Source organism: Dreissena polymorpha, chromosome 16 (assembly GCF_020536995.1).
Source record: "Dreissena polymorpha isolate Duluth1 chromosome 16, UMN_Dpol_1.0, whole genome shotgun sequence".
Classification (NCBI taxonomy): Eukaryota; Metazoa; Mollusca; class Bivalvia; order Myida; family Dreissenidae; genus Dreissena; species Dreissena polymorpha.
This window is the reverse complement of record NC_068370.1, coordinates 14,829,270-14,883,169: the sequence shown is the minus strand read 5'-3', so window position 1 is coordinate 14,883,169 and position 53,900 is coordinate 14,829,270. Positions and strand designations below refer to the sequence as shown.

Below are 53,900 nucleotides of genomic sequence, written 5' to 3'. Positions count from 1 at the left end.
GAGGTCGCCCAGACGTTGTTACCTGTTTTCTAAAGCCAACTGGGATCTCTTAAAGGTGAAAGCCAACTAAATATCAGGAACCATAACCAGCATGTTCAACAACAACTCTTAAGTCCATGAACTTTGGGATATTTTTTAAATCGGATCTTAATTACTTCTGCCATCAACGCAAACATCCCTTCAAAAATGAAAACAACTAAAAACTCAACTCCATGGATCACAAGGAAAGTAAATCAGTAATAAAGAAGAAATCATGCCTTTATAAAAAAAAAGCTAGAACCTCAAAAAATTGGACAAACTACAGAAAAGAATCCGCCAGGCAGAATGGGAGCATGTTAACAGAATAAACAATGAAGATCTTCACACCAACAATACAAAGCCATTCTGGTCATATGTCAAATTAAAGAAACATGATAACATCGGTATTGCACCTCTACGCTCCAATGGTCACTTAGTCACCGACTCTAAAATCAGAGCTGAAACCTTACTAAACCAATTTAAATCAGTTTTCACCAAGGATGATGGCTCACAACAGAAACCACTACTCTCAGGCTATGTTACTGAAAACATCCCTACACTTTTGATCGGTCAAGAAGGCGTACACAAACTACTAAAAAATCTTAAGGTCAACAAAGCCGTAGGCCCTGACGATGTACCCAACAAAGTCCTCCAGACCTGTCCGATGGAGCTAGCCCCAGCTATAACCGCTATCTTCCAGCAATCAATCAACACTGGAAAACTGCCGAAAGATTGGAGAGATGCCAACATAGCACCAGTTTACCAGAAGGGTGACTGTCACGCGACTGAAAATTACCGCCCTGTATCCCTTACCAGTGTCATCTCCAAACTTCTCGAACATATCATCTGCCACCACATTCTAAACCACCTTGACAAACACAGAGTTCTCACCTCCTTAAATCACGGCTTTCGCTCTGGATTCTCCAGCGAAAATCAACTAGTTGTAACAATCCACGATCTACTTAACTTCTATTACCAAAATAAACAAGTCGATACCATCATCCTGGACTTCAGTAAGGCCTTCGACACGGTCCCACACCAACGCCTGCTACTGAAACTTGAGAACAATGGAATCCGAGGTAACCTCCTGTCCTGGATCTCGAACTTCCTCACCCGCCGTGAAATGTGTGTGGTCGTTGACGGGGAGAAATCACACCAAGTTCCAGTGGGATCCGGTGTTCCTCAAGGGACAGTGCTAGGACCGTTGCTATTTTTGTGTCATATAAACGACCTGCCTGAAAGGGTGAAGTCGCAGATTCGACTTTTCGCAGATGACTGTCTCCTCTACAGACCTATAAACACATTTAAAGATCATGAAATTCTGCAAAATGACCTAGATTATCTTCACAAATGGGCAAACGAATGGGGGATGGAATTTAACGGAAAGAAATGTTACCTTCTAAGCTCAAAGCGCAATTCTAGCTACTTCTACAATATTAACAAGAAAATCCCTACCTTGGAATCACCTTATCTGAAGACATGGAATGGAAAACTTATATCACCAACATAACAAAGCGAGCTAACTCCAGCCTTGGATTCCTAAGAAGAAATCTCAGTCACTGCCCTTTAGAATGCAGCAAAAATGCCTTCCGCTCCAAACTAGAATATGCCAGTGTTGTTTGGGACCCATTCCACCAAACAGACATTGACCGCCTAGAGGGTGTCCATCGATCAGCTGCAAGGTTCATCACCAGAGACTACCGCTCCAGACAGCCTGGCTGCGTCACTGAAATGCTCCGCAAGTTGGAACTCCCACCACTCCAAGACAGACGGCGCGCCCAAAGGTTGACGCTAGTGTACAAGGTGGTGGAAGGGCATGTACCAGCTATTTCCATTGAACGCTAACTTAAGCCACTAAGGCCTAAACGTACCATAAGGGCTAAACAAAACGAGTACTATATCCATCATAACATAGTGTAACCTTGTTTCTTGTGAACAATAACTCCAAGTGCTTTGAAACTATCCCAGCAAAAACTGTCCTCTTTAAAAATTCATTCTTTGTCAAAACTGAGATATATTGGAATAAACTAAGTAATGACATTGTTCACTCTTCAACAATTGACATTTTCAAAGACAGTGTATTAAAACAGCAATAGTGTAACTATCGCGCACTCCTACACCGTCGAGTAAAAACCAGAATTGGTTTCTTCGACGTAACCATCCAGATCCAGATCCAGATATCTATACTGTTTATTTTTAAACTGGGGTAAACTATGATAGATGTTCTTTAAGTTTCAAAGTTGGAATCGCATCAACCTAACATATTGCACGTTTGGACGCATTACAGGTAAAATCATATCACTTTCGAAAAGTGGTGTGAAGTGGATTCCTATTCACATAGTGTTTTAAGCAGAACTGATTACTAGGGCATGTTGTTTCGATGTGAAATGTGTCTAGGTCATTTCTTATTTTAATAATCATCTGCAAAGTATCTCATTAAGTCATGAGCCAATGATAATTGTATGCAATTGGAGTGGGTGTAACATAGATCTATCTAATAAATCCGATGTTTAATCGTATGACTGTCTTTTATTTTTGTCGTCAGAAGCATAACTGAAAGGTGATTTATTAAGCTCGTGAAAGTTGATTATTGTGCTACTTTTTGCGATAATCTTAGTACAAACTAGTTTGCTCTTTTGAAAAGAAACAATAACTTTATATAAGTAAAAAATCTGTGGAGTATCTGCTGTAACATTTTTTATTTAATTACTTGTTTTAACAATAAATTTAGAGCTAGCCTTTTTTTATTAAAAATATATTAGTGCCCCATCCATCCGTTCTTCATATGTGTTTCCATTCTTTGATTTCAGTTGTACATCTAATTATGTTTCTAAATATCATTGTTTACTATAAGTTGATTGCCTTTGTTTAAAAATAATGCTTTAATTTTCAATGTCTGATCATAAGGCAGGTAGCCATATGGAAAACTGTATATAGGTTTATATTGGCTCATGTTAATACGTCACGTGCAATGAATCCCATGCAGGTTACAATTATTATTTTAAACTGGCCAACTTACCGATTTCAGCTTTAGAAAACTGTCAACATAAATTAAAATCAGATTTGAGACTTATGTTTAAAGATTATAAATCTAATTTTTATAATGTATTTGCATACATTGTGGCACTGTTACGACTAAGTACTTGCAGTAAAATAATTGACCCTATCTAGCTCTATCGTGTCTCATCTTGATTAAAATAATGTTTTACATGACCTCCAAAGCGGGTTTAGACCTTCCCGTTCTTGCGTAACACCACTGATTTAGCATTTTTCCAAAATCTAACCCAATCAAATAATCAAGGTATACAAACTGACGTCATCATTATGGATTTTTCTAGATAATTCGATAAAAAAAACACCAGCACCTCTTATACAAACTTAAATACTATGTAATAAATTAAAATGCTTTCTTCTGGATATCCGACTTCCTAACAAATAGAACGCATACTTATGATCTGGAGGGACCATGTCAGACAATGTGCCTGTAACCTCCGGAGTCCCACGTGGGCACTGTCTTGTGGCCTATCTTATTTCTTATCTACATACCGGCAAATGACTTTGCTGATTATATCAAACATAGCACTCTTACACTTTTTGCAGATGATACCATCATCTACAAAAATATCAACAACCTCTCCGCCGCCCATAAGCTCGAGCAAGATATTGAAGCTGCTGGTCGATGGAAGTAGATAGTTAATGCAATTCCTTCCTGAAAAAAGCAAAATTCACAGCATTAATCAGAACAAGATACACATGCATGCCAAATATCAAGTTGCTATCTTTAATATTGCAAAAGTTATGGTCAACGCTAAAGTGTTCGGACGGACGACTGACAGACAGACAGACGGACTGACAGTTCAACTGCTATATGCCACCCTACTGTGGAGGGGGGGGGTCTGTAGACAGTAAAAATGACCAAGTCAGGCATCGCTGACAACCAAGGACTGTGGTTTATCAAAGAGATCATAGCCACAGTACATCATGTATCTATGGACATAAGTCCACAGGTAAGTAACGAAACATACCATTCACAAATTAGTACAGGAAAGAAATGATAGTTACATCATTTGAAAAAAAAAAAGACTAATCAATCATTTAAGTTATAAATAAACAAAATACAAAATTTGTACAGTAACTGTGAAAAGAACTTAAATTCTTAGTAAGGAAATATATGATCTGAAATTATATAAATTACTTTCCTTGAAAATAATTGTCTCTAACAAATCTCTATTTTTAGTAGCAAATAATTTTAAGCCACTACCGTGACTGTAGATTCAAAGGTAACCTTAAAGTACCTAAGATACTTGTATGCCCAAAATTATCATTGTGTGCTTGGCTTGACCATAAAATGTCATTTTGATTATGCTTCAGTTGTATGGTTTCATATTATTATATATAATAATTATCTCCCTTTAAAGCTTATAACTTCCCTTGGATTTGTATTTTCGACCTTAGACCTTGAAGGATGACCTTGACCTTGACCTTTTACCACGATGTGTTTGTCAGAAACACAATGCCCCCTATTGCGCCGCTTAGATTTATAAAAAAAATGGCAGGTCAGATAATTATCTCCATTAAAAGCTTATTACTTCCCTTGGATTTGTATTTTCGACCCTAGACCTTGAAGGATGATCTTGACCTTGAAATTTTACTACTCAAAATGTGCACCTTCATGAGATACACATGCATGCCAAATATCAAGTTGTTATCTTCAATATTGCAAAAGTTATGGCCAATGTTAAAGTTTTCGGACAGACGGACTGACTGACGGACAGTTCTGCTATATGCCACCCTACCGGGGCTTAAAAATAATCCTATCATCTTCTCATGCAAACTACATGTGTGGGATCAACATACACAAGCCCAAAATAATCAACTTGAAAAAGTACAACGACGTGCAGCAAGATTCGTAACAAACATCTACCACAACACAATCACAGTAACACATATGATAGGCGCTCTTCATTGGCTCACTCTTGAAACAAACGGGACAGATTTTCGTGTCAACGTGCTATATTACATTATACACCATGTAGTTGCCATCAGTCCTCCGCATAATCGTCTTGTTCATGTCAACCGCCGATTCAGACTCAGCAGTAACAATTGATTTAGACACATACAACTACCAGACATCCAAAGACTCTTATGAATTTTCATTCTACCGAAGAACAGTCATCCAATGGAGTTTACTCTCAATATTCATGAGGCAGCAACAGTAGCAGTTTTCAAAACCCTTACTCCTGTGGCTGTCATTGCCCCCTTATTCACCTGTTGACACTTACAGTATTAACAATTTAAAAAACCCAACTGAGCACCATTGTAATTTTTTCTTAACCAATAGACGGCGCCAGAAAAGTTTCTATTTAGAATGAGTGTTGAGTCGGAAGAAGAAAAAAAACGAAACCATGTGCCGATTTTTCTTATCCCGTTATGACCTATTACCAACACTGAAAACAACAACAACTTAAAATGGCGGCACCCATGATGAAAACATTGAGGTCATTAAGAAATCTTTACTGTCGACATTTAAGAGGTTTGTTGAAATTTCGGATTATATATTTTGTAAAAACATCGTTAAACTGTCTGATGCACTTTTTTTCTAAATCGAATTTCCGATATGTAAAGCTAGACCTTTAATATATTCTTGAATGCTTTGAGCTTTTATGATACATACTATAATATAATAGTCTATATATCTATCTTTGTATACTGCCAACCGCTCTTTCGAGCATTATAGGCAGAGGGACATTATCGAGTCCGTTTTCTGGGAAGAACCAGTACTAGGTGTCTATGGAGGAGTTAATGAGAACGCACCCTGAGTGGGGTTCGAACCCACGAACTCCCGATCGCTAGGCGGACACCTTATCCACTCAGGGTTTTTTTCCACTTTTTGGGAAGATAGCCCATGGCTTTGGAATTGGGAATTTTATCGGCATTTTCATGAAATTGGGAAAATAAATTCATTAGCCTTTTTTTCCACACGAAAAGTCCACTGATTAGGGAAATACTAAATTTGATTTAACTCTTTATAATCATTCAAATTAAAAGAAAAAATCATATAATACTTTGTTAGATGTAATTGAATTAAAATTGAGATAAAATACACATAAGACTTCTTTCTAAAAAAAAAAAAAATTTTTTTTTTTTTTTTTTTGCAGTTGGGAATTTTTTGCCACATTTTGGGGAAAAAGTATACTTTTTGGGATTGGGAACATAGCCGAATTTCGGCTTTATAATCGGGCCAAAAAAAAACCCTGCCACTACACCACCATGATCTTCATACGTACAGCGACACGTAGGGTCCATAGCTGGAAATTAGATTATTGCATCAAATCTTATATAAACAATTTATTGTTTTGCCTATATTGAGTTTTGTACTTAACATGTTTAAAATGTGTGCAACCTTGATGATTCTAAACACCTGCAATCTTTCACTAGACTAGAAATAGTCCATGTAAACGGACTCTCAGAGCCTTTGATAATTTTTGCAATGGCGGGTCTGGGAGTCCATATGCACCCCTTTATAAACATGGGTGCAGTTCAGCGCAGCGAATCCGTGCGCTACACTAAACAGACGTCTTCGAGACAAATTGAGGAAAATAATGAATAAATTTCATAAACATGTTAAATTTACCTGAATGGCAACCTACAGATGTTATCCTTTGCATGCACCCTATAAAAAAACGACGATGTTTCAACACACTTTTCTCGGTGATATGTTTATGTTTAAATTTGAAACAGTGTATTCTGTATTGAATACCACATCGTTATCGACTTTATAGGCTGGAGCACATAACCCGACGTGCAATATATTGGTGTACTGAGACCTAACCAATATTTGGTCAATTTTCCAATATGGCGGATACAGCGTACATAACAAAACCTAAGTCAATAAAATCAATTATTTCTTGCTTTAATGGTACCATTTGGATGAGTTTGTGGTTTAGATAGGTAAACTTTAATAAGTTCTTGCAGTTTCAGTGTTCCTTAACCCTTGCATTGTTGATAACATTTTGCACCCATGGACAAAAGAGAGCGCATTGCAACTATAAGCAGCCCATTGGGCTATAAAGCTTAGAGTTGAATTATTGCAACTAGACTAGAAAATGTGATGGGTATAGTTTATATCACAACACTGTGTTAAACACAAGTAGAGTCATGTAATCCAAGGCCAACAGCCTTTGACATCTATTTAAATGTTTTAAACAGTAATGCTTCAATTTGAAGGATGCGCCAATAATATTTAATTTTTATAAGCGTTTGCATGTGCAGATTATAAGACATTAGTTGTAATAATCCAATTCCCAGCTATTGACCCTCCATGTCACTGGGAGTGGGAGTTGCAACTGGTATCATGTTTAGTTACCGCCTAGAATCCAGACTGCCATTCAATCAAATATATAAGCAACATAAACTATTTTCTGGCATAAATAAACACAAATAGATCATAAATATTTCGCAAATGTGCAAATTAAAACAACTTATTAGTTATATGATATGGTGTGCTTGCATAATATTGATATTAATCCAAAGTTTCAAACACGTTAACGGTTGATTTAAATGTGTAAGTTTTTGCAATGGACAAAGCCAAGTATTCCGAACCTCTGGATCGAATTTTCAATACAAACTTCAGCTGTTGGTTTAATAACAGTATTTGTATTAAGTTTTTGTTATGAATATTTCTCTACAAACGACTTGCAAATTGAAGTCAGTGATGACATGTTTTTTGTTTGTTACAATGGTTTAGGTTGATTGAACTTAATTGTGTACACATACGTGAGACAAAAAATTTTGACATGAAAAAAGTGGTTATCAGGAAGAACACTGAGCTGTATGATGTACTAATAAAAGCTCAGAGCATTCAAGAAGAACTATATTAGACATGGACCATTTTCACAGAAAAACATGTAACTATGTTTAGGCCCATTTTCAGTGTTAGCACTGCTAGTAGGGCTTAAGTCCATAAGAATATTTCTCAAGATTTTAGTATTGCTTTCAAGCACCAAATAAACACCCAGAGGATGACGTGGGTGAAAATAAGCTTTGTTTCAAATTAATTAAGCCCTAATATCTGGACTAAACTTAATTTATTTTATCACATCATTTTAAAATCAAAATAGTCGTAAGCAGTTACATTCTTGGAAGAAATGGCCACACATCATGTTTCATGCTAACAGCTTAAACTTCTTAGAAATTTTTCCCAACTAAGCAATCACATCGAAGACTTTTAATGTCAGACCGAAGCTGTTGATTAGTGAATAAAGCGGCTTGCATATTTTTTAGGAATTTGTTTCTAAATTACACCATATGCTGTCATTTGGTAACATACCTTGTCTTTAACAGGCCTTATTGTTTTATCTTCTGAAAATACGTAATCATGTTTCTTAACAAAAAGTATAGGGTGGGTGGTGAGTGGATATAAATATTTAATACACTTTCATGCACACTTAACCACTAATAGTTGTTTGCTTTGTTGTTTTTAGCTCACCTGAGCACAACATGCTCATGGTGAGCTTTTGTGATCGCCTTTTGTCCGTCGTCCCTCATGCGTTGTCCGTCGTGCGTTGTCCATTGTGCGACGTCAACATTTGCCTTGTTCACTCTCTAGAGGCCACATTTATTGTCCATTCTTCATGAAATTTGGTCAGTAGATTGGTCTCAATGATATCTTGAATGAGTTCGAAAATGGTTACGTTTGCTTGAAAAACATGGCTGCCAAGGGAGGGGCATTTTTCCTTATATGGCTATTTTTGGCTATAGCAAAATCTTGTTAACACTCTAGAGGCCACATTTATTGTCCGATCCTCATAAAACTTGGTCAGAAGATTCATCCCAATGATATCTTGGACGAGTTAGAAAATGATGTCGGTTGGTTGAAAAACATGGCCGCCAGGGGGCGGGGCATTTTTCCTTATATGGCTATAGTAAAACCTTGTTAACACTCTAGAGGCCACATTTATTTTCCGATCTTCATGAAACTTGCTCAGACGATTCGTCCCAATTATATCTTGGATGAGTTCTAAAATGGTAACCTTGGCTTGAAAAACGTGGCTGCCAAGGGGCAGGGCATTTTTCCTTATATGGCTATATATGGCTATAAATTGCTTTAGTAAAATCTTGTTAACTTTCTAGTTTGCTCAATCTTCATGAAATTTGGTCAGAACATTGGTTTCCTGTGTAGTAAAGTTTGGTTTCATTATGTCAATATTATGTGACATTAACTGTATTATGTAATTTTTCATAACACAGAATGTTCATAGTTAACATAACTGTTTTAGTCATTAACACTTATAATAAGCCTTTCAACTAAGAGATAACTGAAATAAAGACAATGTACATGATTTTGCAGTATTAATGCAGTATTTATCTCCCTTGTTTAACCTGGTACAGTAATCTATTATTAGTTCTGCTCTGGAATTTGGGAAGATATTAATCATTGATAAATGCACTGTTCTGAGGAAAAATTCTGAACTGTATAAAATAAGCTGTTTTGGCTGATTTAAACACCTCTTGATGCTTTCTTGAAAAGTTAACAGCGCTTGAAAAAGGTTGGAATTTTGAAATAATTAAACTCTCAATTATTTTTAACACCAGCATCAAGACATTTTGGCATTATTTTCTAAATTATTCTTATTATTTAGATTATTTTTATTTGGCATTTTCTAAATTAGAAAGACTCTATTCTATTTCAATAACTTAAGTAAATTTTTCTTATTTTTACATTTGATTCACTGAAATTTCTAATCTCCATAAAATATGTTCTTTAGATTAAATTAGACCTATTTTGTAAACTAGATTTTTGAAGCACTTTCTATACTAACAGTAACTTATATTTATATCATTTTTTTTGACAGATTGTGATCTTCTTTTTACATTCATTAAGGTATTTACTGTATGTTGTTCATTTTTGTAACGATACTTAGATTATTTAGACTTGGCTTGTACCTGTTCTTAATTTTCTGTCATTGTTCTTCATTTTCCGAGTTCTTGGAATAAAAATTAGTTATTTTTGTTAAAGCTGCCTTGGTTTTCACTTATAAATACATTCTTTGAGTGAATTTAGGCGTCCCTGACTGAATGCCTTTAGTTAATTGAATTACAACCAGTCAGTATAGTCATCCTGACCGGATATAAGAGTTCGTCAAATAAATATTTCCGCATTACATAAGTGCTCACAAAGTTACATAACTTGTAACTGTCCTGTGACCGGTTCATTTGCGAAAGCGAAGGAGACCGCACTACCACACCTGGATAGGACAGTTGAGTTCGATAATGGTTTGGATCGGTAAAAAAACATGGCCGCCAGGGGGGGGGTCTTTTTCCTTATATTTATATAGTAAAAAAGCTTGTGAACACTCTAGAAGTCACATGTTTTGCCTAATCATCATGAAATTTTGTCAAAACATTAGTTATGTGTATGTCTCGGACGAGTTTGAAAATGGTCGTGATCAGTGAAAAAACATGGCCGCCAGGGAGTGGGGCAGTTTTCTTTATACTATGTATATAGTGACAACATGTGAACAGTCTAGAAGACACATTTTTTTCCCAATCTTCATGAAATTTGGACATATCTTGAAAGAGTTAAAAAATGGTTCAGGTCTGATAAAAAATCATGGCGCCAAGGGGCCATTTGTTGTTCATTCTTCATGATACTTGGTTAGAACATTTGTTCCATTGATATCTTGGGCTGCAAAGAACAGGTCATTTCTTTTTTTTATCTCAGGTGAGCGACTTTGGGCCTTTCAGGCCCTCTTGTCTTTTTTTACTCAGAGGTGAAATAAATAACAATTAAGATATTTCAATGTACATAATTCATCATTTACATTTTAATTAAATTTTCAAGTGGTGAAATAATTCAATTAATTACAATCCAACAAAAACACATGACTTCTCCATGGTTTCTTCTTACTTCTCCTTTATCCCAGTCAATGAAAAGCTGACTTTTCCCTAATATTTGACCCAAGGACAACAGCTGAGCATGTTAGCATTAATAATTTGTTTATACAATTTACCTACCTATATGGGTACTACCATTTTATTGAGTGTTTCATAAATATTTTAATGAAAGTACCTATGTTCAATAAAAAACAAAACAAATGTATGCATTTATAGTAGAATCTCATTAGGATCTTTACCATTGTTGTAAAAGTCTAAGCAGCAAGTGTATATATTCAGAAGCACTTCATCCATGAAATGTTGCAGCGAAAATGTTTTACTTGGCGTTATGCATCTCATTTATTAGACTAGTGTGAGGTACATTATAAATTTTAGCCTTGAAGGTCTATACTTGTATTATGTTCCAACGTCAGTGCATATTGAAAATAGGCTGGAGTTTTGCAATTGGAAGACAATTTAAGATACGTATCGTACATGTTACTTTTTAATTAATGAGATATGTATACAATGTTAATGTCTTAGTTTCTCTTACAGATGTACGAAGGACTTACCTGTCAGACTCCTATTCTTGTGATGAGGCATGGAAAAAACGTCTGGACAAATCCTATATTGAGAAATTAGATGCAAGTAAGTGCAAAACAGGGTAAAATCACTTTAACCACTGTGAGTTTGCTATTCTGTTTTCAATGTTGGAATGGGAATTTGTTCATGCAAAAAAGTCCACTGCATTTGGAAAAAAAGTATTTCAATATAGCTCTTTATTAAAATGCAAATTATAAGAACAAAATAATATAAATTATACTTTGTTACATTTAATTGAAATGAAATTTTGATATAATCATCATGAAACACTTGTCAAAAAAATCAAATTGGGATTTTTGTTTACCATTTTGCTTTAGGAATTGGTCTGTTTAATAGACCTGTAGATACAGCTAAATGAAAGGCCTGCAAAGTTAAGATAAATATTAAAAAAAATATTATCCTTAACAAAACAATAGTAAATAGTCCTCGGTTAATATATTATATTAATTTCCATGGATTTTTATCACTGGTATTTTCTTTTTAGAGTAAACAATGTACATTTTTATTTTACCAGTATTTATTTTAGTTTAGTCAGGGCCTGTTTAGTTCTCATTCTATTAGGCAATATTATTGTTTTGAAAATGTTTAGACTGGTAAATTTAACATTATGAACAATTCAATATTTATTAAACATGGCGTGTTTTTGTTTATGGAAGTACATCTGTATGTGTTTAAGTATGTAAAAATTCCATTCCTGTACATGCATTTTTTGCAGAACTTTTTGGGATAGAGTTATGGACCAAGTCAGATACAACTCATTTAGTCAAGAGACTTGACATGAATCTAGTAAGTTGTATATTGAAACCATTATTTTTGTTATGGACACAATTAATTTTCTAATGGCAACATATTATTTGTACTTTTATGTTGTCTTTTTGTGTGAAATTGATGTTTCCATTAAAATAATGATCAATATATTGGACATAGCTATAAGGCAAATATAAATAAAACTTTTTTCAGCATACGTCAGATCTTAATGTATTGTTTAAAAGTAATGTTAATAAAGTTCATCGACCGAAGCTCTGCTTGTGCATTTGGCACATACTGAGATAACTTTGTAGCCAGTCAGGGACTGGAACCGATACCCTGTATTGACGGATTACTGTAAATATGAGTTTTGTATTTGAACCGTGCTCTGTGAAAAGGGGGTTTGATGCATGTGCGTAAAGTGTCGTGCAAGATTAGCCTGTGCAGTTTGCACAGGCTAATCAGGGACGACACTTTCCGCCTAAACTTGATTTTTGCCAAGAAGAAACTTGCTTGAAACAAAAAAAACATAAAAATAGCAAGTGTCGTCTCTGATTAGCAGTCCGCACAGGTTAATATGAGACGACACTTAATGCACATGCATTAAACCCCCTTTTCACAGAGCACAGCTCATATTTATTTTTTCAGTTTGCCACTAAGCTTCATACACTCAGTAATGAGGATGAGTACATAGCCAAAGAAATTATATACAGGTACATGTTATATAAACTCTTAAAACAGGTGATAAGTGTGTTCTCTATAATAATCATTTAATAGCAGTTGATTGCTGCAAAATTAATTTACAAGTATTTGCTGTAAATTAGATATTTAAATGAGTGGATTTTACTAAGTCAGCATTACAAAAGGATATGAAAAAATAACTGTGCTGACGCATTTAGTTAAATTATTTATGCAATCAATCTTTGCAGAGCTCCAAATAAGGGCTGTACAACCGTAAATACGCCTTTTTCATGAAGATTTACGCATTTATCTTTATAAACTGGACGTACAATTACGGCTTTAATATCCATTTTACGCATTTACGAAAAAAATCTGGCCGTACCGATTCGTCTGCGTCAGCGCGGCGTGATTTGTTGGTCTCTAAACTTAAATTACCGAAAAGTTGTAGACTGGGTTCATATATGATTGTCTATTCTGTCGCGTGATTTCCTGTAACTTGTAAATCCGTCAAAAACAATATGTCTACGCCCAATGGAATGCCGGCTTAATTGAAAGCGGTTCAAAACAACACTTTGTTGTCATATAATGACTACATACGGTGTCGTCTAACCATCCTGACATTAAATATGTAAACCCAGAAAAAGACATTGTCGCCCCGATATTAAACGATTTGATTGCATTGGTGGCTTAAAACGTTAGAAAACACGATGGAAAACGGATGAGACAGTGAAATAAGTGTTCATTTACTTAGCTTACTACTTGGCTTGTGTTTTCTTGTCAAGAAAAATGAAGAAATAGTATTACCGGTAGTCATGAGTTTTAATGTGTAGTTGTATTTGCATCATAATTCAGAATGGAAAACCTAATACAGTAACTGTTTAAGAAGCTACATATATTTATTATAATTGCTGCAAATGTTTCTGTTAAGTCAGTTATACACCCTTCAATATCCAAGAACACGGGTAGTACAGTACTACCTGTATTTTTGGATATGGTAGTACAGGTACTAATTGATTTTAAGCGTTACTCCATTCTTTCTGTCAGTGGCAGTACCGTTACTAATTTCACAAATCCTTATCTGGAGCTCTGATCTTTGTATAAATTAAACAGCCAATTAGTGTTTGTCAGGCCTGGCGGGGTCAGCTGTAACTAAGGCTTACTGAGCTGAACTGTCAATAATCCCTGTGTTCACAGGCTTTTTTACATTTTTAGGAAATGTCTATTTTTCACAAATTTTAGAAGTTTGCGACTCAAATTTTCACAATTTAAATAAGTAAGCAACTCCAATTTTCACAATTTAAAACAAAATTGCAACTCGTTATGTTTTAAAGATTTGAACAGTTTGCGATTTATTTTTCACACTTTTGAGCAGTTTAAAGTATGAAAATATGAATATTTAAATTGTGAAAATTTGAGTTGCAATCATCTCAAAATTTGTGAAAAATGGCCATTCTCTACGAAATAAAAAAGCCTTGGTTAATGGTGTGATGTTTCAGGTTCCGTCACAGCCAGTCCTCATTCCCCATACAAGACTCCATTGGCCACGCCATTGTACGGAGCTACATAAAGGCAGGATGGGCCAAGGAACTTCTCCAGATAATTAAAGACAAGGTAGAAGATGTCATGTCTTGCAATATTTAAACTTCATGCTCAATGTTTTTTAAGCTGGAGCTTTGCTACACTGGACACTTTTACTAGCAATATCACAAGTGTATGTTTTGTGATGAAATTATAAAAGAATCTTCAAATGGTTTTATAAAAAAAAAACATATGCTTATTTCTGTAGCAAAATATTTAGTCTTATTGCTGTTGGCTGATGGTTATTAGTATTTGGTGAATTGAAAATAAGCAGTGTTATGTCTTATGCTAACAAAACACGTACCATGACACCATTGAACTATCATGATCTTGGATGTACAGGAATTTGATATTAAATGACTATATTAAGAAAAGAAAATTTTCAGGATTTCAGTTTGCAATTTTGTGTTCTATTTATAAAGACTGTGAATGAGAAATAATACACATTTACTGGTTCTAAAATGTTTTTTATCGTCTTTACATTATTGTATAATACTTTTCTTAAGTTTTCAGGAAATCTTCTGAGATTATTACCTGAGAGAACATTTTTTAGTAATGATTACATTTTAGTATTATTTAATTTAATATTGTTTTAGAATTCCAATTATGAACCATGGAAAGTGATTCTGCTTCTGCCCCTATTCAATAATTATCATAGAGTATGAAAGTAGTTAAACATGTTATCATTCTTTCTAATGTTTATTTTCGAAGGATAGGTATGGAATTTTCCCAGACTTCCAAGCCATGTGCATGTTGCTAGACTACCTTCTCACTGAAAACAAGTATGCAGGTAAGTTTGTAGTGAATGCATCAATCAGTAAGTCCTTGTAGTTAATATAGCTTACTTTCCCCAGTTTTTAGCCTGGACTGTATTCATAAAATAGGTTGAGCTATGCTTATCACCCAAATCTGCATAATAAGGGTTCAGGATATTGTCTTTTAATTGAATTACTACCAAAGACACAGGTAAGTGCATTAGTACTTTTCGATTTTGGGTAGGGGTTTTGTTGTGTAGGATTGTTTCATGAAATCCACATGTTGCATATAGATTTTGATATTTAATGTGTATTTCCTGAATAACTTGCTCAGAAACTTGGCAGTCAATTTAGCAAATCAATAGTGGATGGATATTCTTTAAAAAAAATAATAATAAAGTTTGAAACTTTGCATTGATAATAAAGAAATTGCTTTGCTAAATATTATAGAAATAAGAGATAAATTGTTCAGTTTTTGTATTAAATGTTTTTAAACTTGTATTTTGTTTCAATCAAATGTAAAGTTTACTTGCTGCACTGTTAACTTAATGAGTCAGTAGAGTAGTAAGCATCAGGACTTAAGAGATATATTAACCCTTTCCCCCATAAGAAGCAAAGTAAAAATGGCTATGTGCAAACAGCATAAAACCAGAACAGCCTGCGAGTAACTCGTAGTCTGTTCAAGTTTTATGCTTTTTGCTGCTCATCAGTATGATGAGTATATAACAAATGGTTGAAAATGATTGAAGCCTTTATAAACATTAATTCAGTCTTTAAGGTCTTTAATTATGTGTAACTTTCTAAGGAACAACAAATACATAAAAAATAAATATCTATGTGGTAAAGGGTAAGCTTAACAATATTAATACAATAAATAACATGTACAAGTCTTACATGTCTGTACAACAGAGGCAGCCAGCCTGGCCTATGAGGTGATGCTACAGGAGGACTTCTCACACACGCTGACCAACCTGTTGTCACTGATAGCTGTTGTGAAGCACTTCACACGCACGTGCACCTTCCAACGGTACGAGCGACCGGCCATCAATCCTGATGAGGTATAATACTGAGCCTGGACTTTTGCAGCTTTTTGACAACTACTTTTTGATTTGGAAAGAAAAATTGCCGCTGAAATTTTTCTAACTATTAAACATGTTTTTGCTTTTTTTAACAGCACTGTAAATGGCTTTGGTACTCTTGAAAATGAGAATTAAATTTCATGGAGAAAAAGTTTTCAAAAAAAACGTTCTTACTTTGTGTGGAGAAATTCTAGTGTTCCAGATAAGCATCAAATTTTCATTAAATCAATGTAACTTTTAATTTGTGAAAAACATTTTATTTTGAAATACATGGTCAAATACCTAATTGATTGCTAAGAATAAGAATTGCCTTTGCATTTGCTGAAGTATTTCTGTATGTTAGTAATTTTCCAGTGGTTATGCTGCCTTGTGTATAATAACAAGCTGTAAATGATACAATCTTTACAATTGTACATTTTAAAATTGACTGTTTTTACTTGTCTGGTGTCCAATTCTGTTGGTTTTAAGCTCACCTTAGAGCTAAATGCCAATGGTAAACAGGCGAGATACTGTGAAGCCTGTCTGCTGTCCCTGTGTGTGTCTGCATGGGTCTTAACATCAACAATCTTATGGTTTGTGCTCTGTCTGTCAGTCAGTCTGTCTGTCACACTTTTCTGGATCCTGCGATAACTTAAAAAGTTCTTCATTTTTTTCATGAAACTTGAAACCTGGATAGATGGCAATATGGAGATTATGCACGTCATTTCATTTTGTTCCTATGTCAAGAATTCTGGTTGCTATGGCAACTTTTTTTTATATTCTGACAGTGGTGGAGTTTCACCGGTAGAGACAATATTGCTTGGCAATCTCTTGTTTTTTGTTTTGTTTTATTCAAACATATCCTTCTAAAAAGCTTGTTTTTATTTGACAACATTTTACAGAAATGTTCCTTAGGCAGTCCTCCAGGAAATTTGTTCCAATCTGTCTCAATCATTGATAAATTATGTCAAGAGACCCAAATAGTGGTTTTCAAAACTAAATCTTCAAAAGGTATTTTTCTCCTCAAGGGACCCAAACAGTGGTTTTCAAAATGAAAACTTCAAAAGTACTTTGGCCTCTACAAATTTTGTTCAAACTATGCTCTTGTGTTAAACACAGGCTTCGCCCTTAGGATCACCAGTTTTACGTACACTTTTAAGGTATATATGGAATATTTTTCAACAAAATCGTGTTTGAAAAGACAAAGGTGTTCAGAATTTGTATGTAACATTGTTTAGAGAGTTTTTTTCAAAGTAAGGTGGAAAATTGCCCATGTCCAAGAAGTCACATGCTATATTGCTTGTTAATTCAAATCATGTTTATATCTTTCAGGAACCACAGTATGTCGCAGTAACAATCATCACAAATCCACATTATGATGATCATTTCGATATCAAAGATGAACGCTTACTGCTGGGTAAAACCATGTACTATCTTGGGAAAGAAACCCAGGGCCTTCCCAAAACTTTGTCCAGAACTCTGCAGCTGATTGGTCTAGGGCTTTATGAAAAATTTGAATTAGCCAATCAAATTTTAGAGTCTTGGCTTCAGGAGGATTCTGCAGATGGTGTGATCCATGAATTTGCAGTAAGTAGACATTAGCATAATATGAATGTCTGTTGATGAATCAAGCAGCAAATGGTACTTAAGGGTTAAAAATTGTTATTATGCCCCCGGATCGAAATATCGAGAGGTATATTGTTTTTGGCTGTCTGTCTGTTTGTCTGTCATTGTATGTAAGTGTCTGTCCCAAAACTTTAACCTTGGTCATAACTTTTGAGATTTTGAGGATAGCAACCACACAAACACAGCTCTTGTTTGAAATGAAAATAGTATTATATTGATTACAATGGGCCTAAGATGTGGTGTAAATAATTGTACCAGTTCAATGTTTACTCATGCAATGACGGGGCAACTGTTCAAAATATTGCTGTCTGCTTTTGGAAAAAATGTCGATGTCATCAAATGTCAATAAAATATATTTTATCTGTCCTTCAAACATTTCGTTTTTCGGAGTTTTTTTTAAAGAAATGCTTTCAGATACTTAGTTGATTTTTGGTATGTGAGTTTACCTACATGACATACAGATGAAGTGTGAAATTCGATCCTGCCCATTGATTTTGGCCAAGTTATGGGCCTTGGACATAGACATTTTCTGTACAATAACTGTTTTCCGGAGGTTTTTTTACAAAAGGCTTTCAGACATTTAGCTGATTTTTGGTATGCCAGTCTTCCTACATGACTTACAGATAAAGTGTGTGTTTCCGTTTTGGTCCATTAATTTTTGGCAAAATTATGGGCCTTGGGCTTAGAATTTTTATGCCCCCGGTAGGGTGGCATATAGCAGTTAAACTGTCTGTCAATCAGTATGTCAGTCAGTATGTCAGTCTGTCTGTCCGTCAGAAAAAAAACGTTAACATTGGCCATAACTTTTTCAATATTCAAGATAGCAACTTGATATTTGGCTTGCATGTGCATCTCATGAAGCTGCACATTTTGAGTGGTGGAAGTTCAAGGTCAAGGTCATCCTTCAAGGTAAAAAAAATAAAAAAATTCAAAGCGGCGTTCTCATGAAGCTGTACATTTTGGGTGGTGGAAGTTTAGGGTCAAGGTCATCTTTCAATGTCAAAGGTAAAAAAAAATTAAATTTTTTTTTTTCAAAGCGGCGCAATAGGGGGCATTGTGTTTCTGACAAACACATCTCTTGTTCTCTATAATATTTTGGAGTTTTATTTCAGAACTCTTTCAGATATTTAGGTCATTTATGATATGTGAGTCTACCTACATGACCTATAAATGAAGTGTGAGTTTCATTCAAGTCTATTGATTTTTGGCTAAGTTATAGGTCTTGGATCTGGATATTTTATCTATAATAACGATTATAACTAGGTTTTTTTAAGGAAACACTTAAGATATTTGGCTAAATTTTATGCCCCCCTTCGAAGAAGAGAGGGTATATTGTTTTGCTCATGTCGGTCCGTATGTCCGTCCGTCCACCAGATGGTTTCTGGATGATAACTCAAGAACGCTTAGGCCTAGGATCATCACACTTCATAGGTACATTGATCATGACTAGCAGATGACCCCTATTGATTGTGAGGTCACTAGGTCAAAGGTCAAGGTCAGGGTGACCCGAAATAGTAAAATAGTTTCCGGATGATAACTCAATAACGCTTATGCCTAGGATCATGAAACTTCATAGGTACATTGATCATGATTCGCAGATGACCCTTATTGATTTTCAGGTCACTAGGTCAAAGGTCAAGGTCACGGTGACCTGAAATAGTAAAATGGTTTCCAGATGATAACTCAAGAAAGCTTATGCCTAGGACCATGAAACTTCATAATTACATTGATCATGACTGGCAGATGACCCCTATTGATTTTCAGGTCACTAGGTCAAAGGTCACGGTGTCCCTAAATAGTAAAATGGTTTCCGGATGATAACTCAAGAACGTTTATGCCTAGGATCATGAAACTTCATTGGTACATTGATCATGACTTGCAGATGACCCCTAATGATTTTAGTCACTAGGTCAAATGTCAAGGTCACGGTGACTCCACTTAGAAAATGGTTTCCGGATGATAACTCAAGAACGCTTACTCCTAGGATCATGAAACTTCATAGATACATTGATCATGACTTGCAGATGACCCCTATTGACTTTCAGGTCACTAGGTCAAAGGTTAAGGTCAAGGTGACTTGACACAGTTAGATGGTTTCCGGATGATAACACAAGAAAGCTTACGCCTAGGATCATGAAACTTCATAGGTACATTGATTATGACTCGCAGATGACCCCTATTGATTTTCAGGTCACTAGGTCAAAGGTCAAGGTCACAGTGCCAAAAAACGTATTCACATAATGGCTGCCACTACAACTGACAGCCCATATTGGGAGCATGCATGTTTTACAAACAACCCTTGTTGGTATGTAAATCTAACTACATGACTTACAGATGAAGTGTGAGTTATGTTCCTGTTAATTCATTTTTGGTGAAGTTATGGGCCTATTACTTTCGAATTTTCCTTAAAATAATAATCCTGGATTTTTCCCCCAAAATCCTTTCAGATAGTTTCAAAGGCCCATAGCTTTGTCAAATATCAATGGAGAGTAACTTCATCATGATGTTTTTAATTGGGATATAGCTGCCGTGTGGCTTCATCATGCAGTAGGGAGCATCATCTTTCACTAACACAGCTCTTGTTTTGTAATAGTACTGGTATTTACATCACAATTTTGTAGCTATTTTGCTAAGAGATGCACACAAACTGATATGAAATATAAAGATGCTGATAATTAAAAATAGATAAACATGTTTTAAGGCTTTTTCTTATATGAGATCACATCGGCTTGAGCATATATTTTAATCGTTGTGGTAGCATTTAACATAAGCTTTAAAGTATGTATTTTTGCATTCTACTGAAACTATTTGGAGTAACATCCAGTTGCTTGTACAGGGTCAATATTCACCAAACCTTTCTTAGACTTAAGAATAAAGAATATCTTTTGAAACAAGTAAAATACTCCCAGCGTTTCAATTTTTAATACCGGTACTTAATAGTTACCTCTGGTAATTATGTCATTAACAAAATGTTCTACATGAACAACGATGTACAAAAAAGAGGTCAATTCCACATTTGACTCAAAATTAAAGCAATTCTTTAATAATCCAATTCAAAGAATATTCTGTATTCTTCAGACATAAGTCTTAGCATTGTTTTGTGAATACTGACTCAGGACAGTTTGATTTCAGCTTCAGAAGTACAGTGAGTATTTGGAGGAGGCGCCAACCAGAGACCCCAATAAACCTCCAGTGAAGATGGGTGAAAAGACCCTTGATGACGAAATTGAATTGCTTAGGCTTACACCAGATGAAAAGGCCAGCTGTATTGAGAAACTGAATGTAAGTTAATTTTTATTCCCCCGGTAGGTGGCATTTAGCAGTTGAACTGTCCGTCAGTCAGTATGTCAGTCTGTCCGTCCGTCAGAAAAACTTTAACATTGGCCATAACTTTTTAAATATTGAAGATAGCGCCTTAATATTTGGCATGCATGTGTATCTCATGGAGCTGCACATTTTGAGTGGTGAATCACGGTAGTGGCTTTTAATTATTTGCTACTAAAAATAGAGATTTGTTACAGACAATTATTTTCAAGGGAAGTAATTTTTATAATTATAAATCTCATATTATATATTTCCTTTCCAAGAATTGAAGTTCTTTTCACAGTTACTGTACAGATTTATTATTTTGATTATTTATAACCCAAATGATTGATTTTTCAATTATTTTTTTTTAATGATATAATGATAATTTCTTTGATGTTCATTACATACCTGTGGACTTATGTCCATTGATACATGATCAACTCTGGCTATGATCTCTTAAACCATAGGCCTTGGTTGTCAGTGATGTCTTACATGGTCATAATTGACTGTGAGACCCCCCCCCCCCCCCCCCCGCCTCCCCACCCCCGGTTGGATTGGACAAAATTCAAGGGAAGTAATAACCTTAAAGGGAGATGATTTCTATACATGCCAAATGATAAAAAGAAATTTCAATGCGGCGCAGTAGGGGGCATAGTGTTTCTGACAAACACATCTCTTGTTTGTTATTTAATCAGGCCTCATCTAACCTATTAAGGACAACATATCTTGCTACAATTTTGAATTTCGTTGGAAAATTTGTCAAATCGGTATAAAAAGATATATGGCAAATTTAATATAATATAAATTTTTATCTTACAAGGTATTAAGTGCCAAAGATAAATTTGGCTTATGAAATTACATAAACTTTGATACTTAAAGATATTTGGGAAAATAAAGCATATTTTGCTTTTGAAAGGTCAAACATTCTTTTTATTGAAAACAGTAGAAGAAACAGTACAAATAGTTAAGTACATTTCTAATTATTAACATTTGTCTATTTTTGATAGAGTTTAATATTGAAAATTGAAACTAAAAATCGCAAAGACTAATTTAAAATCAAAATATTTGTTATAGATTTAACACATGGATTCATTTAGTCTTCTTATTACATCAAGAATGAAAAGTGCAAAACAATTGCTTTTCATACAATCATGATAATTATTATTGAACAAACATCTAATCAAAATTGTGTCTGACCATATATATTTTTTGTAGATTTGCATGTGTTCTTTCAACCACAAATCAAATATCCAATAAACGTTCTGGTCAAAAAGCATACAATCACGAATTTGACATCAACATTTTATAAATGCACATGATTTTATTCCACCCTAAAAATAAATGAAACAATTGTTTTCTATGTCCAAGTTGAAAAATGTACATTTCGTATGTATATGTGATAATAAATCTTCAAGTTATTGAATACTTTTGAAAATCACAGGCTTTAAAGTCCCAGCTTGTTTCAAACAAGAAACTCATCGGTGAGTTCAACCTGGAGAACGCCGTGGAAGAATTCATATGGCAACAAGACCTTCCAAAACTGGAGCAGGAGGATTCAAAAGTTCTCGAGAGCAATTATCAGAGGTGGGCAGAAGAGGTCGACAATCGCCTGAAGATGTATGTAGTGGAGGAGAAGACGAGAAAGGTCGAAGAGGAGATTCAGAAGAAGCTGGAGGCTTTGCAAGAGCGAGAGGAGTTGCTGACGTACTTTGACCACCTGAAGGAGATAAGGTTCTACCAGAAGTCCAAGGAAAAGGAGGTGAAGAAGAAGGAAGTGGAGGAGGATTATGTGGCAGCCCCTGGAGAGAGGAACGTGAAGAAGAAATAAGACAAATCGGGAGAAACAAATTGTGTATAAACAAAAATGGCTTGTTTTAAGTGCACAAATTATAGTCAAAGAATATTATATATCAGCCTTGCTCAGGAAAAAACGGGCTGTATGCATGTTCCATCAAGCGTCATACCAGATTAGCCTGTGTAGTCCCCACAGGTTGATCAGGGTGGACACTTTCTGGTTTATTTAATTTTTTGTTTAGAGGAAGTCTCTTATCAGTAAAACTCCAGTCAAGTTGGAATGATTCTTCGCAGAGTAGCCTGTGTGAACTGCACAGGCTAATGTGTGACAACACTTTGTGCACATGCTTTTAAACCGCTTTTCCTCGTGTGCAAGGAAAATTGGCCGTGTAAGTGCACACATTATTGTCGAAGCAAATTATATATGTGAAAATCTTGAAGAAATTATTTATGGAATTCTAATAAAATTTGTATAAACAAAAATGGCTTATTTAAATTTTATTCAAACGTGAAAAAATAAACATTGTTAGAAGACACAACTCAGAAGAAGTGTTTAAACAAAAATGGGTTGTTTAATTGCACTAATTATAGTCATAGCACATTTAATATGTAAATTTGGTAAAGAAATGATTTATGTAATTCTACTTATTTCCTTGCAAACCCGTGTAGTTGCCATGGCTTAGTTGATTTGGTTTTAGCCTAGCAATCGGGAGGTTCAGGTTCCGGGGGGGGGGGGGGGGGGCATGCGTATACGGGAGCTTACCGCGTTTAAGTGAGAAAGTTGGAACAAAACTTCCAAGATGGCGTTGTTTTAGTGTTTTTCATGAAGGAGTAGCAGATATTTTCACCCGGTAAGCCAGTTTATATTTATATTTCTTTTAAATAAATAAGCACCTTTGGCTCTAAGGTGTTTGTGCTCCCCTCGTTTTTTTTGTTTCAATACCGTACACGTCGGACTAAAAAAGTTATTGTAGCAAAACCGTCGTCAAATTAGTTGTTAAATTTCTTGACCTTCGAGATGTTGGATGTTCGAATATTATTTACTCTCACAATAAACAGTATTTGTACATGTTAACAGTAAAATATAACATAAATTACGATTGTTATATTATCTCGACGCGTTTTTATGTCTATTAATTTATTTAATGCCGAATTATAATGGTTTAACCCCCCTTTTTATGTCCCCAACCCACTATAGTGGGGGACATATTGTTTTTGCCCTGTCTGTTGGTCTGTACGTTGGTCTGTTTGCTCCAACTTTAACATTTGCAATAACTTTTTCAATATTTAAGATAGCAACTTGATATTCGGCATGCATTTGTATCTCATGGAGCTGCACATTTTGAGTGGTGAAAGGTCAAGGTAAAGGTCATCCTTCAAGGTCAGAGGTCAAATATATGTGGCCAAAATCGCTCATTTTATTAATACTTTTGCAATATTGAAGATAGCAACTTGATATTTGGCATGCATGTGTGTCTCATGGAGCCGCACATTTTGAGTGGTGAAAGGTCAAGGTCATCCTTCAAGGTCAGAGGTCAAATATATGTGGCCAAAATCGCTCATTTTATGAATACTTCGGCAATATTGAAGATACCAACTTGATATTTGGCATGCATGTGTATCTCATGGAGCCGAACATTTTGAGTGGTGAAAGGTCAAGGTCATCCTTCAAGGTCAGAGGTCAAGTATATGTAGCCAACATCGCTCATTTTATGAATACTTTGACAATATTGAAGATGCCAACTTGATATTTGGCATGCATGTGTATCTCATGGAGCCGCACATTTTGAGTGTTGAAAGGTCATGGTCATCCTTCAAGGTCAAAGGTCAAAACATAATAATTCAAAGCGGCACAGAAGGGGACATAGTGTTTCAGACAAACACATTTCTTGTTGGAACTAAACTTCCTTTTAAGCACATTTTGGGACCTGATTTCCAAATGATAAACAGCTCTTTCCTATGTTAGAAGGTTCTATGCGAAATAACTTTCGTGAATAAATAACGCATTGTTGCGAATGTTTTGGAAAACATTTTCACTTGAGGAAATCAATAGTTATCTTTTTTATTAATTGTTATATTATTATTTTTATTAATATATGTTTTATCGCGTACTTAACGCTAACATTTAGTGTGTGTAATATAAGACATTCGACGGTATTATTAACACAGTGTAATTCTTACCTGTTTATTTTAACACATATGGACATACTTATGTTTGAATATGCATCAAACGGAATACTATGCCTACTAAACGGAATACTATGCTTACTATTTCCAGATATCAAGACGCCAGTTTTATATGTCGAGGATGCCAAGATGTAAAAAGACGGCGTAACGAAGTGTGTACCGCTCTAGAAAGCGAAAAGTACATGAAAACCCACCAATCAAACAAAAAAGATTACATCGAAGTACCACGCCAAACAATCACATGTACGTGCAATATAAGTGTAATGAAAAACAGAAAAGAGTAAAGCCGTTTCGATACTAGTATAAGGTTGCTGTAACCAAATACTGCCATTGTTGCGATTCGGAATACATGAAGCAATTTGGAATACCTGACACCTGCTTAGAAGATGCATATCGGTGCATGTTTTTTTTTATGAAAACTTAAATATTAACTGTTTATTTAATACAATGACATTTCGTTTGACACGTTTTACCATAACGATACTGATACATGTTTGTGACTTTGATGTGACACATTATGGACGACCTTCTTTAAAACCAGTTCTGAGTTGGTTACTATATTATAATCGCAAAAAGTGTATTTGTAGTGGATAGAAAGATTTGTGCAAATGCAATACACGATATGATTTCAGTAGAAGTGATCAATATATATATGTATTTTTTTCTCTTTTATACATATGTGAATACATATTATTTAAGACTGTTGTATTGAGGGAATAAAGTATTGGTTCACTTAGAAAGATTATTTCGTTTGTTCCTAAAATTGCCTTCTAATCGTAAGTTATGTTAATATGTCAAATGCATAACGAATTCATTCCGACCCAAATCTTTTTTTATCATGTATGTAAGTGCTGAATACAATTGAAAATGTATGCAGAGACATCGTTGGAAGAAATGACGTAACACAGATAGTGATTTATTTTCATAAAAAAAAGTGAGAAACTAGCATCATGACATATACGGAACAAAACGTGTATTTACGTAGCACTCATAACAATTATATGTCAGACTTGTCTATGTAGAAATAATTATTTAAAAAAACAACACATAATACATCAGCTGTACATTTTTTGTTTGGTATTTGCCAAGATTCATAAGTGTAATATATACGAGATGTAAGAGCGTAATCGTGCGCAGCGAGACTTGCTTATATAGAATTGAACCTCTTATTACTTTCTTTCGAAATAATTTCATGTCTCCGAACTAATATGCAATACGCCCGGTATTGTTTTAATATGCGGATTAATGCTCCGTTTTAGATCCATAATTAATGAACGCCTCAATATTTTCAAAAATTAATACCGGATTAATGTTCATCGACATTTTTTCATACAGATTTGATATGAATATTATAGAGCTGAACAAAAAAAATAAAATACATTAAGCCCTGTTTTCCCGTCACACGCGCTGGACATACACCTTTAAAAAACGCTATACCAATTCCAGTACTTGTGCACTTAATAGATTGTAAACAATGACGGTTGAAATCCGTACGTGGGAATTTTTCTGGTAACCAAGAGCGACGTCAACGTTCATGAAGCCTTTCATTCATAAATGTATATATGCGTCGGGTGTCAAAACCAGCATCACCGGATGTAAAATCTATGTTTGACCTGCATATTATCCGCTGCAGTGTGCACCCGCCAATTAGTTTAAAATGGATTCCGAACCGGTTAGTCGTTTCAGAACATAATATCCCTTCCAAAAAGGGCGCTATGCTGCATAATAGTACATGTATACTGCAAAAAAGTGAAGCTCCGCACGTATAATGTCGCAGTTTATAACAATACAAGTTATGTTTCATCTTTTGTAATGTAGCTTGAGGTTTCGTATCTTTGAAAAGTATGAAAGAGGTATACATTTAAACAGAGGAAACGTTCTTTAAAACATTCATATCAATGGTAAATTCATTCACGTCAGAATATCGTGTATTACCTTCGTACATGGGTATGAGCTGTGTTGGTCATTTGGAAGTCATGTCCCAAAATGTGCTTAAAAGGAATTCAGTTCCAAAAAGAGAGGTTACACCAATAGCTTTTGGCAACCAATTAGTTATAAGAGATAAAACGGCGTCGGGAAAATGAAATAGTCATGGTTTTAGTTATATTTTCGGCATCAAGACTGAGTATTATAAGAGAAAATGATATTTGTACATCCCATTTCTCGAACGTCACGTAAGGAGACAACAGATTTGTGGACGGTTTTTCTTCAATAACTTTTTTATCCCGACGTCTACGATCTTGAAACAAAAAAAAACGAGGGAAGCACAAACACCGGAGGGCCGAAAAGGCGTATTCATTTAAAATAATTATAAATACAAAGGGGCTTACGGGGTGAACATATCCTCTCTTCCTTCAAGAAAGCCCAACAAACGACGCCATCTTTGAAGTTTTGTTCCAACTTTCTCACTTAAACGCAGTAAGCTCCCGTATACGCATGCCCTCCTGGGCTCAACTCAAACTGTTGGAGTGTTCCTAAGATCCTACACATCCCTATAAGCAAACAAGTTCTGGTTCTACCCAGGAAACGGACTCAAAGCAGGAAACGGACTCAAAGAGTGTATCAGACTTTTTAAATAACTCTGTGTGGAAATTCCGATCCTTTTTTTCTTATAATAATTTATAAATTGAAGTTCATCATTTTAATACTCTGATACTAATTGCAATATTCATTTATTCTATAATGAAATATCATTATATCTTCATCTGTGATCCAGTTTATGCAAACCTGTTTAAGATCAGTTTGCTATTTTGATTTAAATCTCAAAGATTCGCCAAAACAATTAAGAAGTGCCAAGAAATTTGCCAAAGTGTAAAGAATCGTCAACAGATGTTTACTTTAGATGAGCGGAGATGTAATAAAATATACTTATATTGATTCAAGAAACCTTAATGTTGGTGGGGAAAGTTGGATTGTGTTAAGTTCAGTTTTTTCCCTCCTTTGGTCCAAGAAAATACATATTTATCAACCATTTTTGAAGTTAAGCGTGCTGGTCTTTACATGAACTTTTTATTTGTGAACAGAATGAAAACTGAACCTAAAACCTTTCAAAAAATATTCGTATAATCACAGATGGTGATCAAGAAAAATATGTGAAGCTTTGTTTTTTCCATATTAATTCCAAGACTTAATTTCAGATTATTTATAAAAAAAAGAAAACATCGTCCTGCATTTTGTGTCTTTGAACAGAATTGTCGCTCTGATTTGTCTACTTAACGATTTACACCTTAAGTCTTTCATTTTGAATCACCAATCAAAAATAATATTTAATTATTTAATAAATAATATTTCTAAAATTAATGTAATAAAACAATTTTATTGAAAAAAAGAAATATGGTGACATATGAATGGATATGGTGTCCATCGAGCGAAGGAATCCATGTCCGTTCTTCTCTCTGGAAGCATTCTAAATATCTCCTTAGTCACGAAGTACTGGTTTTACCCTGGAAACAGACACTAGAGCGTCTGAAATAACCTTGTGCTTTCAGTACAATCTAGCTTAAAAATATGTTTAAACGGAACTAAATTTTTGATTTTAAGCACAATTTCTTATAACAGACTTGATAATGATAAATATTCCAAAAATTAAAGTTTTGTTAGTACATTCATTTTATGGCATGTATCCCCCCAAACAAAATATTTAACAAGTTCTTGGACTTTTTATATGAAAGCTACTTTCCTTTTACAAATGTGGCCACAGAGTAAATTTACATTTGAAACATATATTCATGTGCTGCATCCAGCGTATGTGAATCACGTAAATATTTCTATATGTTTACGCATGTTGGTTGTGAACATCTTTCGCAACGCTAATGATCTGTATTTATTGAATTATTTAATGCATCAATTTGTCAAGAAATAGCTAACATCGTGCAGCGAGTGGGTTTTATGAAGTTAATCTCGGTGTCAATAAAAATGTTTGCAATTTGTATTGAATTCGATAAACGCGACCAATGGTACGTGAACTGTTAACCAATTTGCTTGATGTTTGTCATTCGCGTGGAAAAATGCTAACATATCAGTAGAAATATACGGGTGAAAATTAGCTATCCTTACAATTAGAGGATAAATAGTTCATTTCATTGAACCCGTTTCGCTTGTGTCGACTGGGATGTTAAGTATTGAAAAACCAGCGGCAGTGAAATTGTCACATTGATTTCTGTAAGGAAAATTAATGAACTGCACACGGCGTGTTATCGACGCCTGAATAAACGTTGTGCGTTCCAGCAATGAAGTATTAAAAAAGAGTTTTCACACGAGCCATACTGTTGGTGTATTGGCGGATAATCATGGGTGTTTTTTCCTAAATGCCACACGAGTAATCAGCACATAAAGAGAACGGTGCTTGATTGAAGCGCCCGCCATTATGGTGTGAATGTCAAATACTAATAATTGTGTTTAGCAAATGACAACCTCTTGTACAACTACACTAGGAAAACGGGAAACGACGAAAAATTTTCATTTATGTTAAACTTTATCTTTATGTACCGATAGTCATGTTTGCAGCGTAAAACGCGTATTATCGTGATTTATGTCATAGTCGTATTTAAAGCGTAAAACATTAAGTATATTGGTTAATGTCATAGTCATATTGACAGTAAAAAGCGTGGTATCGTGGTTAATTTCATAATCATATATACGCCGTATGATACGTAGTTTCATTGTTAATGTCATAGTAATGTTTTCAACGTAAAACAACTATTATCGTGATTAACATAATTATCATATTTCCAGCGTAAAACACGTACTATCATGTTTAATGCCATTGTCATGTTTACAGCTTTAAACAGGTAGATGAGAGGTTAATGTCAACGCCATATTTATTGCGTAAAACACGTATTTTCGAGAGTAATGTCATGTTGGGATTCGTTGAGTTGGACAACTTAAATTTTCGATAGCTGATTTAAGAGAAGTTAAACTATGATATTAAAATGGGCCTCAAAAGATGGATGAAAAGCATTGATAGAAGTCAATAAATAGAAGCCCTACGTATGTCATGTGCGCCCGACGGGTTATATTGATACCTGTACGTGCGGTCAACAAAAATATGCGTATAAAAATGAATCTGTTACACATTGCATCGGCTTTTGTGCGGAAGTTTCATATTTTGTGTTTTCGAAGATAGTTTTTATATATATACAAATATACAAAACGGACTACAAAAAACACAGAGATGAGATCAAAGAACAACTACTGCAGCGAGGATACAATGGCCGATTCGTCGAGACAGAACTGAAGAAAGTTGATAGCAAGAAGCGAGAAGATCTGCTGCGTACAAAGGTGTCTTCAAAAAGTACTTCCAGGGTACCACACGTATCACTTTCTCCAGAGCGCTATCAAATGTCGACCATATCCTCCGGAAACACCTGCCCACACTCCACACTTCCGATCGTATGAAAAATGTATTTCCTGAACCCCCGTTAGCAGCATTCAGAGACTGCAACCTGGAAGACATATTGGTTCATAAAAAACACAACCGAATGTTTTTCCGGGTTCCAAACAGGAGCGGACCTTGTGGGGCGCAGAGGTGCGCAATCTGTCCGTACATGATGGAGGCCGAAAAGTTCAGCGATACCACCGGCAAAAGCTACAATGTGCGGAACGAGGTCACCTGCAAATCCACCAATGTAGTCTACACTGAACACTGCGAACGATGTAAGACCTTTGTATCCGTAGGGGAAACGGGAGATACCCTGTACCAGCGACAACTCCTTAACCTGTCCCGGATACGGACTCGACACAATGACCCGGTTGCCGAGCACTTTTACACGAACGGCCACAGCGTAGCGGACTTCCGGGTCATGGGACTCGAAAAATTAAATGGATCGGACGAGTTCCGGAAGACCATCGAACAACTTTGGAAGCGTAAATTGAGGACGTTCAAACCATATGGACTAAACACAAAAGACCAATATAAATGGCGCGCAATGTAACGTTCATTAATATAACGCCACTTCCGCTAAACATGATATGCTTCACAAATAAATGCCGCTGAAGAAGACCGAGAGGTCGAAAGCTACGGCAAATCTAATAAAAGCGTTTTATTTTATATAAACGGCTAAAAGCGACTTTATTATATAAATATATATAATATAATATAGTTGTATATTTTTTTATAAAGAACTGTATTTATACCATAAATTATTCGGAATATCAGTCCAATTACCTTGGACTTTAGGTTTTAGACGCAAGTAACATAAATGCATTCTAAAATAAATGGTGATTGATCTGTCTAACTGGGTAGAGGGGGCAATTACGGGTTATTGCAAGTGACGGAAATTGCACATGATTGTTCTAGATGGAAAGACTCAAATAATTTAACACCCGCTGCTAAGGCTGTAATTATGCAAATATTTTATTAGATTGCCATTTATGTGCCGAGAAATGATTAATTTACTCTTATAAATATGGTTTATTATGCGCGATTGCTATATTGATACATGTATATATATTAAGTTTGTAAGTGTATTTGTTATATAAAGCATATAATATCGTTTAATGGTACTTACTGCATCATTTTGCAGAAATGGTGTTTTAATCAATGATAAATTGCTTTCCGTATTTGCCATTTAGGGTCTGTCAAATAATAGAGTGTTAATGTTATTATTGACGTTCTATATTCGTCATGCTTTTTATTAGTGGGATATTGAAAGTTGCTAGTGAGCTTTAGGTAAATCCGCGTTAAATGTAACAAACTATTATCTGCTTAATGCCGTGGAACAAACCACACACTTCTATTGTAAGTTGTTAATGCCCGCGTGTGTTTCTTCTCATTTTTAAATGCCTTCGCTGAAAGAAATTTCGAATTGCCCGGAATCGGTGGCTTCAATGTAAGGTATTCGTATTACACGGGAACCGACTTCCGACCTTATCAGATTCAAGTGTCTGCGTGACTTAGAATGCTGTGTAATCATTTTTAATCCAGTCAAACGATCCATGTAAGCGACACTCTTGGAAACTTGTTTAGGTTTGACGTTCTAATATTTGCATTACTTTGCATGCGTCTGGATTCATAATTTCCCTGGATGTCATTAGAACCTGTTTAATTGGCGCAGGGAAGACAAATATTGATTATTTGGAGGCATTGAATGATTTGTTGAGTCAAAATGCACGCATGTTTAATGAAAAGACGCAGTCTATTTGAAAATTCCGTTTCAATGAATAATTTGACAGGAAATTAAAAAAACAATTATGTTCTACTCCAATATAGACGACAGCCGCTGATAACAGATTTTACATCAGAATGTAAGGGTATTTACAGGAATACGGTGTTCAAAGTGGACCTACATTGGTGGCATAGACTGATCATTGAAGTTCAATTTTGTCCTTGATCAAATTGTGGGTTGATAAGTTATACGTTTGTATGTTATTGCCAAATAATGGAAAGTCAAATAAATTAATCTCAAATAGTTGGACCAACATCAATAAACAAATGAGCCGTGCTCTGTGATAAGAAGGTCAAATGTATGTGCGCAAAGTGTCGTCCCATATTAGCCTGTGCAGTCCGCACATGCTAATCAGGGACGACACTTTCCGCCTAAATTGGATTTTTTCAAAGAAGAGACTTTCTTTATACAGAAAATATCATAAATTCGAAAAGTGTCGTCCCTGATAAGCCTGTGCCGACTGCACAGGCTAATATGGACGACACTTTACGCGCATGTATTAAACCCCTTTTTCACAGAGCGCGACTCAAATACAATGTGGGCTGCAGCATGTTAATCAGCTGCTACATAAAGCGTAACAATTGTATTATGCAAATCAGAATTTATATTCGCGAAGTTTTGAACAGTTCATACATTTTACTTCATTAATTGAAGAACAAACCATAGAAAAACAGACACAAACATAGGACAGAAGCAGTCAATGCGATTACGTCTTACCACTATTTCTGGAGAGATTCTAAAGAATGTACGAAACATTAAACATTGTTAAACGTATACAATAAATATTTGGCGGAATATTAAAAGTACTTGGTCGAGTTATACCTCTTTTGAACGAGAACTATATATAATCTAAGGGTTTTCATACATTTTTAAAGGCATATTTCATTTCGCCTTAGTATAATTTAATTTTCGTAAAACCGTTCAATCAAATTATGGATGCAAATGCAACACTCATAAAATAGTTATCATCTTTTTAAAATTGACATTAAGACGCGATATTGATGCATTCGGGTAACAAATACCTTAAAATAAATATCAAATATAAATTATAATAATACAAAGCCACGCAGAGGGATACTATTTTTCATGTATAGGCGCTAAAAGCGCGAAATCTTCTTTCTGACACTGCTATGGTGATGTTTGCATTTTAAAAAGTATTTTAAAATTAATTTGATCTAATGTAACTCTGTTGTAGGCATACTGATTAGCGATTAAGATGTTGATATATAGATTAAATACTTTATTTGCGCGTGAATGCCAGCAGAATACGTTCGACAGAAAGTGGCGTTTTGCGGCTTACTTTTGACGTTGCGCTAAGTGAAATTTTAATACCTATGGTGATTTATCAATATGCTAAATTAACTCGTTCGCGGATCCTGTGGTTGTATCCCAATGCTCAATATCATATTTCAATATTGACATTTATTGCAAATCAGCATGCTAAGCCAAGCTTAATACGACTAATGTTTATTTTGTGTTTTTGAAATCGGACGCATAAAATAGATATGCATATGAAATGAAGCGCATTAAATCAACATTTTGAAAGTTAATGATTTATTTGCTATAGGTTTTCATTGCATGCACGTGATATTAATGTGTTTTCTCAATGTTTTATGAGCTTTTTAGTTGCATAAATCTTACAAAGTACTATCTCTATTCGAGAACATTCTGATTTTACTAATTTAAGACAAACAAGGCGATATTGTTCTTCTTAAATAATTTGTTAGTAAAATTAGTTTGGAAAAATTTAGCTTTCTTTTTTGGATAATCATCTCCATCATCAGATAATAAAACTAATAATTATAATAATAATAATAATACTAATAATAATAATAATAATAATAATAATAATAATAATAATAATAATAAAAATAACAATAATAATAATAATAATAATGGTATTAATAATAATAATAATAAATACTAATAATAATAAAAATAATAATAATGATGATGATGATAATAATAATCATCGTCATCATCATCAATTACCATCATGTCATCATCAGATCATCATCATAATTATCATCAATATACTAATAATCATCATCCATCATCATCTCCATCATGCCATCATTATCGTTAAAATCACGGTAATACTATGTTTTCCTCTTTTCATCATCAAGATCAAAACCATATGATCTTCGGCATTGTAATACATAAAATAATTATCAAGACTTTGAACCACTCTATATTTTGATGTAAGCATACTCATCATTAACAGCAGGAACACGAGCAAAATATATTGACAGGCATTGCGTTTTTACGGAAATAATTTAAATTGAATGGTGTTGTCATCAAATCATCACAATTCGTGACAGAGAATGATCAGAAATACAAACTTTAAATAAAACACGTTTAGGTAGGTATAACGAATTTTTATTTATAAAAAATACCAAGAAATGCATGTATTTCAATTTAATCATAACAAAATATACTCAAAAATAGATCTATTATTTTATTAATGCCGTAAGATTTGCAAGCACCTCGGAAACACAATTGCAAACGGTTAGTTTGAAACAAATTATCTCGGTTTTGTGTGTTCGCAGAACAAAATAATGTAGTCGGGATTCGTGTTCAATTCGCTGATCCGCTGGTATGCATAGCTATCCATAGCTTGCTGTTTTCATACAACCGCTGTCTAGCCCGATTTGCACCAGCATTGTTTCGTATCGGAAATGCTCGTCCGCATTTCGTTTAAGAAGACAGGTGTTAGCGACACCATTTTCAACATTGTCAAATATTGGTTCAAATTAGAGAAATGACACGGAAACGAATAGATTTCCATTTTCATGAACTGTTGAGCGCTGCCTATGGCTTCCATTGAATTTCGAGACTAGTATTTATAACTCGGCTTCAGAAATCAGAGATAATAAGATTCAGAAAATGCTATGCAATCATTATACAACTTAACCCATTTATGCCTAGTGGACTCTCCCATCCTTATAAACTGGATCAATTTATTTCCAAAATTAGGGATGTCTAGTATATTTATTTCTATATTTAGAATATTTCTTTTGCACAAATTTCTTTAAGCAAACAGCGAAGACCCTGATGAGACGCCGCATCATGCGCATCTGGGTCTACGCTGTTTGCCAAGGTCTTTTTTTCTAGACGCTTGGCATAAATGGGTTAATGTGCATTTGAAAAATCTTGTGTTGTCCGTTGAGCATTATTAATTTGCTATAACACCAACAATGATCGAATCTGGAAATGACCGAATCTGAAAATGAAATTATCATTTATTGTCGTGACTGGACGCAAGCTTGACATTTCAGATGTATATGAAAACTGTTTTACTTTAATAAATATTAATACATATGCACTAATACTGATTAATTTTAATATTAATTTAATAGTTTGTACACAACTTATTAAGTTATCAATTCAGTTATTATAACAGCATGTAAGTGTAGGCAACGCTTTGATAGAGAATAATTGACATGCTGTATAATTAATTGAGCGACAGTAGCCGCTTCACAACTGCGCGGTGTCTCATAACAAAGAGATATTGGAAATGAAAAGAAACAAAATAATAAACACGCGTGATACTCGACTCCGATGAGGGTTTGCTATTGATATTTTCCCATCTAAAGCAAGATCAATCCGACCTCCAACAGTTCGTCAACATCTCGTGTTACCTTCTGTGTAAACGATAGCTGTTTATTTTCAATCATCTCCCCTCCACGATGACAAAGAAATCATTTTACAGACAGAAACGTTTCAATATTGGACCCAAGGAATTCAATACATAGGTCAACAGAAGTTATAATATTTGAAGGAACCGTTTGAAAATGTATTAGACATTTGAATCCCAATTTCATCGGTCTCTTCATCACACGGTGCCCCCTCAAGACATTCTACAACAACTCGACATTTCGCAATGCTTTACCCGAAGGTTAAACAGCAGGGTACCCGGATTGGCTTCCATTCGGATGACACGATCCAGAAGCGGAATGCTTGTGAACGCATTGTTTTCACCCCAGTTTATTGTATTGCACAGTGTAAAATTTCTACTTAAAGAGGTATTATTTTACAGGACCCTGCTAATCTATTCGATAACAGATAGTTACTGTTTGAGACAGCTTTGTATTTCAATGTGACGAGCTTGAGAGTAAGCAGTATCCATTGTTTTATTACTATACTAAATGAAAATTAATTGAAAACATTATTATTACGTATAAAACAACGATTTTTAGCCGCAAATATACCGAAGACTCACATATTCGGGCCAATAGAATTGTTAACTTCCAAATTATACATGGCAAGGTAAATAAATTAAAAAAAATATTTCAATCAATAACCAGCTGTTTTGCTTAAATAAAATAAAATATGCTAACCAACTTCATTGGCGAAGTATATATTGGGAATGTTTGTTCATGACGTTGTCTCCATGTATATCAATGTGTATACAATATTGCTAGTTGTTCAGTTGGTAAAGTTTGAATTTGTCTAATTATACATTTTAAATTCTTTAAAGACGTACTCGTTAAAAGGTCGTCAACTGAGGTCTACGAGTGTTATTCTCCTCCTTGCCTTTGAGGATTCTTGACGAGCATGAATTATTTCTTTATTGTAATATAATCGAAACACTTACTCATTTAATGTTTTCACTGCATAAATTAAATAAAGAAACATAACAAATCTATTTAACCATATACTGTTTTAAGAAAACGCCGTGTAAATATTTTTTTGAATAGCAGGTGTGAATTCCAGAGCCCAAATAATGTGGACATAAAACGTTTACAGGCTTGCGGTTGTCATATCATGTTAAAATTAGCCTATGTATAATTAAGAATTTGAGCGATTTAAATATGGTAATGAGTTTTCTATGTATCTGTTTGGCTTGTTCTTACAAAGCGGTTAATAATGCTTCAGATGCCGCAAAGAAAATATTTAATCAAGAATTCATTTACAAGTAAGATGAAAGGCTAAATAAACATATTTGCAATGCAATGATACCAATAAAAGTCTATGATACGAAGGTTTAGATAATTTTGAATCAACTTTGGCGAAACTGGATTAAATTAAAAATAGTTTACTTCAACATAAAACGTAAAACGTTGCTCTGTTCGCCATTAAAAGTTAACAACACGTAAACGTTAATACCTGGCGTTTCTTTGATGTTTGTCGACGCGAAAGCGGATTCATTTGACACAAAGAAACTGTCAGTTTATGAGCTGATTATCAGCCCAACATTTATTAGACGTTATTATTAGACACTGAGCCTCCGTAATGCTTTATTCAGATAAAGAAAAAAAAACATAGGAAAGGCGATCAAATAGAGACTCAACCCCTATAATAACGGCACACTGGAAAAGCTTGCAATCAACTTTAGGCAGTATGCAATCGCGATGCGAAATCTGATTTAAACTAGTTACTGTTTCGCGCCGACTGAGGTCTATTAGTTCTAAGATGAGAGTGATGTATAAAGTGTGCAATAAGTAAGTTCATTTAAGTGCAGTGTATTTTCAATATATTTTTTAAAGAATTCAAACACATGTTAAAACTGAACGCGTCAGATCTTAACTACGTAATAAATTAACTTTAAGTTAAGTTTATTCAAGCGATGGATAATATTCTCCAGCTTGATTTCTTCGTATGTGTAACTTATAAAGTTGTCCCTATGTCTTCGAAAAAATATGGTTTATATTTCACTTAAAATGATATTAACATTTAAACAACATAAACAGGCGGTTTTTAACGACATATGTGCGAAAGTCATAAAAACATCTTAAAAATAAATGCAAAATAAGAAATTTATTAAATACACATTAGCAATGATGTTTGGCAAATAAATGTATAACACTAACAATTTCAGAGTCATAGGGCGAAACGACTGCTGACATCGCTTTAACAAACGTTATTTGTATTTTATTTATTAGTTATTTTTTTTAATTTATCGCCATTTTTAATAGTACTTCAGTCATCTCAAAGCGGTCAGTATACTATCTCACACTTCTTCTGGGTAAGCTGCTAAGCCAGTACTACGTGCACGTACATCTGCTAGTAGCCCTGTCCAACTTAAATGCAAAGTGAAAATGGCTATGTGCAAACAGCATAAAACCAGAACAGCCTGCGAGTTACTTGCAGTCTGTTCAGGTTTTATGCTGTTTGCTGCTCATCAGTATCTATTACAGTTGGAAACGGAGCCTTTAAAACTTGAATCTATTTAGAAAGGACTTTAATTTAATTTAATTTTTAAAACGCCTTCAAAGGCGCCAAAGTGCGTTTCTGAGTGGCAAAGGGGTAACTGACAACTGCCATACTTTAATCAAAGTTATAAAGAGTCATGAAATCGCGGAAGTATTTCATGACCAATTCATACAAGTTATGTGGCCGTTGCGGTCATCCTGTACGTGCATGCTTGGTGTTAGTTATGGTTAGAGCAAGCAATTATAACAACAACATAAGGCTCCAATATCACACCATGTATTATAAAAACATACATATTTAAGAATATGTCCAATCGTTTTAATTTACTATGCCCATTTTATTTATCAGCACGAATATCTGAAGTTCATAATGTCTTCACAAAAAGTTTTTTTATAAATGTTCTTAATTTCCCGCACTCAGCATACACTTGAGATATTGTTTGACTGCCGAATACGCATTCACGAGAACTGTCTATTAAGCATGTGCAACTTAATCATAAAAACGAGTTGTCACTGTCTATATCGACCCTTGGTGTTCACGCTGACATTTAACCACCTACTGTTGATATCTTAGGTAAAGTTTCGGATCAATTTTGGTACGCTCTTTACATCCAATTAATTAATCCATACACATGTGTCTTGTTCTGTGAAAATTGGGCAAAATGCATGTGCGTTAAGTGTCGTCCCAGATTAGCCTGTGCAGTGCGCACAGGCTAATCAGGGACGACACTTTCCGCTTAACGGTATTTTTCGTTTAAAGGAGGTCCCTTTTTACCGAAAATTTAGTAAAAGCGGAAAGTGTCATCCCTGATTAGCCTGTGCGGACTGCAGAGGCTAATCTGGGACGACACTTTGCGCACATGCATTATGCCCAGTTTTATCAGAACTAGACACATAAACCAAAAAATAATGTTGCCTAGACACTTTGATCGCGAGTGAATTTTTGTCAAAAGCATTTCTGGCATAAGAATTTACCAAATGCCACAGGACGAAAGAATTGGGGGCAAGTAATAACTTGGATTTGAGGAGTACACAACTCAGTAAGCTGTTAAAACTACAGTGGTTAAGAAAACCTTACTACGGGAAAATGTCGGTAAACGTACCGTTTTTGTCCTAAATGTTAGCAGCAGGGCCATTTAGTTCAAGTATATACAATTCAAGAAAATTTGCAAACATAAATTTGAGCCGTGCTCTGTGAAAAAGGGGTTTATATGTTTGTGCGTAAAGTGTATTCCCAGATTAGCCTGTGCAGTCCGCGCAGGCTAATCAGAGACTACACGTTCCGCTTATATGATATTTTTCGTTTCCAGAAAGTCTCTTCCTAGCAAAATTCAAGTTTAGGTGGAAAGCGTCGTCCCTGATTAGCCTGTGCGGACTTCACAGACTAACCAGGGACGTCACTTTACTAGACCTTGAGCTGCATAATGACCCTGCACCCCCCAGGGGGAAGTTTCAAGGTTATGTTTTTCTTAACCCTCTAGTTAGTTGGCATTCCCTGGCAAAAGTTTGCAAAATTCTGTTAAGGCTGTACAGAGTTATGGGACTTTGAAACGCATACCCATTATTTTGCCTTTTTAACTCTTTTCAATTTGCAATACTGCTTCTATTTATTCTTTTAAAGCAATAGTGTTGCCAATTACGTGCCGCACAAACATATTCTATCGAATGTAGACATTGTGAATGACAAATTTACCTACATATTGTATTTTGATACACACACATTGTAAATATCAACTATTTTTTACAAAAAAGTTACGTCCATTTGTTTGGATCAGTTCATTTTCTTGAATTTCTACAGACGAAACCAAAGTTTTGATTTCAAAATGTCATAAAAAAGTAAATGGAATTTATTTCTTAATTATTTGATCAGTTTTGGTTAATCAGAAATACATCTTAATGTATTTTTAAAAAATGAGTTATAATTTAGCCGAAATATGATGTTCTATCAACTGTAATGTTTTCAGGATTTGTACTGCAAGGAATGCAAGTAAATTTATCACACCTCAGGTCCTGTTGATAAATGTGCTCAATTGGCTCTATATATTTGTACCAAGGTTTATTATTATGTTCAAATTTATATAGCTCCCTCTGTTTATTAAATATCCAAGAAAATGCCATTGCTTTTTCTCCTTGAAATAATACAGACAACACATTACATAGAATTTTCATTTGAACTTAAACTGTGAATAAGAGGAGAACAAATAATATGTGCAAAAGTAAACACCATTTTATTTTGACAATACTGTGAGTCTTTTGTCGAAATTATTAAAATAAAATATTATTTTAAAAATATACAATAACATAATTAAAAAGTTGTTTTCTATATATAATAAATCTTGCGAGTAAATTATATACAGTCAGAAGAGTAATTCTAATAGAACAAGTGAAATCCTTGCTACATGTACTATTAAATTCTTTATGCTGCTTTCAATAAAGAAAATGTTGAATGAAATAAATCTAGGTTTCTACGTGTAGGTATATTGTGCCTTTTAAAAATGAAGTGTTATAGTATGCAAATGGTACTAGTGCCTGTAAAGTGGCAGAAATTCTCTAAATTGTCTTTTTTTCAGAAAATTACTATGGAAAAGCCTATTAACCTGAAACTATCATAAACTTGAAATCTAGCCAAAAGATACATAAGGGGGAACTATGTATTGTTCATTTTGAAAGTACAGTAAAGGAAGAGGTGCATTAACTAACAGATTATAGTTTACAAAAACTTAAAGATGTAGCAAAAACAAGGTCGATATACAACTCCTCAAAACATAGACCAGAACACTTTACTAGTAATCTGCCCGCACAATTGGATTTTGAAAACATGGAATACACAGGTGAAGTTACCAGTTGTTCACCAATCCAAGTCAAAGCGGGTATATTCATTACCTGATGATGATGACAATCAGCCCTCTACATCAAAGTACATGCGTATATCCTTACATTTTACCAGTAGCTCTGTTCTGTTTCCAGTCGATAGTTGCATTTTTTGTGACAAAATTATTATCAAAGTTAAGGGCTTCAAGCAACTTTTAACTAAATGAGTTAAAAAACGTGCTGAAGAATCAGTTAAGCTATCAGCGTTTCAAAAGGTCGATAAACGGATGCTTTGTGAAGTTCAGGATCAAAACGTTATTTCCCGTGAAGCAATGTACCAAAATGCTTGCAGAAGAACTTATACGAGATCTTTGACTCGACATGCAAGTAATGAAAGCTCAGAAGCAAGCATTAACCAATCAGTGCACCCTGAAGCTTTCAAGTACATATGTTATTATGCTGGAGTAATTGAAGAGAATATTGTACAAGGACATCATGTGGAACGGCTCACAATGATAAAGGAAATATACCTTAGCTACATTCTCAAACATCACCCTTCTTGCAACAATCAAAAATATAAAACCTATAAACTCAAAGATTAGCTGTCAAAACATGTTCCAAACCCATTTGATGTGAAGGATGGAATGGATGAGTTGTATTGTTTATCATCTGGTGTTCCAAGCCTTTATCATTGGTTGTCTCGTTGAAAAGAATGTATTGTTAAGCGAAACAAATTTAAGACATTTGCTCCACCCGATGTGAGTAAGACAATTAGAAGTTCTAGTAACAAACCTTTGAAGAAGTAGCCAAGATGGTTTTTGGTCACCTTCCAAAGTGCGGTTGTAATTTTGGCACAGATACCTATCATGAAACTGCAGTCAAATCATCACCATCATTTCTATTGTCAGGTGCAAAAACCAAGCGCTCAGGGAGTGGAAAAGTTTTTTTTCACATGATTTTAACAAAACACAGCTTCTAAAATTACTATTGGAACAATGGAGCACTGACAAATATGCAGAACATCTTTAGGATCGCCAAATGTATTATGTTCTTGGTGAACGATAATGCCTGCTTACAAGATATGACGGACTGATAACTGAGGTACTTACAGACGAATCTCTTTTTTCGTCTCAAGAGGAAGCAGATACAAGAATTATTTTGCACCCCATGCACATAAAAGAATTTAATCCTGACACCAAAACCATAATTGTGAGATCACCCGATACCAATGTATAAGTGCTTCTTATTCGGTATTGGAGACAAATTGGGTGTTCAATCCTATTTGACATGGAAACTGGATACAAACGAAGACTCATCGACATAGAAAAGATTGTAAAAGCAAATTGAAATGACTTTTATTCAGTGTTACACGCAATTCACAGCATTACTGGTTGCGCTACTGTGAGCGCATTTGTGAGAAGGGGGAAAGTAGGTCCGGTAAAGCTTCTCAAGAAAAATACAGACTTAATACGTACCTATGCAAAGCTTGGTGAAAGACAGGAGTGTAGTGTTGACTCGTTAGTGGTATTTTGTATGTTATATGTATGGAAAGCAAAATTACTCAGATGTGAATAAGCTCCGGTCTGAAACTTTCTGTAAGAGAAGTGAGATCAAAGGTAATACTCTGAACTCATGTGACACTATTGACTCAAGTTTGCTACCTCAATGTAAAGCAACACTTAACATGCACACCAGAGTGCTAATTACCAAACATATATTAGGTTACACGCCCATGAAAGATATCCCTGCATGTCTTATGTTCAAAATAGTGGCTGAAAACTTGGTGAAAAAACGGAATCAAATAAAAGGTCTTTTTTATTATAGTGTCACCCCTATTGAAATGGTCAGCCAATTTGGCTTATGAGACACCTTTGTGTGTATACCATGTACCTACCAACTACTATCACTATGCCAGGCGCCGGGCGGATAGAAGTCGGTAACCATTCATGTTTAACGCTCGTGGCTCACGAGACGGCCACATCGGAACAAGTCCCATGACAAACATCCATCCTTCGACAAACGCTCCCCATGGGGCTCGAACCTTTGACATGCCGATCCCGAGGCGGACGCCATAACCACTAGGCCACGGCCATCGGTGTATATGTGAGGACTGGTAGTGACATTTTCCCCAATGAGCTAGTGGACATACTCTGTACAAAGTTGCAAGAGGATAAAACCAATCAGGATGAGGATGAAAATGATGATAGTATTAAAATTGACAATTTACTTGATGAAGTGTTTGATGATCAGTGACATAACTCCTGTGTCCTAACTATGAACATGAAAAAAATGGCAAATCGTTAGTAACAGTTTGATTTGAAAGTATAAAATAATAATAATAATTCTAATTATTATTATTATGCTTATTGTTATTATAACAATAATAATCATGATAATAATAATAATAGTAACTATATTTAAGATGATACAATTATCAGGTTAAAAAATATCTACTAAGTTGAGTATTAATCGGTCTATTTTTTTTACCTGAGAGATGAATTCCTATGTATGCTATCTCCTTATTATACTTATTATTATCACTATAATTATTGTTATTTATATCATCATGATTAATAATTGTTACATTGATTATTGTCATTATTTTACCAAGCTTGTTGGCATATTGTTTGATAGAATAATGTGATTGTGATCTGAAATAATTGGTTTGACACACAATAAGTATGTTAAAGGAATATGTATGTGAATCATATACAAATGTGTGTAAAATATATATGTGTCACATTTATTTTAATAGAAAGTATTATTATGTAACACAAGAGGGAGGCTTTGAATGATTACAATCTTTTTTTATTAAAGAATGTTAAAATAAGTTGTTTTCTTACATTTTATTGATTTTTTATTAAAGGTAATTAAAAAAAATATTAAAAAACGTTTTACATTCTTATATTTTAAAGTTAAATTTTCTCCGTAACGCCCCGCTAGCAAATTGCAAACAATGTGTCATGAGACTCAGGGGATATAAAGGATTAAAAAAAAATAAGGTCTACAAAATTCCCCCAGTGGGGGGGGGGGGAGGAGCAAAAGTGTTCATGGCTCACGGCCTATACGCACATGCATTAACAGTTTAAAACCCCTTTTCACAGAGCACGGTCCATTTCTATGGCAGTTCCTCTATGTTCAGAGCTATGCTTGTAAGTGTGAGTGTCAGAATGCCAAACAATTTCACTGATGTTCGAGTACAGGTTATTACAATTCTTTTATTAAAATGATGCAATTGTTGAATACTTAAGTGTTATTGTTCCATATTCTAATCGTACAATAGAGTGATGCATAACGTAAATTATTTGAATATTTGAATGTAGATTTTTGAAGATAAAAACCTTCTGATACTCGACGTCGTACATACAAATCCAATTATAACCGAGGTAAGCCGGATAGTTGTTCAATGAAATTTTCCACATGGTGTTACAGTTTGGATATATTTTTACAAATATTTTATAGCCATATTGCTTTTCTACATTTCTTAACGATGAACTACTTATGGTACTTGTTTATAAACTTTATTGCACAAGTGTAACAAATCTCATTAACAGAACAGCTCAGACTTAAATATGTGACAACTATTCAGTGCATGATACAATCTAGGCAATGCACGACGAAATACTTTTAGGTAATTGCTTAACCGGAAATATACATTTCTCGCCGAGCAGCAATAGTAATTGTATTTATTTTTTGACTGAAAATAGTGTTCACCATATAAACTTTGAGATAACACTCCTTCGTTACGCCACAAATGTTATCATACGTCACAATAACCACGATGATTATGAAATGTAACCTCCGACTTCTATGTTTACCATATTAAATGCGCATATAGCTTATGAAAGACATGTTGCTGAACAAAAAAATATGTGCAAACCTCTCAGTGTTTTTAATGTGTTAACATTAAATCCTAACCCAAAATCTTTACACTTTATTTGATGACATTTATAGCAGTAGCACAAACATTGCAATTAAATATGTGAGTACATATTTTCATAAAAATCCGTGCTGACTGCATAAATCGTATCTTATGAAAACGTATCTTATGTTCTCACATCTACCTCATAAGATTTCGACTCATCACGACCGGCATTTTTGTGATAATTGAATCCTTTTGGTACAGCATGTTGTTTTGCAGGTTTAAGCAAAGAGTCCACGCTATGGACGATCGCAGGTCTCGGCTTGGCCGTTTCAGATTCACTAAGTGGACTGCGGAGGTGCTCTTTTCCGTAGCTAATGTTCTCGCGTAATAAATGTATTGCTGAAAGCGCCGTCGGTGTGACGGGACTATCAGGAAGTAACGGTTGCTGGAGAGACTGTGCCGAGTTGTAATAATTTAGTGGTGACACCTGAAAGTTTAAGTTTCCATACGAAGACGCCAGGCTACATATAGGTTCGTTATCTGTCTGGTGACCAGCGCGGTATGACATCATCAGCCTGTGCCACAGACTGTGGGTGGGAATGAACGGACAGACGAAATCCGGATGTGACGTCACTGGAAACGTTAGAGGCGATATATCACCGGAAGGTTTTGACGGCGTACCGATTATGTTGTCGATGCTAAATGAATGTTTATACTGTGGGCGCGTCGCGGGTGACAGAAAGTCCCGCGGGTCGGGGAAGTAATCGGTAGTGACGGCACTTGGTGCGGATTGTTGTAGTCTCAAACGCGCACGATCGAGGTTATTTTTGATGTTGTTTGCCTCGTTTTCTCCCAGGAAAGCAAAGGCGTTTTGTCTGAAGTAACAGAAACATAAGTATCATCATAGTAAGAAACGACTACATGTTAACTATTAATGCGGCGTAATTGTATAGCATGTTAATAAATGTATGTTCTATAAAACATAATTTCCCAGGACTTTTTCAAAGATGATATTACATGTGATTTAAAAACTAGCAGTTAATTGTTGCCTAATTATTTCAAAAATATATAAATTGATTATGGAATTAAATATGAAAAAGATATATTTTTTTTTACATTATCTGTATTAAAAACCTGATATGTGTATACGTTGAAAATACTAAACGACTAAAATAAATACATAACAGTTAATAAAAAAATGTAATACAACAATTAATTTTGTATTGTCTGACAGAGGGCCAATAAAGGTCAAACTTTTTTTATAATAATGATACTGATCTGGGCCTCTAACACAGAAACAGCTTTAGTCTATTATAACATGTTTATTTTCATTGTAACTAATGTTATATAGAACTTAAGATAACCAATAAAAACATTAAGTCCATTTACATTTAAAATCGTATTAATCAGTAATAATTGTATGACCCTACTGCTGCTAAATTTATTGCAAAACATATTCTGACTTACATACATAACAGCTTTAAATCTGACTTGGATACTTTTGTTTGTATTATATTTTTAATTAAGTTATAATTATACTAAATATTTATTTCGTTACATAATTAAATTACGTTTGAGAGAAACTGATCAGCAGCATTAAGCTGTTTTAACTTAAAAGAACGATATTTACCGATGCTGATGTACTTTAAATCTCTTCCGTCGCCTGAGGAAGCTTCCGTTCTCGAACATGTTGCCGGCGAAAGGATGCAGCGCCCAGTAGCTTCCCTTTCCGTGCCGGTCCGGGCGCCGCGGGATCTTGATGAAACAGTCATTGAATGAGAGGTTATGGCGGAGGGAATTCTGCCAGCGTTGTGTGTTCTGTCTGAAAATGCAGCCACATAATTATTTTGAGTCAGAGTTTTCTATCTATTCGTCACTGTTGATGTGTTAAATGTTTAGTTATTAACGAATACTCTAACTGAAATATGTCAGTCGATGAATTAATAGCGGCTACCCTATAATTTTATATCCAATGAACTTTAGAGAATTGATACAAATCCCATGCAAGATTGATAATAAGAAACGAAAATAAAATGTATGAACATATATCAGACAAACATCGTAACTACAGTCGTAAAACATAAAATATGTGTGTACTCTAGTTATAAACTGCATCATTTACTTAACAAGTACAAAAACTATTTTGAAATCTTCAACGGAGTTGTGGCATTGCACGGATTATGAATATCCTATATAATACCATAGTAGTTTATTTCTTTAAGAGAATCGATTAAGACGTGTCGGCCTTGGCATAGCGGCAAGTTTTGTGGTACGAATAACTTTAGATTGAATAATAGCGACTCGAAAACTTACATTCAAGTCGTAAAAATACATTTGAGCCGGGCTCTGTGAAAAGAAGGTTAAATGCATGTGCGTAAGGTGTCGTCCTATATTAGCCTGCAAAGTCCGCACAGGCTTATCAGGGACGACACTTTTCGCTTTTATGATATAATTCGTTTAAAGAAAATCTATTCTTAGCAAAAATTAAGTTTAGCCTGTGCGGACTGCAAGGCTTATCTGGGACGACACTTTACGCACATGCATTAAACCCCCTTTTCACAGAGCATAGCTCATTTGTAATATCTTCATATTGTTGCAGAGTAATATAAATACAAGACCATTGATTTATAATCATACGTTATTTGTAGAGCATTGCAAATCAGGTGTTATATATACGTATTAATTGTTATACAAAGTCAGTGTCTCTCCATGCTTGGTATCAAATGCCGTAAAATAAATGTAAATTGTTTTCCCCTTTTTCGTATGCGGAAAGTTTATTATCTTTACAACAACTTTTCATATACTTGTACGCATTTGTCTTTGTATTACAAAATTAACATTTAATGATGATATAATTAGAGATTCGGTTAAATAAAAAGAAAAGAAAAGCGAACAGTACAATGATATATGCTACATTTTTTAGAAACAACATCTTTTCAATTAAAAACATGAAAGAAAAAGCATTAAAACAAAACATATGTTTCACTCACTAATACATAGTTGCATTAGTATTGAATATGTTAAGTGCGCAGCTACATTGCTTGTGTTTTGTTTTCATGTTTGTATAACAACAGAAAGACATGATTTAATTTCAGCCTTTTTACAAAAAGACAAGAACTTGCACTAACCACGAATTATATTGGAAGCTTATTTATTTATAAGATTTAAGTATCAGTCTCGCTGTATTTAAAGTGAAATTCTTACCGCAAATATAGATGAATAAAACCTACAGAATACGAACAGTATATCAAATTCGTTCATGCTTTATTACGTAAGCATTTGAACTTTAAATATTAAAAAATATATAAACATACACAACTTAAACGAGCCTTTTCACAGATTTTAGCATGAATTGAAGTTTGTCATTCAATACTTTATATTGATAAATGTTACCATTTTATCTAAAAAGCTCCAGTAAAAAAAATCAAGAAAAAAAGAAAAAAAGTAACCCTCAACAGAGCTCGAACCACTGACCCCTGGAGTCCTGGAGTAAAAAGTCGACAACTAAAACCACTCGGCCATCCGTGCTTATACAATGAAGGATGTATTTTATGCTTTATATAAGCAATCCTCATAGCTTCACAAAAATTAACGACAACAACAAAACTCTCCAAATCATTCAATCGCTTCGCGTTGCAACGTTATTAATAATCTTCAGGTTTTTAAATCGTCAAAAAATGCATATAATGGCTATTTTAGAGCATGGTTAATGTTCAGTATTACTGTTTCCTCGAAAATATCATAACTAAAACGAAAATTGGCGAATCTACAACAATTTGTTTTACTTTTGTCAATTTACCAAAACGTGAAAAGGCCCCTTTAATATAAGAACTTTCGTAATTGTACTGGAATATTGTTTGTTTTTTTGTATTATCGTATTTTTAATTTTAATCTTAATATTAATAGTTTTGATGTATTTTTCACATAAATTTTACATTGCATCTATGTTTATTTATGTTGGACTTAAAATTGACGTATTGCATGGTCAATTTAAGTTGTATTCAACACAGGAATCACATACTCTACTTAAAATTTCATGTACCAGTAATTTATGATACGAGTAAATTATTTGTTCTGGTAAAACTAAAGTTATTAAAGTCAATATACGATAAAATAGTAAACAAATTAATTTTTTTTCAACAGACAGATATAGAACGGATTAAAACAAAAAGAAATATTTTATCTACGCATATATAAGCATATAAAATCAAATGAAAATACACTTGAAACAAATATTTCCATGTCCTTTAAAATCATAAATGTGGTGTTATCAAATGATAACTGCGGTTTGTAAGTCAAGATTTTTCCCAAACATACGCATTAATTTGACTGAACTTTCAAATACCATGTTTTTAATGCTTAAGACATTAAAGGGGCCTTTTCACAGATTTTGGCATTTTTTAACTTATTCATTAAATGCTTTATATTGATAAATGTAAACATTGGATCGTAAAAGCTCAAGTAAAAAATCAAGAATAAAATTAAAAAAAGGAAAAGAACATTGCCCGGAGAAGGTTTCGAACCAGTGACCCCTGGAGTCCTGCCAGAGTCCTGAAGTAAAAACGCTTTAGCCTACTGAGCTATTCCGCCAAATTCACATATTTGTCGTATTTATACCTTATATAAGCAATCTTCGTAGTTTCACAAAATTTAACGACAAAAACGGAACTCTCCAAATTATTCAATCGTTTCGCGTTGCAACGCTTTATAATTTTTAGGTTTTAAAATCGTCAAAAGATGCATATAATGGCTATATTAGAGCATGGTAAATGTTCAGTATTACTGTTTCCTCACAAATATCATAACTAAAACGAAAATTTGCGAATCTGAAACAACTTTTTCCAATTGTGTCAATTTACCAAAGCGTGAAAAGATCCCTTTAATTGCATTTAATAGTACAATAGCACTATTCACAAGTTAATAAGGGTCGTTCTCTTTGTTCTCTTTGCTCAGATACCTAACCTCTCTGCCCTGTTTTGTGTGTGTGCGCGTAAATATTCAGAATGTTTAAAAACTTTTTATTAAAAAACAACAACCTATAACACACAATAATTGTACACGGATCTATGGATTTGACCTGTTTCGTGTTATTATTCCACATTTAAATCTGATTTAACTATATATAGTTAGGTAAATGTTTTACAACATATCCATGAATAATTTGATTTGTATGATATGTTGAAACGTAAAGACATAAACATATGTTTAAAAATGTAAGTCTTAGTGCTCACCAGTTGTCACCATTTATGTATCACGTATCACGTGACTTGTGAAACATAGTAAAGATCTGTTCTGTTCTGTAAATATTAAGTATTAAGAAATCACTTACATAATCACTTATTTAAAGGGGCCTTTTCACAGATTTTGGCATGTTTTGAAGTTTGTCATTAAATGCTTTATATTGATAAAGGTAAACATTAAATTTTAAAAGCTCAAGTAAAAAAATCAAAAATAAAATTTTACAAAGGAAACAAAAGTAGCCCGCAGCATGGCTCGAACCAGTGACCCCCGGAATCCTGAAGCGAAAACGCTTTAGCCAACTAAGCTATCCTGCCAAGCATGCATAAGATGCATATTTTATACGTTATATAAGCAATCTTCGTAGTTTCACAATTTTAAACGACAACAACAGAACTCTCCAAATTATTCAATCGTTTCGCGTTGCAACGCTTTATAATTTTTAGGGTTTTAAATCGTCAAAAGATTCATGTAATGGCTATATTAGACCATGGCAAGTGTTCAGTAATACTGTTTCCTCACAAATATCATAACTAAACCGAAAATTTGCGAATCTGAAACAACTTTTTTCAATTTTGTCAATTTACCAAACCGTAAAAAGATCCCTTTAACCCTTGTTTTTACCTTTTCAGTTCGTCTCTTAATGAAATAAAACAACTCATATAAGCGTCATACCAACCATTTTTTTCGCGCGTCAAATAAAGCGAATAATATATTTTTAAACAATGAGGGACATGTAGAATTTAATCCAAATATACTGATGTGGATCTGTTATTAAATATCGCGTTTCATACTTCATCGTTTCCCTTAACACATTTTGCTCTCACAACTAAAACACACAATATTTAAGATTTATATGTACATGTATATATAAAATAACCATAAGCACCTGATATATGATAACATCATGTACGGAAAAAGGGGACATTCAAAGACAACAATCGGTTTACAAATTAAGAAACCACAAAACACTTTTAACAACTATAAAAACTGAAAACTAAAGCATGATAGATGATGCCGGAGGATTTGCCAGAACCAGAAACATCGAATTAGAATCAATCCTCAAAACTACCGGGTATATGAGTTGCACTCTGTGAAAAGGAGGTTTAATGTATGTGCGGAAAGGGACGTCCCTTACATGCTAATCAGGTACGACACTTTACGCAAATGTATGAAACCCTTTTTTCACAAAGCACGGCACATATGCTAATATTGACCCGTAGATGACTCACCTGTAGAATGGAAACTTGTCCATAATAAACTTGTAGATGTCGCTGAGTGGGAGCATCTTCTCTCTGGAGTCACTTATTGCCATTGCCGTGAGGGCAATATAGCTGTACGGAGGCTTCTGGTCGTTGTACGTGTTCCGACCAGGGCGCGGCATTCCGGTTTGATTTTGGAGCGTTCGGGAACAATTTCGGTAAACAAAATATGAATTACTAAAATATTGTTTCGCCCATTCACAGATATCGTCTAAATCTAGTGAGAGTGTCGTAATATATTTCTTCAAATCTTCATAAATCGTTTATTGTTTTCAGTTACAAAAATTAAATTAGCCGAAACATCATATATTTTATTTATTTTACGTATGTATACCATGAATACCATAAGTCGCTCCGTATCACATTTCAAATCCGCATTTATATCGAGATTTAACTCCGAAACATGTCTGTTTCAAGTGAATTAGACAGTGACAGTTGTTCATTTATGGTGTCTGAAAAGGCAGTGAAATTGGTGTTTGTAATGGCATAAATTTTGTTTTGTGAATGAACATGCCTACTTGACACCACCCCCTAAGGTTCTATTTGGTTATACCGAACGCAGCTCCTTTTAACTGCCAATCATATCCGCGTGGGTGGATCCCGATAACAAATATTTGCATAATAGTAGTACGGCAGCGCATAAAAATGGCTATCGGCTTAATGGTAAAATAATTTTGTCAATAAAATATTTGAGAAGTGAGACTGTCTTAAAGGTACAAATGAGACATGTTCAGAAATAGGATAATTACACAGTAAAGAGTGGATAACGGATTAAGGTTCATGAAAAAATTGTGATCCTTTACGTTTTCTGTCATGCGACTGCCGAATTTGATCAAATAAGAATAGTAATCGGAAATAAAATGACAAAACACGTTATTGCTATCATGTACATGATTAATTTTAATTTTAATATAGTTTATTGTTATTGGTAAACATAACACATCCAGCGGTGCAATTTAGATTAGATTGATCTTGTTTTAATATGTATTTGATATGCGGTTTAAACTTTATGTTAACTAACTGACTAATTTTTAAACCACTGCTGATCGAAATTTCTTGATACAGTCACTCATATATAATATATGTGTAAATATACTGGTACTATTCTTGCAGCATATTATCTAGATACACAAATTTAAAAAAGGTTGTTCTTTCGGGTGGGAAATCAAAAGAAGTCTAATCATATTCCTTTAGAATCACGACCGCTCGTTTTCAGCGCGCCTCTTTCTTTTTTAAAGAGATAAGTAGTAATGACTAGCTTCAAAGCTACCCTTCCAGAGTCGAAACCATTCGCGCATTGTATACATTTATTCAGCGTGTTTAAATCAATATGACAACTATTTTTCTTCCAAAGACAAAGTCTTTTCAAGTACAAAGACAAGCGCAGATACTTTAATTGAAAAATCAAGCTCTGGATTTCGCTCGGTCGCGGTTATAAACCACCATTAAACAATAGGGTATGAGCACATCCTAACTCGACGGTTAGAAAATACCCTTTTTTGAAGTGCTTTAAAATCATGAAGTCATGTTAAAAACACCATTACATGACTCTGTGAAAATCCGATAGAATTGATCCGGCTCTAAACTAATAATTCAATTGTTGTGTAGTAAAGAGAAAGTTATTTAAATTGTTATAGTTAGTTAAAATTACAAATTTCCCTCAACGAAAGCATGCAATTGATATTGTATGTTAATGTAAATAATAAAAACCAGATTGTTTTAATTTTCCTATTTAGTGTGTTAAATACTAGCTAACGTACAACCGTAGTTGCTGACGGCGTTTTCGACATTATTGATTTTGTATTATTTGAATTGTATGTCAATGTTATTTTTATTAACGCATTTATGCCTAGCGTCTAGAAAAAGGCCTTTGCAAACAGCATAGACCCAGATGAGACGCCGCATGATGCGGCGCCTCAGCAGGGTCTTCGCTGTTTGCTTAAAGGAATTTCTGTAAGAAATATTCTAAATATAGAAATAAATATACTAGACATACCTAATTTTGGAAATAAATTGATCCAATTTAGAAGAATGGGAGAGTCCACTAGGCAGAAATGGGTTAATGTTACAGTTTTCATTTGGCTGAAAACTGGACTTCATAGTGATCTGATCGCTTCTTATTTATGTATAGATATTTTACAGTTGAGAAAGATAAGAATACAAAATCATTATTTA

At 34.4% G+C, this 53,900-nt stretch overlaps 2 protein-coding genes across 2 annotated transcripts; one reads left to right on the top strand and one right to left on the bottom strand.

Moving 5' to 3' along the window:
* Positions 1-5,442: 5,442 nt before the first annotated feature.
* LOC127862633 (28S ribosomal protein S27, mitochondrial-like) lies at positions 5,443-23,524 on the top strand. The gene is made up of 10 exons (XM_052401838.1): positions 5,443-5,551; positions 11,449-11,541; positions 12,212-12,282; positions 12,892-12,956; positions 14,421-14,535; positions 15,214-15,292; positions 16,167-16,315; positions 17,648-17,902; positions 21,074-21,223; positions 22,689-23,524. The coding sequence occupies exons 1-10, from the start codon at positions 5,488-5,490 to the stop codon at positions 23,073-23,075; spliced, it is 1,428 nt and encodes a 475-aa protein (XP_052257798.1). The 5' UTR covers positions 5,443-5,487; the 3' UTR covers positions 23,076-23,524.
* Positions 23,525-45,406: 21,882 nt separating this feature from the next.
* Positions 45,407-51,858, bottom strand: LOC127861677 (forkhead box protein B1-like). Its single transcript, XM_052400364.1, has 3 exons — positions 51,696-51,858; positions 46,856-47,047; positions 45,407-46,100 (listed from the first exon to the last, which is right to left on the bottom strand). The coding sequence occupies exons 1-3, from the start codon at positions 51,845-51,847 to the stop codon at positions 45,407-45,409; spliced, it is 1,038 nt and encodes a 345-aa protein (XP_052256324.1). The 5' UTR covers positions 51,848-51,858.
* Positions 51,859-53,900: the final 2,042 nt, after the last annotated feature.

What these genes read in the sequence shown, in the direction of transcription:
- LOC127861677 (XM_052400364.1), bottom strand. Translation starts at nt 51,847, where the DNA reads ATGCCGCGCCCTGGTCGGAACACGTACAACGACCAGAAGCCTCCGTAC. An exon ending in GACAAGTTTCCATTCTACAG is followed by an intron (nt 47,048 to 51,695) that starts GTGAGTCATCTA and finishes CTGCATTTTCAG; the next exon opens with ACAGAACACACAACGCTGGC. An exon ending in TTTAAAGTACATCAGCATCG is followed by an intron (nt 46,101 to 46,855) that starts GTAAATATCGTT and finishes CTGTTACTTCAG; the next exon opens with ACAAAACGCCTTTGCTTTCC.
- LOC127862633 (XM_052401838.1), top strand. Translation starts at nt 5,488, where the DNA reads ATGGCGGCACCCATGATGAAAACATTGAGGTCATTAAGAAATCTTTAC. An exon ending in TTACTGTCGACATTTAAGAG is followed by an intron (nt 5,552 to 11,448) that starts GTTTGTTGAAAT and finishes TTTCTCTTACAG; the next exon opens with ATGTACGAAGGACTTACCTG. An exon ending in GCTGTATTGAGAAACTGAAT is followed by an intron (nt 21,224 to 22,688) that starts GTAAGTTAATTT and finishes TGAAAATCACAG; the next exon opens with GCTTTAAAGTCCCAGCTTGT.